Source organism: Lycium ferocissimum, chromosome 4 (assembly GCF_029784015.1).
Source record: "Lycium ferocissimum isolate CSIRO_LF1 chromosome 4, AGI_CSIRO_Lferr_CH_V1, whole genome shotgun sequence".
Classification (NCBI taxonomy): domain Eukaryota; kingdom Viridiplantae; phylum Streptophyta; class Magnoliopsida; order Solanales; family Solanaceae; genus Lycium; species Lycium ferocissimum.
The window spans coordinates 21935873-22007961 of NC_081345.1; the positions used below are offsets into that span (position 1 = coordinate 21935873).

At 37.4% G+C, this 72089-nt stretch overlaps 2 protein-coding genes and 1 pseudogene across 4 annotated transcripts in view; all 3 read right to left on the reverse strand.

Annotated features, from left to right (window-relative positions):
• Nucleotides 1-1544, reverse strand: part of LOC132051833 (transcriptional corepressor SEUSS-like) — a 3657-nt pseudogene extending 2113 nt beyond the window's left edge.
• The window catches only part of LOC132051832 (F-box/LRR-repeat protein 4-like), a 7730-nt gene extending 5178 nt beyond the window's left edge, over nt 1-2552 (reverse strand). The window contains exons 1-3 of one of the 3 annotated variants that reach the window (XM_059443069.1): nt 2232-2549; nt 2051-2156; nt 1563-1656 (exon numbers count right to left, since the gene is read on the reverse strand). In XM_059443069.1, the coding sequence (XP_059299052.1) occupies nt 1563-1656; nt 2051-2156; nt 2232-2358 (327 nt within the window). In that variant the 5' untranslated portion in view covers nt 2359-2549. Of the gene's footprint in view, nt 1-1562; nt 1657-2030 lie in introns of all 3 variants that reach the window. The other 2 variants (XM_059443068.1, XM_059443070.1) reach the window with 2 other exon arrangements.
• Nucleotides 2553-44546: 41994 nt separating this feature from the next.
• LOC132053819 (WAT1-related protein At1g09380-like) lies at nt 44547-45728 on the reverse strand. Its single transcript, XM_059445918.1, has 2 exons — nt 45311-45728; nt 44547-45208 (listed from the first exon to the last, which is right to left on the reverse strand). Exons 1-2 carry the CDS (start codon nt 45726-45728, stop codon nt 44547-44549), a joined length of 1080 nt encoding a protein of 359 aa, XP_059301901.1.
• Between the last annotated feature and the right edge of the window lie 26361 nt (nt 45729-72089).

Sequence of the window (72089 nt, forward strand, 5' to 3'; positions counted from 1 at the left end):
TCTTTAGTCCCCCACATTCATGCGTACTGCGAGGCTCAAGTTATCACATGACACTACGACAGCTATAGTACCAGCAAAGTTGACAAGATATGCAACGGAATCTGCTTTGTCGCACAATTGCAACGGGTTCTCTACTCAGATATGATAGTTTCTATTTTTCATCCCTATAAGCCGTTTCAAGGTATGAACAAAGTTTACTTCAAATGGCAATCTTCTTTGTTTTTCTCCCCTTATTTTGCTCTCATTTGTTTTCGGGTGACTGAGAAATCCCTTGTTTCAGCTTAGTAACTCAGGATAATGGTCATAATGATCTTTATATAAATGCAATTCTTTACTTATAAACAGAAGATAATGGGCCTAATTCTCTACCCTTCTCCACTTAAATTCCATAACTTGGAGCAACAGAAGCCTACCACACATCTCGCACTGTACCACCTTCCCCATTGAACCAAATCCTTGGGACACCTTTAAAGGACAGTCAGATGCCTCATTGTGAAAAATCAGTCATTCTTATCTATACAACACTAAATCACAGGAAACCAACCCCATCCATCCTCCTATTTTCATGAGTCATTGGTTTGTCACATGATCAGGAAAACTGAAATGTGATGTCAGGAACTAATAGAAAGGTTAAGGAGGTTGAACTTAATTACCCATGGGTCCGGTCCCTGTCTCCCTGCTATAGTCGATCAAATCTTTCATGCTATAAACCACTTCTGGTATCTGCAATCCACCAAGAATACAACATATGCGTAGCTAATCACAAGCCTCTTTTAATCGAATGGAAATTATAAATTAATAATTTATCATCTGACCAAATGTTATCACACAAAAGTAGCTTTGTTTTGGTTTCAAGATTAACGATCATAAAACATTTGGGAAAAAAGAAAACTAAATCAGAAGAGCCTTAAACTAATAAACCTTGAGTTCCCGCTATAACGAACATTTATTAAATGAGGTCAAGTCTGAAAGTAAAACAATAGTTCCCAACAGTAGGAAAAACATTACCCCATGTAGGTACCAATAGAAAAGCTGAACCACTATACATGAGTTAATTATACGCGTTCCTAAAAAAGAATTTCCAAAATCCACTACATTAACAACCATCTCTTTATTTATTTATTTTTTGACAAGGTAAAAGTTTTATTAATAAAAGTACCAAAAAGGTACATAAAAGTACAGAAACAAACATCCCTACAATAAGTTCAAGTCACATAATTCCCAAGTGAATCCAAGAAATCCATCTCAACCTACTGGCTGTTAGAAGAACTGAAATTTGTATCAGTTTTCAAGTATGCTAGGAATACAACGGGGGCGAGATATCGAAAGAAAGGAACTGAAGACAGGTCGACAGAACTAATTAACTTTTAAATCAGACATAAAAAGAGAAACGCATAAGCTGGCTTAAAAACTATTACAGTAGCGACAATTTCTAACAATCACATTTAGTGATGTCAATGGATGCACGAGGACTATTTCCACTCCTGAAACGGAAACCTGCGTAAAGGGATAGAGAAGAAGGGTAAAAAGAGGAGTTCTCTGTGTCAGGACAAGGTGCATACCTGAAGACATCTCACATATCTCTTTGTATATCCTAAATCATTTGCTAACGTAACTTCCAAAGCTTTTGCTAACTGACGAGCTGAGGCAACAAACCTGAAGCGCAATTGGAAGTCAACAACAACATACCCAATGTAATCCCACAAGTGGGGTCTAGGGAGGGTAGGATGTATGCAGACCTTACCTCTGCCTTTGTGGGAGGGTGGGGGGTAGAGAGGCTGTTTCCGATAGACCCTCGGCTCAAAAGAAACGTAGTCAATGCAGGATTGCAGAGAAGCAGAATATCAAGATACCAAACAAATGGAGCAACACACAGTAATACACACATAAGGATAATGAAGCGCAATTAGAAGTCAAAATTATTAAATAACTCACACATCTAGATAAAGGAACACATGATGATAGAAGATACACAATCTTAATGGAATTTCCATGAATCTCTAAACATAACTTTACAAGTCTATGCTTACATGTAGCACTTGTGACTTACAAAGGGCATGCTGCATGCATATCTTTACCTTCCTTCCCCCACCGCCTACAACGACAAACATGTCCTGAGATTAATGTAATTCCCGTATGGCAAAGAATGCTTTCTTCTGTGTGGGAGAAAAATCTTTCGAAATTAGAGATAATTGGTATGATATCAGCAAATTGCATAGCTGATATCTTACCAATGGAAGGAGCCATTGAAGAGCAGAACGTGATAACAATCGATAAAAAAGCTCGCTGAAATCCAGAGTTGAGTATTTGCAAAGGTATCTGTCTGGTCGGGTATTTTGGTAATGCAAAATCAATCATTCCCAATAGGAGTGAGGCTGACAGAACTTGGAAGATTCCGGCAGGGGTTAAAATTAAAGAGCTAAATGGCGTCCTCTTTTTATTCGAATTCCCGTCGAGGAAGGAATTAAAATGGGTAGCTGGTCACTTAATAACTGCAAATTATACTTGGAATGGTGGTCGACGGTGAGTCTGTCATCAGAAAAACTGGTGCCCGGTAACAAATTTGAAGAAGATTGTGGGCGAGCAATCATTTAACATTTTTTTGCGCCGATTGCCCTTCTTGTGGGGTGGTCTTTAAATTTTGTCCCTCATGGTTTTAAGTTTTGTCCTTGGACCAATACCCACTTACACATAAAATAAATAAAAAAATTCACAATATGGGGCTGGGAAACTAAAATTATGTTGAATAGGATATAACTAAAAGTACATATAAATGAAAATTTTTCTTAAAGATAATTTAGTTATGCTTATATGGGGTAAACTTTTAGTTAAGGATAACCAAAAGTATGTATCATAAAGGTGAACTTCCTTATGGTATAGACTTTGCCTTATAAGATACAAATTTTTAATTATGCCTTAAGGAAAAGTTCCGCCTTTATAAGGCTCACTTTTAGTATATCTTATAGGGCACACTTTTAGTTAAGGCATAACTAAAAGCATGCCCCATAAGACGGAACTTTTCCTTAAGGCATAACTAAAGTTTGCCTTGAAAAGTAAAAAAAAAAAAATATATGCCTCAAGGTAAAGTCTGCCCCCCTCCGGCAGACTTTTAGTTAAACATAACTAAAAGTTTGCCGGAGGGAGCAGAGCGAAATTCAAATTCTACCTTGCGAATTTTTTTAAAATTTTTAATTGAGCGAGGGTTCGAATCCGGAACCCATGAATTTTAGGTGAACGACAAAAATTAAAGACCACCAGTTTGAGGGCCAAAAGTTAAAGACCATCCCAAAAGAAGGACAATTCTGCGAATTGCCCATCATTTAAGGGTTAACTATCAGAAGCCCAAAATAATCACGCAAGTTTATAGGCCCACGAATAAGCCCAATCCAGATAAAGTAGTGAAAATGAAGAAGTTGCACGGTTTGACCTTCAAATGGACTGGGCTTTAATTTTTGGCCAATTCGCACGAATGTTCCTATCTTGGGATGTTCTTTAATTTTTGACCCTCAAATAGCTGATGTTTAATTTTTGGCCTTCAGTACTTTAAAAGTAACAAAAAAGTGGTCGAAAATACCCCTGACATCGAAAAAATAAAAAATAAAAATTCGACCTACCCTTATCTATGACCTAATTTCGCAATAGAAACTTTGCCTTTTGGGACAAAGTTACATAGAAACTTGCCTTTTGAAGCATATAGTTATGAAATTTTATTTTTAACTTCATTTCTACGGAACTTATGCGGGACAAGTTACAAAGTTTCTATAAACTTATGTAGCGAATTGGTTACTACACAACTTGGGATAATTTAATTTTACATAACTTTTTCAAAGTTTCTATGTAACGACTTGCACGAAAAACTTTGCCTAGCGAATTTTACAACCTTTAGGATCTAACCTAGAATCTCGATTTCAAGTCCATAATTTGACCCCATAAATTTTCATTAAATGAGAAGCAGTGGAAATAAAATTAAAGACTAGCGATTTGAGGGACAAAAATTAAAGACTAGTCCGCATGAAGTACAATCCGAGCAAAAACAAAAAATTCCCTTTAAATGGGCTGATCTTTAATTTTTGCCCTGCAAAATCAAACTTGTGCCTAACAGCGCATACGTTTTTTAAAGGTGCGGCCTTGTTGAATATTATTATGTGAAAATATAAAATTATCTTATCGTGAAAATATTGTTTGTCTTGAGAGGCAAAAATTAAAGACCAAGGAGGGGAAGTGCAAATGACCAGATGAAAATAGGGAAGACGGATCAAGAAAACTCTATCAATGAAAATAATTCGACCGGGCCAGAAATAAATTTAGTCCCTTACATCCATATGGAGGCCCGGCCTTTATATATTCTTATAAAGTCATTATGCCTCTCCAAAAGGTTTCCCAACTAAAGCCCTTGTTTTTTTTTTTTTTTAATAACTGCTCTAAATTTTCTTACGGAAAAGGGTCAAATGTATCTTTCTTAGTTATACTTTGTATCAAATATACTTCTTATACTTTGGGACAAATTTGTCCTTAATTTTGACGGAGGACACGTGGTAAGCTCAGAATCAAATGACACACTCCACTTTTAAATACCCGTCCTTTAGAAACCAAACTAAAATACCAATCCATTTAATTTATAACACACAATACACCAATTCATTTTCCATCCTCTAGTTTAGTGAAATTTTGATGAAAAGGATGCAACACATATTCTATCGTCACATAGTTTCAATCACAATGGTGGAGATTATTGATATGCGAAATTTAATTTATTTTGAGCCAGAGAAAATTAAAATTGGTGGTAACGTAGTATTAAAATTCCTTCTTTGTTGACAAGAATATTATTTGAGATATACAAAAATTGGATGTGTAGGAAGCACACACGGAGTTTCTCTTGTTAAGCGAAGTGTATTACTCCAGGTGGAGCGAACCTAACAATTCTGATAAGAACATGTCTACTCATATAAAATATAATTAACTGCTCAGATTCTATAAATAATTTGGATGTGAAAGCGAGATACATTACCTGCTACTGCATGAAGAAGATTTGTTAACGTTAACTGTGAAAACTTCTGATAGGGTCGGGTTAAATGGATGAGTTTCTAAAAGAATCGAGTATTTAGAATTGGGGGTGGGTCATTTGATTCGGAGCTTGCCACGTGTCCTACATAAAAATTAAAGGCAAATTTGTACCAAAATATAATGAGAGGTATATATTTAGACTGCAAAATATAACGGCAGGGTATATTTGGACGTAAAGTATAAGGAGGGATATGTTCAAACTAATTCTGAAAGTAAAGGGGTATATTTGAATTACTAGTATTCTGGCTAATTGCTAGTATCCTCAAGAGCATAATTCTTCTCTTCTTAGCCCCAATCAGTTTGCATGTGTTCCTGCAGGGTGCAACGATCCTCAAGATTTTTTTGAAGAAATTGAGATGACGAGCGAGGGTACAGATGTAAACTCAACAGAAGATGATTTTGGGAGAGAAAATAATCTGGAGAAAATTCTAGCCTTTCCAAGGTAATAGTGATTGGAGCTAATAATTGTGAAATTCAGAACAGTGAACAGGACAATATGCTTGAAGTTGATTCTCCTTCTTGGATACTAATGCTTCATTGGTATGATAAAGGCCCAAACAATATCCAGGAGAGACTAAATTTTGTCGATGCTTCTCGCTGGCTGAGGTCGAATATGTTAAAGTTATGTCGTCAATTGGAGGTCAAGAAAGATGATCAGGAGAAGGACTTGTTGGATCTTCTAATGAGAATTGAAAGGAGCAGACTAGAAACACCTAAACCCAAAGTAAAAAGACATCTCCATACAAGAAAAATCAAAGAGAATTCGAGGGATTGAAGAATTTTGCGAAAGGCTACTACAAATAAAAGATGAAGATTAAGATTCTTTGCTTGAATGTTAGAGGGATGAATGATGCAGGAAAGTGGAGGTTGGTAAAGTCATTATTAAAAGAATAGAGCGCTTATATTGTTTGTTTGATCGAGAAGAAATTGAAGCAATGTAATTGTTCACTTATCAGGCAGGCTGGGAAAACAGGTGGACGGATCGGTTAGAACTTGAAGCAATTGGAAACAGTGGGGGAATCATACTTATGTGGTATAAAAGAATGATGGATTTGTAGTGAGAATCTGGTGGATGAATATTCACTAATGTTTTCTTGGAAGATAAAAATTCCGATTTCAAATTTATTTTTTCTGGGGTATATAGGCCTGTCTGATAGAAAAAAGAGGAAAGAGTTTTGGAAGGGACTTGGGGCATCAGCAGTCTTAGAAGACTGGCTTTGGGTACTTAGCGGTGATTTTAATATCACACTATTTGAAAATGAGAGAAGCTTAGTCCGAAAAATCCATATGGAGGTGGATTTCTCAATGTTCATTGATGATATGGCACTAATTGATCTCCCTTTACAACATACATGGTTTAGAGGCAATAATGACAATTCAGCTTTAAGATTAGATGGGTTCTTAGTTTCCAGTCAGTGAGATAACTCTTTCAAAGCCATAAAGCAAAGGGTATTACCAAGAGGGAATCGGATCACTGTCCAATATTACTGGAATGTGGGGACTGGGAGAGAAGGAAAGGGTATTTTAAGTTCGAAAATATGTGGTTTGAACATGCTAATTTCTTGAGCATAGTGGAGAATTGATGTAATTCTTATGATTATCGAGGAAGACCAGATGTGGTTCTAGCAAAAAAAAACTCAAGAAGTTAAAAAGAAGATCCATTTAATTTATAACTTTATCAAACACCAATTGCATGATATAGCCAAGTCGAAAAGAGATACATTGAGAGTGAAATTTATGCATTAAGCTAGGGGACAAAAACACTAGATTTTTCCACCAAAATAGTTTGATTCAAATAGGAGATAAGTGGATCGATAAACTAAAATTGATAATGATATCATTGATGACAAAAATTCGATTAAAAATCACATCATTGAATTTTACAATAAAATTCCTTCTTTTTCGAAAAAAAGAGAGTTTATTTGAGATATTGTCAAACTAGCAAATCGGTGACCAAGAGAAAGCAATGGTTGGATAGATCTTTCGATGAACGAGAGGTAACTAATGTTATTAACATGATGGAAGGAGATAAGGATCAATTCGGATGGCTTTAATATGTGCTACTCATATAAGATATTGGTATATTGTGAAAGAAGATGTTATGAAGACATTTGATGTGTTTTTTAGAGAAGGGAAATTTGTCAGAAGCTGTAATTCGACTTTCATTGTTTTGATTCCAAAGAAGAAAGGGGTTGTCAACATCAAGGATTTCAGACCTATTTGTCTGTTAGGAAGTAAATACAAATTGATTGCTAAAGTTCTTACCGAGAGAATGAAGCTGGTAATAAGCAAGTTGATTTCTGAAAATCAGATGCCTTTCTGAGAGGGAAACAAATAGCGGATGATGTTGTTGTCCAGTGCATCGATTACTACTTGAAAAAGAAATTACAAGGAATATTGTTCAAATTAGACTTCGAAAAGGCTTATGATCATGTCAACTGACCGCAAATATGCCGGAGGAGATGAATTTTGGAGATAGGTGGATTCAATGGATAAAATTTTATGTTTCCACTACTAAGTACTCAGTTCTTATTAATGGTAGTCCAGCAGATTATTTTAGCTCTCAAAGAGGCCTGAGGCAAGGGGACCCTCATAACACCTCTACCTTTAGCCCAAGCGCGTATGACTCGGGGATCTCGGAAGCCAAAAAGGGGAGTTTAAGTCGAAAACGATCCTCAAGGCGTCATTCGATGGCTAGAGGGACGGACCGTCGACATGTCGACGGACCATCAAAATCGCACCATCCCTAGAACCTCGTTTTGCAAACTCTCTGGACTTTCTCAGACTACTGACAGTACGGTCGAATAGACGGACCGTCAACATGTCGAGGACCGTCAATGATGCAATCCTTTTGCTTAGGACAATATGCTTCTCTTGATTCCTCCTTTGCGCAAATGATGATCTCGAATGCTTCACATGTTGATGGATAGGGCGCGGACCATCAAAAATCAATCTTGGACCGTCAAAGAAACTCGACGGACCGTCAAGTGAACCATTAACCCTCCCCGACAGCAACTAGTATAAATACGGGACTCGATTCTAAAATCGAGGTCAAGAAAGATTAGCCACTAGACGAAGGTTTTCTCTTTGGATCTTCTAATGAGATAAGTCCTTTCCACGTAAGGAGAAGATCATAGTATAATAAATTCCTAAGCGAGTTCCACTATTCTTAACCTAGGGTTTTCAAAAAACAAAGAGTTCAAAGTTCAAGCTTTTGGAATTCTATTACAAGTTTTGGAGCGTTTAAAGGTATGTAGAGTTTCTACCTACGTGTGGAAACATCATTGTTCTTCCCCACGCCACGTTCCTCCATGATTATGCGAATGTTTACCAAAACTAGGGTTTTAGCCATGTTAAAAGAATAACCTTAATGTTATATCCGATTTTTGAACGTCGGATTATTTGTAATTGTTGGGGCCCACACGTTAAGATTTTTTTTTTGGAACATGTGACAAGTTATATGAATCACATATGTAAAGTTAAACACAACTTTGAAGGACCCTTGGGCCAAATCAAAGTGGAAGCCCTTTTATGAATATTTTTAAGAACATTTTCGGGTGAGAGACTTCGAGGGGCAAAAATATTATAAGTTTGGAATTTGGAAAAATACCAAAAATAGAAGTTGTAGATAATTGAATTAGATTTCCAACCATGTTGTGGGTTCCGAGGTGACGTCGGTACAAGGAGATATGGACGTTTTAAGGTCGAAAGGTCGGTGGGCTAGGCCCCGGCTCGGGCCCAACGGGTTAGAAGCCCATGACCCATGTTATTTAAGTGATATTTCATTCCCTCCTCATTTTAAGACCTGGAACAACCAGAAAATTCTGGAGAGATAGAGAGAAAAAGGCCTTGGAGAAAAAACCAATTTTGACCAAAATCTCAATGGTTCATTGATGATATGGCACTAATGAAGGGAAAAGTGTTGTCTACGTTGTCTTCAATTTGAGCTAAAAATCAACCAAGGAGGAGAGTTATAACATGGTGGCTGCCTACTTAAGGTAATATGAAGGTTCCTTTTCATTGTTAACAAGTTTATTTAAAGATTTAACGGATTAGGACGGAAGAAATAGCGATATAAATTCAATTTGTCGGTGTTGATGTGGTAGCCGTATAGGGGAAAGGGTTTTGGTGGAGTATGATGAGCTAATTTTATTTAGTATTTTGATTGTTGTTGTGTTGTGGATTTCATGTTGTTAAATGAAGATTTAATGGCTTGAAATAAGTTGTAGTCGTTTGCGGATTATGGAAGAAGTTAATATGACATTAGTATGGTTTCTTATAATTGTAGGAATAATGTTGCTAATATGTAGAATGTTGGTGTAGTTTATGAATTTGGAAGAAAGAAAATGTGTTGTAATTATTCTTGTTGGATTTGAAAGAATTTGGGTAGTGTATGTGTTGGTTGAACCGTTTGAAATATTGTGCGGGTTGTCGAAGTGTTCTAGAATATTGTTGAATGGTTTCGGATTAGTATTTGAATGTGTGAACAATTGTGAATTGGATATAAATGAAATGTTGTTTGATTAAAAAAGGAGCTACTAATGTTGGAATGTATTTTGAATAAATTGTTGAAGTTGGAGATATGATGGAAAAAAGTTGTTGATAGTTTGGAGAGTTGAATTCTCGGGTTTGTTGTTGTTAAATTGGCCGAGTTATATTCTCGGGGATGGTATATTTGGGGAGATCTTCGCCGAAATTTTGAGAACATAAGTGGATTTACTTGAGAAATTAAGACAAGTGTTGGAATTAAATTGATGGCTTATAATCAATGTTTGGTATTTGTGACCAATTGTAGATTTTGAAGCATTTGGGACTTGAATTTGGAGAAGCTTAAGAAGCGAGAAAAGGTATGTAAGGCTTACCCTTTCTTTCTCTTGGCATGTCCTAGATGTGATAGGTTATGGTTGGAACCTCAGATGATTCTACTCTTAGAAATCCGAGGCTTAAATTTGGTATTTTTACAAATTGAATTAGATACTTTATGTTTTGTTGGAAAATAACTTAAACACCTTTAACTTTCAGCAAATGGAAAAACTACTTTGAGACCTTCACGATGGGTCCATAAAGCTTAACGTCCGTAATTTCCGTACGCCACCTCGACGTGATCCGAGGTGGCAAATTATCGAGACCTAGGATATTGCTCTATTTGGCCAATTTTCGAAACAATAATTACAAGGTAAACTTTTGGCTATCATTAGAGTTTGTTATGATTCGTATGTATTCTGCGGTATGAGTATCGAAAATTCGATACAAGTGTTTTGCTTTGACCATTCGATATAAGTATTTTGATATAAGCATTCTGACGTAAGATTTTGATATAAAGTATTCGAGCATTCGACATGAATATTCCGATATAAGTATTTGTAAAAGTATTTTGATTTGGATATATATTCGATATAAGGATCTGATGTGAGTAATTTTATGAATAATTTGCTACGAACATTCGATAGGAATATCTTCTGTAACTACGATGTTTTGGTTGTCGGACGATAGGGAGTATGATTGTTCTATTGAGTCCCGGATGTTGGTAAGTGTGTGTGTGAGTGTAAGTGCAGATATGTGTGCATATGGTTTCGGATTTCGGTATGTGTGTATGTGTATATGTGTATGTGCATGTGTATGTGTGATATTCGACATACTTGGCCGCGGTATGTGTGATATTGTCCCTAGATACTTGACGTTTGTGACATCTTCCGGATTCTTGGCGCGGCATATGTATGTGTGATATTGAATGGATACTTGGACAATCCGGGCCGTGACATGTCGAGGACCGTCAATGTGTGTGTGTGTTATTGACACTTATCTTTGGCCGCGGTATGTGTGTATGATTTGTGTATATGTGATTTTGACGGTCGGACATTATGATCGGTCGGTTAATGTTGGCTCATATGATATGTTGATTATCAAAAAGTTGTCTTGGACCCCATCATGTATGATTTGGATGTCGGATGTAAGTACGTTGGTATTCGGACTATTATGCTCGCGTTCGGTACACTTTACTTCATTTTAAGATACGCTGATACTCGGTACGTATTCGCCTTTACCCCGCTCTTCCCAAGCGTTTTCTTACGCGCGGACTCCCGGTTTTCTGATTCCCATTACATCAAGATGTTTCACATATTTGGCGCTGCGATTCTATCATAGTTAAGTAAAGTTTGTAATAGTTCCACTGGATGGATGTTAGAGACTTTGTTTATAGGCGTCACATATTGGTTGTCGTTAAAGCCGACGTGTCATTTTGTGTTATGATACGATGGTATATTTTACGAATTTTGTATGATTTGAAAGCAACGAAAAAGAATATTTCTGAAAGTCGTAGTAAGTATATCATCTTTATTAATTTAGAAAGAGCAAAGGGTTATGTATGTAATAAGAGTCAGCGGGTTCGCTCGGATTTTAGTCGGGTGCCCATCACACCCTAATAAGGTTAGGGTGTGACACTTAAGTTCACGTACCATGATATACCATGTTTGCTTTAATAGTTCATTATTGTGTTCTTAATATTCCTTTTTGGTTATTGAGAATCTGTTTGTAATCCATCAAAACCCATACTTTGTATTCCATGGGTTCCTAAAAGCAAGATACGAACTTTTATGTTTATTTTCATGAACTTCTATATGTTTTACATGTTTTCATACAAGTTATATTATATATTATCTTCACGTTGTAATGCAAGCAAGAATCATGTTTACCAGCAAGTTATATAATTCATGGGCTACTAAACCAACTATATCCATGTTCATGTTTTAGGAGTTGTACAGATTACCGAGAAGGCTCAGATAGCCTGAAACAATGTATGCCAGCGTAGGCTAAGGATCACTCCGCTCAATTAGGACGATACCTTCATGTTTACCCATTGCGGGTTATTGGATCCATTCATGTTCATGTTCATGTCTTGTACCCCGATAAGGTACATGATGACTTAGTTGGTCGGGCAGAGACCAAACGCCACATTCTTACGTGGTGGTTACATGTCGGTTATACTAATGCTCTCCCACATATATCTTTACAGACTTAAAACATTTAACTCATGTTAGACATGCATATTCATGTTCATGTTCAGTTTACAGTTTCTGTTTCAGTTCTATTACTTCATTCAGTTATTTTACATACCAGTACAATTCAAGTGTATTGACGTCCCCTTTTATTTGCCTGGGGGCCTGCATTTCACAATGCAGATTTACAGGACGACAGATCAACACGTTAGGATTCAGCACGTATCAGCTTTTGGTGAGCCCCATTCTACTCGAGGTTTTAGCTTTACTTATATTTGTTTCAGTTATGCAATTAAGGTATGCCAGGGGCCTTGTCTCGGTAAACAGTTTAGTAGTCAGATTCTTGTCAGAGGTTTCATAAACTAGTCAGTTATGTTATGTCAGATATTCAGAGTTGTCTAGCCATCTGAGCTCATTATTATTATGTTTATTCAGACTATTTCGCATTATGATATTTTCAGACTTAAGATTTCTGGTCCCACGCTTTACTTAACTTATTCATGATTATAGTTTATTTCGCACCAGTTCATGTCCATGTTGAGTAAGCAAGCCATGTGGTTCGCTCGGTGTACGTAATGCTCGGGCATCGTGTGCCGTGTTACGCTTGTGCCATAGGGGGGGGGGGGACAAAGCTTGGTATCAGAGCCTAGGTTCAAGTGTCTTAGGGAGTCGATGAAATCGTGTCCAGTGGGGTCACTTTTTATATACGTGAAGGCCCTACACATATAAACAGTTGACCAAAAAGACATTTAGGAATGTCTCACTTCTTTCATACTCTAGTTCGTGCAGTTAGAGCTATGCTCTCAGCAATTCCCCTAACTCGTGTGTATTACGTATTTCAGACAATGCCTGTGAAAACAAAGTACTCCAAGAGGGCTACAACTACCAGTCAGAGGACTACCGCCAATGTTACTCCAGAAGTGGAGCCTCAGACTCAGAAGGTCGTATCAGATACCGAAATCCCAGCTACAGAGAGGCCTGCGGAGGTCCATACCAGCGCTACTCCGCAGCCCAATGCTACTGACATGGATGTTAGGGGAGCCATTCAGCTGCTTACCCAAATTGTTGCTAATCAGGCACAACGTCAGGAAACGGCTCCTAGCGCAAGTGCTAGTGGAAGGTCGAATAGCTTTAGGACCAAGGAATTTCTGAACATGAAGCCTCCAGTGTTCATCGGGTCTATTAAGCAAGAAGATCCCCAGAACTTCATCGATGGGCTTCAGAAAGTCTTTTGTGTTATGCATGCTACGGAGACGGAGGCAACAGAGTTGGGAGCTTATCAGTTGTAGGATGTTGCTCATATTTGGTATGAGATGTGGGAACAGCCGCGTGAAGAGACTGTATCTTCAGCGACTTGGGATGAGTTTATTGATGCTTTCATTGATCACTTCCAGCCGATTGAGGTTAGAGAGCCGAAGGCCTACGAATTTGAGAGACTTAGGCAGAACAGTATGAGCGTGAATGAATATTATCTCAAGTTTGTTTCCTTGTCTAAGTTGCTCAGTATATACTTTCTGACTTAAGGGCCATAGTTAAGAGATTCGTGTCGGGCCTTACACCCGACTTGTATGGTGATGCGAATATTGTTGCTCAGAATGACAAAATGGCTATCACCGATGGTTGCCTTTGTTCAGGGTCTTGAGGACCAAATGAGAGAGGAGGAGGCTCTTCAGAAAGAGAAGGACCGAGAGTTTAATAAGAGAGCTAAGTCTACAGGTAACTTTAGTCATGGGGGGGGGGGGGGTGGAGGCAAAAATATTTTTCAAGAACAGATCATCAGGACCCGCTCCATCGCGAAGGTACCCCAACTCCAAAGTTCAAGAATGATCGGAAGGCGAGAATTTCGGGCTAACTTATCTTACTCTCAAAGCTAGTGTGGGTCGATTCGGACTTGTGATAATCCAGTTTGTAGCAAGTGTGGTAAGAGGCACCCAGGGGAGTTTCGTATGGGTATGAATATATGCTATGGGTGTGGCTACCAGGGCCATTTTCAGAGAGACTGTCCATCAGCAAGACAAGGTACCGGAGGTAAGGTGGCTCAGTCCACAAATTCAGCAGCTTCTTAAAATTCTCAAGCCCAGCCGGGGCATGGTGCGGCTAAGTCTGAAAATGCAGGCGGAGGTCAAAACCTCTTGTATGCTTTAGTAGGTCATCAAGATACAGAGGCACGTGCAGATGGTGTCACAGGTACACTAACAGTCTTCACTTTCGACGTTTACGCCTTATTAACCCAAGATCCACCTTATCTTATGTAACCCCATTTATTGCTAAGAAATTTAGGATAGAACTGAAAAAGTTGCATGAACCCTTTAAAGTGTTCACACTAGTTGGGGAATCAGTTATAGCTAGACGTATTTATAGGAGTTGCCCAGTTTTAGTCTATCACCGCAGAATCATAGCTGATTTAACAGAATTAAAAATGGTAGACTTTGATGTAATTATGGGTATGGATTAGCTATCTTCATGTTATGCCACGGTGGGTTGTAGAACCAAAATTGTAAGATTTGAATTTCCTAACGAACCAGTCATAGAATGGAAGCGTAATTCAGCAGTACCCAGGGGTAGATTTATTTCCTATCTTAAAGCCAGAAAGATGATTTCCAAGGGGTATATCTATCACTTAGTTTGAGTCAGGGATTCAGATACCCAGACCCCAACTCTCCAGTCCGTACTAGTTGTTAATGAGTTTCCAGAAGTCTTTCCAGAAGATCTTTCCGGAGTTCCTCCCGACAAGGAGATAGACTTTGGAATTGATCTACTTCGCACACTGACCCGATATCTATTCCGCCATACAGAATGGCTCCAACAAAGTTGAAAGAGTTAAAGGCCCAGTTGAAAGATCTTCTTGATAAAGGATTTATTAGACTAGTGTCTCGCCTTGGGGTGCGCCAGTCTTATTTGTCCGAAAGAAAGATGGTTCCTTACGAGCAGATACCCTCTTCCCAGAATAGATGATTTATTTGACCAACTTAAAGGTGCCCAGTGTTATTCCAAGATTGACCTCGTGAATCAGGTTACCATCAGTTAAAAGGTTAAGGAAGTTGATATTCCGAAGACCGCTTTCAGAACCCGTTATGGTAATTTTGAATTTTTTGTCATGTCGTTTGGGTTGACAAATGCACCAGCTGCTTTCATAGATCTTATGAACAAGGTCTTCAAGCCTTATCTTGATCTATTCGTCATTGTTTTCATTGATGATATTCTGGTATATTCCCGTAGTGAGGCTAACCATGCAGAACATCTCAGAATAGTGTTGCAGACACTTCAGGATCGTGAGCTTTATGCTAAATTCTCAAAGTGTGAATTTTGGCTTAAGTCAGTGGCATTTTTAGACCATATAATTTCAGGTGAAGGAATGAAAGTTGACTCTCATAAAATATATGCGGTAAAGAATTGGCCCAAACCCATTTCAGTTTCTGATATAAGAAGTTTCTTGGGTCTCGCGGGTTATTATAGATGTTTTGTTGAGGGATTTTCCTCTATTTCATAGCTATTGACTAAGTTGACTTAGAAAAAGGTTAAGTTGCAGTGGTTAGATGCATGTGAGCAAAGCTTTGAAGAGTTGAAGAAGAGGTTGACTTCTGCTCCAGTTTTGACACTACCAGAGGGAATCGAAGGGTTCGTTGTATATTGTGATGCTTCGGGAGTTGGTCTCGGATGTATCTTAATGCAGCATGGTAAGGTTATAGCTTATGCATCTCGTCAGCTTAAGACTCATGAAAATAATTATCTGACTCATGACTTAGAGTTGGCAGCCGTGGTTTTTGCACTTAAGATATGGCGTCATTATTTGTATGGGGTGCAGAATGATATTATCACCGATCATAAAAGCACCAAGATATCTTCAAAAGCAAAGGGAGCCGAATCTTAGGCAAAGAGAAGATGGCTTGAATTGCTTAAGGACTATGATATGGATATTCTCTATCATCCACGGAAAGCGAATGTGGTAGCTGATGCTCTTAGTCGGCGTTCCATAGGAAGTTTATCTCACTTTGAAGTAGATAAAAGAACTATGACCAAGGAAATTCACCATTTAGCTAATCTAGGAGTTCGACTCTTGGACTCGAAGATGGTGGTGTTGATGTCCGAATGGGGCTTATTCCTCCTTAGTGGCCGAAGTGAAGAAGAAGCGAGTTTGATGATCCTTTTTATTGCGGTGAAAGAGGGGATTCACAAGCATAAGACAACGGCTTTCGAACAAGAGGGAGATGATGGTACTTTGAGGTACTGAGGCGGACTATGTGTTCCAGATGTAGATGGGCTCAAAGAGTGAATTATGTCAGAGGATCACAACTCTAGGTATTCCATTCACCTAGGTTCCACTAAGATGTATCATGATCTTAAAGAGGTTTATTGGTGGAATGATATGAAGAAGAATATAGCAGATTTTATGACTAAGTGTCCGAATTGTCAGCAAGTGAAAGTAGAACACCAGAGGCCTGGTGGTTTGGCCCAGAGTATTGACATTCCTGTTTAGAAATGAGAAATGATAAACATGGACTTCATAACAGGTCTACCTCGTTCTTTCCGTAGACATGACTCGATTTGGGTAATTGTGGACCGACTGACTAAGTTAGTGCACTTTTTGCTAGTCTAGACCACCGATTCAACAGAAGATTATGCTAAGTTGTATATTCGCGAGATTGTCAAATGCGTACGGGACCCCTTGTGTCTATTATTTCGGATCATGGTGCTCGGTTCACGGCGAACTTGGAAATCCTTTCGGGGAGAGATTGGGTACCAAGGTGAACCTCAAAGACAACTTTTTATCCTCGGATAGATGGCCGTGCAAAAGCGCACTATTCAGACTCTTGAGAACATGTTGAGAGCATGTGTCCTAGGTTTCAAAGATAATTGGGATGACCGTTTGCCCCTCATTGAGTTTGCTTATAATAAAAGTTATCATGCTAGTATCAAGATAGCACCGTTTGAAGCTTTGTATAGGCGAAGGTGTAGATCACCTATTGGTTGGTTTGAAGTTAGTGAAGCAGAATTGCTAGGACTAGATTTGGTCTATCAGGCTATGGAGAAAGTCAAGTTAATTCAGGAGCATTTGAGAGCGGCTCAGAGTCACTAGAAGTCTTATAAAGATGTGAGGCGAAGAGACTTAGAGTTTCAAGTTGATAATTGGGTGTTCCTAAAGGTCTCACCTATGAAAGGGGTGATGAGATTTGGCAAGAAAGGGAAACTCAGTCCCAAATATATTGGACCTTATAGAATCCTGTGAAGGGTTGGTTAAGTAGCTTATGAGCTTGAGACATTAATACTTTGCCAGGTAAAGTACTGTGGCGAGCCTCGAGCCGCTATAAGAGTTGGTTGCTGTTCATCTAGTGTTCCATGTGTCTATGTTGAGAAAGTGTGTGGGAGACCCGTCGTTGGCGTATATTATGGGGCTCCTCTGGCGAGAATGCTTATTTTTGCTTGGAGAGCGTTTTCATGTAACCTTTCTTCCGTTCACAGGAGGTCAGTTGTTCCCGGTCAAAAAACTATAACGGTTAAAGATGGTTTGACTTATGAGGAGATCCCCATAGTCATTCTTGATCGTCAGGTTTGCACGTTGAGAAGACAAGGAAGTAGCCCTCGCTAATATATTTTAATAAAGGAGGAGTCAGAAAGTTGAAGAGGCTACATGGGAAGCTGAAGAGGACATGAGATCCAGATATCCCCATTTGTTTGAAGAGCAAGCAGAGAACGCGCAAGGTAACCTTCCATAGTCCATGTCATGTCTCATGCTTCACATCATGTTATGGACAAAGGCTCATGTTCCATGTCTCGTATTTATGTTTTCATGTAACCATGTCATGGTAAATTCTTACTAGGGTGAACCCTCCATGTTCCATGTCATGTTTCCTCACGTTCATGTATTCAGTCCATGTCCAGTCCCACTTTTAACCATGACCCATCATTCGAGGACGAATGATCCCAAGAGGGAGATATTGTAACACCTCGTACTTTTAAACTAAGCCGCGTCTATGACTCAGGGATCCCGGAAGCCAAAAAGGGGAGTTTAAGTAAAAAAACTAGACTTAGTTCTGCAGGTGTCATTCGACGGCCAGACGGACGGACCGTCGACATGTCGACGGTCAAAACGCACTGTCCTTAGAACCTCATTTTGCAAAATTTCCGGACTTTCTTTCAAAATATAGATAGCCGATCAAGCGGTCGAATCGAAACAAGTCAATACGTCGAGGACCGTCAATGATGCACCGTCCTTTTGCTTCACAAAATACACTTCTCTTATTCCCTCTTATTTGCACAAATGATGATCCAATCGACAGACTGTCGACATGTTGGACCTGGACATTCCGTACTTAGCTGCACTCAGGAGGAGTTTAAAAGCGATATTTAAAGCAGAATCCGAACTGGGTGAATCGTCAAAAATCAGACTTGGATCGTCAAAGAAACTCAACGGATCGTCAACACGTCAACGAACCGTTAACGAACCGTCAATCCCCTCCTTAACAAAGTAATTAATTTAAATACATAAAAATGATAAATACGGGACTTAATTCTAAAAATTAGCTTACACAATTCTCAAGCCCTAGAACGAAGGTTTTCTCTTCCCAACCATCTCTTGCATCAATATAAGTCCTTTCCACGTATTTTTAGGCGATTCTATCATAGTATAATCAATTCCTAAGCAAGTCCCACTATTCTTAAAAGGGTTTTTGAGAAAACCCATCTCAAGGTTCAAAGTTCAAGCTTTTGGAATTCTATTACAAGTTTTGGAGTGTTTACGGGTATGTAAAGTTTCTATCTACGTGTGGGAACATCATTGTTCTTCCCCACGCCACGTTCCTTCATGATTATGCGAATGTTTACCAAACTAACTAGTGGTTTAGCCATGTTCATGATAACCCTAAGTTCATGTACCATGATATACCATGTTTGCTTTAATAGTTCGTTATTGTGTTCTTAATATTCCCTTTTAGTTATTGAGAATCTGTCCGTAATCCATGAAAACACATACTTTGCATTCCATGGTTTCTTAAATGCAAGATACGAACTTTTATGTTTATTTTCATGAACCTCTACATGTTTTTCATGTTTTCATACAAGTTATATTATATATTATCTTCATGTTGTAATACAAGCAAGAATCATGTTTACAAGCAAGTTATATAATTCATGCGCTTTTTTTTTTTTACTTAAGCCAACTATATTCATGTTCAACGTTGTTTTGGGAGTTGCACGATATTGATATACTTCCGAGCGAGAAGGCTTATATTCTTGGGGAAACAATGTATGTCAAATATATAGGATAGGATCGCTAATATGTAAAAAAAAAAAAAAGGTTTTTTTTTTTATAGGATGATACCTTCATGTTTACCATTGCGGGTTATTGGATCCATTCATGTTCATGTTCATATCTTATAGCAATGAAAATGGTGAAAAAAAAGGTACATGATGGCTTAAAAATTAAAAAGAGACCGCAAGCTTTTGGAATTCTTACGTGATGGTTACATGTCGGTTATACTAATGCTCTCCCACATATATCTTTACAGACTTAAAACATTTAACTCATGTTATGTATGCATAATCATGTTCATGTTAAGTTTACAGTTTCAGTTTCAGTTTTATTACTTCATGTACCATGCTTTACTTCATTCAGTTGCTTTACATACTAGTACAATTAAAGTGTACTGACGTCCTCTTTATTTTTGGATACCGCATTTCACGATGCATTTATAGGACGTACATGATCAACACGTTAGGATTCAAACGATCACTGGTTTTGGTGAGCCCCATTCTACTCAGGGTTTTAGCTTTACTTATGTTTGTTTCAGCCATACAGTTAAGGTATGCCGGGGGCCTTATCCCGATAAATAATTTAGTAGTCAGATTCTTATCAGAGGTTTCATAAACTATTCAATTATGTTATGTCAGATATTCAGAGTCGTCTTGCCATCTTAGCTCATTATTATTATTATGTTTATTCAGTCTATTTCGCATTATAATATTATGATATTTTCAAACTTACGATTTATGGTCCCACGCTTTACTTAACTTATGCATGATTATAGTTTATTCCGCACAAGTTCATGTTCATGTTCAGTCAGCAAGCCATGTGGTTCGCTGACACGATAATGCATCGAGTGCCGTGTTACTGTGCCATGGTTCGGGGCGTGACACCCTCTATCTCCCTATCTGTTTCTTTTAGTTATGGAGGTGCTAGGTCAGATAGTTAATACTTATGTGAGGAGTGGATGGTAAAAGGCTTTAAATTGGAGGGTCACTAAGGAAACTCTATAGATGTTTCTCATAGCCTTTATGCTGATGATACACTTTTGATATGTGGGGCTGAAAAAGAACAAGTGCTACACTTTTATTTTTATCAACCAAACATTTTATTAGATTCTTTCAACTGCAAAACACAAAACACATCAGCCTAGTCTAAGTTACATTCACATCAGAAAATAAAGTATTCCTATCTATCCACCATCTTCCCTTTTCTACACTATGTTCTGTAGAACTCCTCTATTCATCTTCTGTCTTTACATTTTTTTTCCTATACAGTATGCCAAAAATTCTGTCTGCATTCCATTTGCACTTACGTGCTAACCAGCTGTGGTCTAGGTACCCTATGGTTCCAGAGTGCCTCATTTCTTGCCATCCAAATGTGATATACTGTTGCAGCCACAGCTGCCCATAAGAATGCTCGACTGATCTTCCCTCTGGCTTTCTTTGCAATGCAGGACCATATCCCTTGAATGTCATCTTTAGATATCTGTATTTGTAGCCAATTGAGAATGTCCCTCAAGCATTTTTTTTGAGAATGCACACAGGAAGAACATGTGGTCTACATTCTTTGGACCACCACCACATAGCAAACATGAATCATCCTGATAGATATCCATTCTCATCTGTCTATCCCTAGTTAGTAGTCTTCTATGCACGGTGATCCAGCATATAAAACTATGTTTTGGTACATTAACTTTACTCCAAACCCCTCTCCACCAAGACCATTCAGCTCCAGTCCCCTTCCTCTATTGGTATCCACTTTTAGTAAATATTTATCATTTGCCTTCAACCAATCATTTTGAATATATCTTGCTTCAAACTTCCTCCTCAAGTTGCATAACTTCTTCCAATACCAACAACTATCTTGAGGAGGCTTGTATTTCCACTAGTCTGTTCCCTTTAAGTATATATGATTCACCCATTTGACCCATAGGTTATCGTTTTTATTTGCTATATTCCAGATATATTTTGTCACAACTGCTTCATTCCAAATTAGACAGTTTGTCACCCCCAATCCCCCATCTTTCTTTGACATGCACACAATGTCCCAAGCAACTAGAGGTTATTTTCCTATTTGCACATGTCCACTTCGGATAAAATTCCTGCATACGGCTACTATTTCTTTGATTACCCCCTTTGGCAGTAGGAAAATTGAAGCCCATTAGGTGTGCATATGCAGTAGCACAGAATTCACTAGCAGCACTCTACTAGCATAGGACAAGTTCCTAAAGCCCCATGTCTTGACTCTTGCTGCCATCTTGTCCACCAACATCTCACACTCCACAACTGATAATCTCTTAGAGGAAATTGGGACTCCCAGATACCTGAAAGGTAATTTCCCTTTTGAGTACCAGTTAGATCACAAAGATCCTCCACTCGTGCATCCATGTTTGCAGAGAATATGCTGGACTTTGTATTGTTTTTTTTGAGTCCAGAGGCAACAGAACAAGTTTTTAGACCCCTTAACATTAGCACCACTGGTAAGAACTCACTTTTGCTGAATATAAGCATATCACAATAAAGCAAAGGTGATTCAATTTCATACTTCGGCACTTTGTATGGTACTCAAACCCCTCTTGTTTAGTCACTCATTGCATTATCCTTGTGAAGTACTCCATACATATTACAAACAATAAAGGGGATAGTGGATCACCTTGCCTCAACCTCTTATTCCCACTATATTACCATGTAATCCTCCATTCAAACCAATGGTATACTGAGTTGTTGTCACACACTCCGTTGTCCACCTTATAAATCAGTAAGAGAAATTCAGTCCATAGAGCATTTTTTCTACAAAACCCCACTCCATAGAGTCATAGGCCTTCCTTAGGTCTATTTTGATTAAAATATTTTGTACTATTGTCCTCCCAGCTACAGAAGCACTTTGGTTTTATAAAATTATCCCTGGTATTCTTCTTTCAGCTTGTTGCATATCATCTTAGAGATAATTTTGTACACTGTATTACAACATACTATTGGTCTATGATCCATTACAGACTCGGCATGTGAGCTCTTTGGAATCAATGTTATGATTGTATTGTTTATCCCCTTCAACATCTTTCCTATTTCAAAGAATTCTAGGACCCCTTCAACAAGGTCTGTTTTCACAATGTCCCAACTATCTTTGAAGAATTTTCTCCCATACCCATCAGGGCTAGGGGATTTATCTCCATCAATTGCCCAAAGTGCTTGTTTTATCTCCTTTTCTGTAAATCTTTCAATCGTCTTGCTTCTTTGTGCTTCAGTGACCAGTGCTCCTCTTCTGATGATTTCACTATTGGCATGTTGTCTCTGGTCATTAAAAGTTTCCAAGAGGTCCTTGTAGTAGTCAGTGAATGTAGTAATTATCCCTTCCATATCTGTTTCCAAGCTCCCATCTGCTTTGATTGAGAAAATTCTACTGTGTGTCCTTCTAGCTTTGAGGACACTATGGAAAAATATTGTATTTTAATCACCCTCTCTTAGCAAGTGTACTTTAATCTACACTTGAGAGTGGTGTTGTTTGCACTTGAAGCAGTAACTGGATTGAAAATCAACCTGACTAAGAGTTCAGTGTTCTCTTTAAATGTTGAAAATGATGTGAATGTGCTGGCTAATATCATGGGCTACAAAGTTGAAAAGTTTCCTACCAGTTACTTGGGATTACCTTTAGGTGCAAAATTCAAAGACAATCTGTATGGAATAGAGTGATAGAGAAGTGTGAAAATAAGTTGTCTCATTGGAAGCAACAATACTTATCTTTTGAGGGCAGATTAACATTGATAAATAGTGTCCTCGATGGCATCCGAACATATCTAATGTCCCTAATTCCTATCCTAGCCAGTGTTGAGAAGAAAATTAAAAATGGGAAGAAAATTTTTGTGGCAAGCAATGCAGAAAGGAGAAAATTTCATTTAGTTAAATGGAGCATCGTGACAAAACATAAGAAGGAAGGGGGTCTGGGAATTAGAAATCTTAAAGAAGGACTTGTATTTCTGTGTATTCATTCATGGACAATGTACAGTGTTTATTGAAAAATTCCTAACGAAGTATGAACACATGTCCTCTATGTATTGAGAAAATGAGATCTCTTACCTCTTACAATTTGAATTGAAGAAAATGACTTTTATAGATCTTTTATGTGTAAAAAATGAAGATATCTTATTTGTCTTTGTGTAACAGACTAGGAAATGAAATAATATTTACAGACAAATACAAATGATAAATCTGCCTAAATAATCTTCTACAATGTGTACAGCTGTTAAGAGAAAAACATCAGCACGTGGACTTGAGGAGGCCAGGTTCAAATTCATGAAGCCTTTGTTGTATCGATGGGGGACTCAACTCCTGATCTTTTCCTTTTCCATTTTTGTGTCATCTTCGGGTAAATATCTCAAAAGGTCATTGAACTTTGAGAAATTATGTAGTAAAGTCATTGAACTTTGCTACATATCAATAAAATCACTCAACTTTGGCTTATTATCTCATAAAATCACTCAACTACATATGTCATCAAAAAAATTTGACATAGCAATATTAATTATTTTATGCCATGTAAACGTGGGCCCCACAATAAAATAAAATAAATCCATATCTTTATACCCACACCCACTGTTTCGGAGTTAAAATTTTAGAGTTTTCGTCGACATCTTTTTTTGTTCTTTCTGCCAATAACTTATTTTAATGATTAAGCATTTAGTAGTACTAAAGCATATATTTAATACTAAGTATTCTTTCGATCTTTCTCATTTCAGAATTTGGGTGTATCTTTTTCTGAAAATTCAAAGGCTTTAGAGTCAGTGTTTTGAGAACTATTTGAAAGTTGTTAACGAGATCAAGCATTGAGGATATATTAGTTGTTAGTGGCTCGACTCTACAATTTTGTGTGGTTAATGTTATATGTGTATTTGTTAACTGATTTGTAGTGGTAACAATTAACTGTGGTTTAGGGCGTATTGTGGTAATATTTATGATTGCTGGGGGACTAGTAGTACTATGTGTATCTCAGTGTGGCTTTTTTGCATGCTTTGAGATGGTTTTGTATAAAGAATTAAGGAACTTGTTCATTTTTGAGGTAATAAGATATGTATAAATTACCGTAATTATTTTGATTTACTCTCTAAATTATATTGGCTTAGTAATTATTTTGATCCAACCTAATTTTAAGGAAACAGTGAGAAGAAGGTATAGATAAGGGAAAAATGGGTTTTGGATGAAGGGTTGGTGAGTGGGTGTGGGTTTAAAGATATGGATTTATTTTATTTTATTGTGTGGCCAACGTCTACATGGCATAAAATAATTAATTAATATTGCCATGTCAGATTTTTTTGATGACATATGTAGTTGAGTGATTTTATGAGATAATAGGCCAAAGTTGAGTGATTTTATTGATATTTAGCAAAGTTCAATGACTTTCCTACATAATTTCTCAAAGTTCAATGACCTTTTGAGATATTTACTCGTCATCTTCTTTGTGCGAATAGGAACCAGAAATTCCTTCGACCTACAAGGACCTAATTTTGTAAAGTACGGAAACAAAATTTGTGCCCCTCCGGATATTTTCTTTATCACTCCGGAAACAATAGTAATTGGTATTCTCTGACGTAGCATAAAATATTCTTAAGATTGTTGGAAATATTACGGAAAATACTTAAATTTTCATAGCTTGAGACGTGTTAAGCACGTTGTCCTTAAGAATATTTCACCGATAAGGTGCATCACCAGGATTCAACAAGTTGTTCTTGTATAACACTAAGAGCATAAACTAGCAAAGATTTATTTTGAATGAACACTTGAAAACGTCTCGGGTTATATATATATATATATATATAAGTATTATTTAATAATAATATAATATTAGTACTTTTTAAATAATGGAAAAAACTAATTTGAATTTTGCATACCCGTTGACAGTTTTAAAAAGAGAACATTTTGAAGTGTCTCTTCACATGGGATGTGTCCCTTTAAAATATTAACTAACACTTTGAATAGGTATAATAAATACACTGCTGCCAACTATCTTTATATAATGACTAGATGGGATTAGCCCGTGCAAGCATGGGCCCAATGATATTCTCTTCATTTCAAAATAAGTGATGCTTTTATCTTTTTATTTTGTTTCAAAATAAGTGGTGTTTTACATACATTTTATTTCAAAATAAGTGGTATTTCACATAATCAAGAAGACATTAATGATGTTTTTCCAATTTTACACTAATTTAAAACTACAGAGCTACATCTTTTTCGAGGTATTTAAGGGTAAGTTAGTAAAAATACATCTTACTTTTTAGGAATGAGTAATTTTGTAAAGGATGTAACCATGCTAAAAGCACCACTTATTTTGAAATGGAGGGAATGTCACATGAGCACACATGAAGATCTTTTTGTTGGTAGATCAAAGTATTCGCTTTCTCTTATTGCGTTGTTTTTCTAACGGTTTTATTAGATATTTCATCTTTTATTTTTAGAAATTTATGGATAACATGTGTTACATCTTTTGATGTCAGCTTAATACAAAACTCCTTCCTTGCCCAAACAAAAATTGATCGACTAAAATGTAATAAACAGATGCACTTAATTTTTAAAATGTTGTATTTGTATAAATTTTCCCCGTAATTATAAAGATATCATGTGTAAAATATAATAAATTAGTGAATTGGTATGAGAAAGTGGATACCATAATAGTGTGCAATAATTCTTTAAACTAAAAATAAATAGGAATCTACAGTATTGCTTAGAGGCCACAATACTCAGTTTTTGGAAGTTACCGTGGAAGATGAAAATTCTGGGACTCACATTTCTTGAAAGATGTACCTGACTACAATTCTTTAAAGAGGATACGGACAAACAAATTAAAATGGTCCGGTATTTTCATCCAAATAGGAAAAAGTACACACATAATGCTATTGAGTACAAGCAGCCCAAGGTACAAACTATCAAATTCCAAAGATGCCCTTCGAGTTGAATTCAATGTCATATAGCCGACAGCATGTCGACGATCCTGCCTCCAAACCCACTCACTCAAGATAAAGTAATACTTTAATGGATTTTTTGCGCGAAATGCCCTTCAAAAAGAATGGTCTTTAATTTTTGGCCCTCAAATTGGTGACCTTTAATTTTGTCCTTCGCTAAAAGCCCCTTGGTTCCGCGTTCGAACCCTCGCTCAATCAAAAATTAAAAAAAATTGCAAGGCGTAAGTTGGGATTCGCAAGGCATGAGTTGGGTTTCAAACTCTGCCTTAGGGCAAAAAAAAAAAAAATTACTTTGCTGGAATTTTGCAAACCTATCTTAAGGCCTAATTTTGGGTAAAAGTTTTCCTTAAGGCATAAGTTGGGGTCAACTTATGCCTTGCGTTTTTTTTTTTTTTTTTTTTTATTGAGCCTGGGTTTGAACTCAGGACCTCGGGATATTAAGCGCAGGGCAAAAATTAAGACCACCCCCAGCGAAGGGCATTCCTGCAAATTGTCCAACTTTAATTAGGAAGCATAATCTGTATCATATTTTTACTGCATAATTGACATAATTCGGTGGCATGTTAAATTTAAGTCTTCTTAATTATTGAAGTTTCTTAATCACCTAATTAGATCATATTTTTCCATGTGCAAGACCACAAAAAGTATTATCAATATTACCCCCTTAAAGCTCAACTTTGCGACGGCTTTTCGGAGATTGACATTTTAAATAAAAAATTATTTATGAGGAAGGAAGATTGATAGGAGAATTATCAAATACCAAAGAGATACAACCGACTCGATATTTTGTAAAGCAACATGATCTAAATTATACAAAATAGTTACAACTCTGTGAAATCATAAATTGGAAAATATTAAAAATTTATGAATTTGTGAATAATAATTTCTTTATTTATAGATAGAAATAGTTTTTGGTATTTATTAAGTTTTAATTTCACTCACGATATTTCATGCCGCATCAGTTTATATTAGTTAAATATGGTGATTTAAGCTAAATTTCAGATGAAATTAAGGAAAAAAAACTAAATTCATTAAATGAACCGCAAGAATAAATTTAGTTCTTCATATATAGTTTATGCTTAAAAAATATTAATTCTCAGTTAAAGTTGTAATATATAGTACTTTTTTTTATAGTTTCCCATATCTTAATTTTAATTTAAAATATTAAGTGGATCTAATTTAATTTAACTTCAAAGTTTAATCAAATTAACTCTCGAAAAATGAAAAATGCCACATAAATTGAAATAAAGAGAGAATAATTAATAAGATCTAAAAAATTCTTTAGTTAGAAACGAAGATGTGGCTCTACAATTGCCTAAATTTTCCCAAAATGTACAATGACAAATATGTAGAGGGACATGATGTTCCCCCCCTCATATTATATGGTGTTTTTAGTTCGAATACACCCTTAAAGAATTGCTTATGCCTCAGAGAGTAGAAAGCGATTTCACTAAATTATAATAGTCTCAATACTATATAATTTCTTGTTATGTAAATATGCATTTATCCGATTAAGGTAATTTGAACAAAGAAAATAAAAGCTAAAAGCTATTAATATCTTCTTGATTACGTAAAAACTATTTGTTTTGAACTAAATATAAAAGCTAAAATATCATATATACTACTTTCTCTCGTCCCAATTTAAGTGTTTTACTTTGCTTTTTTAATTTGTCCCCAAAAAGCGTGTCTCTTTCTATACAACTGATAATTCAAACACTACATGATTAGTTTAAAATCACAAGATTCAAAAGACATTTTAGTACATTATACACATTTTTAATTTAGGACCATGAGATTCAATTTTTATTTTTATTTTTAAATTTTATACCCAGTCAAACACTACAAGAAAACATGGAATTAGCGACGGACAAAATTTCATAGCTAAACAGCAAAATTCAATGCTAATATCATTTAGCTATGGATTAGTGACGGATTATAAGAAAATCTAATTAGCGAGGAGCTATTTAGCGACGGATTAGCTAGGAATTACCGACAAATGCCGTAGTATAATTCCATGTTCTCTTGTAGTGAAATTAAGACACTTAAATTGGGCTGGAAAGAGTAATATAAATCAAAGGAGTAAGGGGCTAAAAATGATTTAAAGGAAAAGTTGCGGGGCCAACGTCAAATGGATGAAGAAAAAGAATTGAGTGTTAAAGTGGGATAAGCAGGGAAAGATAGCAGCCACGTGTAAGTACTTGATACCATCAACCAATCAAAATTACTGTGTTGCATTGTGAGGACGACGATCTAACACTTAAACTCATGTTTCTATATAGTTAGAATTTTTACTTCACGTACAGAGGAGTATAAGAGACAGTGAAATTACTCTTCACAGAGATATTCACTCCTTAACACAGTGCAATTCCTTCGTGAAAATTCATCCTCCGGCAAATTCTTAAATTCAAATTACTGAGTTGCTAAGAAATCACACGACCTGGTTGTATCCACCTTATAAACCAGTGAGAAAAATTCTATCCTAAAGATAATTTCTTCCTACAAATCCCGTGTTTTCCATTAAATTCTTTTTCACGATTTCTCTCTTTAATTTGTTTATTAAATTTGTCTTGCACAAAGTTACTCCATTTTATTATTTTGAATATTCTACAACAATTTTAGGATAGTAATTTTCCGGTTCAATGGAGTATTAATTCTTTATTGTACAAGTCATATCAAGATATGTAGAGACTTGAAAATTCTAATGATGGAAGAAGGGCTCGATAGCTTTATAATTCATATTATGGTTGATGTGGGAAAACAAAATTTTGGTCAAAGTGGTCATTACGTACATGAAGCAAGTAGTATTATTATTATATGGTGATGACTATTTATTACTATGGGAATCAACTTCAAGATCTGATCTGGAGAAAGCAATGTGTGGATCGAATCGATTAGAATAATTTGCCAGATATCGCTTCGATAAAGTTTACCAGTGAAATAAATGCATTCAAATTCAAAGCAACTTCTTCTTTGCTTAAAATGGTTGTCCCAGTTCAATTTTTGGAGAGAGTCAATGCAAGACTGAGGACTTTTGGTAATATTAATTATCTTCCGAGAAGGAATGCAACAAGGACAAAGAGAGGAGCAGATTCATCAAAATCACAAAGTCAACTACAAAGTGACAATTTAAGAAAGAAAACGACAAAAATCGGGTTCTACTTCCTTAACTCCACTTATTATTTATTAATGCATTTCTATTCTTTGTGTTTTAGTGAAATTCATTGAAATAAATTTTAGTGGATGACTGACTTTGTGATGATCTTGAAATGCATGCTAAATTTAGGAATATATATTTGACATGCTTATGGTGAATTATTAATTATTCCATGCGAAATTTAAAATTATCACAATGATAAAATTATGTCGCATAAAAATCACGTGGAGTTTCTTTTCAAATTATGATTGATATGATGTGTTTAATTTAGATGGATCTTATCTATATTCGAAAATTGTTGTAGCGTGAGAATAAATGATTTTATATTTAAATGTCATTTTATTAATAGATTGATGAATTTTTATGAATATGATCATTCTTGTGATAAGCATAATATAATATAACTCTGTGTTGATTTTGAGAGTATTTTTCATATTCAACCAGTGAACTAATCATAGAATGTGGTGAAAAATTAGAGGCAACTATCTGCACTCTAAAATTACTATGTTTTAAGATTTTCTTTAAGTGATTCTCACTGTAATTTTCTTTCGATTTGAGATATCTTTTCTTGAGATAATGGGAAATGACTCGTATTTGGTGAAGAAGATCGATGCTTCAGCTTAGATATTGGTGATGAGGTTTTGAAGGATGACAAAATTTCTTCCTCATAGAGAATAAATCTCCTTTTCATTCATTTGGTAAGTACTTTGAAAAAGGAGACTTAATCACGTGCCGAGTATAATTCTTGTAATCAAAAGGTACGTAAAAATTTTCTAGTGAGTGTGTTCTTGCTAATCAAATATTAACAGAATTTGAGATAAGAGAAAAAGAAAATGGTGGATATATAAAGTGTGGCCACACAAATGACGCTAACCATTCTTATATATTGTGATACTACATTAAATGTACTAGCTTATATCAAATATTGATAGATCCTCTCATTAAACATTTATTATGTGAGAAGATAGTGTAGTCTTGGGAAACATTGGGCTATTACCATTTTAATAGAGATAATCTTGAATGCCGTCTACTCTTTCATATGAATGCCGGTCATAACTGGAAATTCATATTTTAAGAGTTCAAGGATAAGTCACCAAGAAATGTTAACACTGAGATAACATTTCCTATGCATAAATATACACAAGGAATAGTGGGGGTGATAATACATACAAATGAATTGCTATTTCTTTAAAGCCCATGTTTGACTATATGCATTGATTTTCCACACAACGAGAAGGCTGAACTTTGTGCTTAACAATCTCGAGCTTATATAAAGTGGGGTGATAGAGCGGTTGTGGACACCCTTGATGATTGCCTATGCAAGTAAGAAAGTGAGGCCGCTTTCTGTGGATTTTAATTATGAACCATAGAGGACTTCGAATGTGATCGAGCGCAAGGTTTGTGGCGCCGCCAGAATAGTAACTCATGTATAATATGAAATATGGATTTACAGCCATTTAAACGTTACGTCGTGAATGATAAATCTGCGAAGGTGGACACGAGACCTTCACGACAAAGAGGGCGAGTATTAGCCTGTGTATAGACGATAAGATTTTTGGAGTCATAGGACTTGAGGAAGACCAGGTTCAAATTAAGTGGAGTACACGTTATGTTTGGGAAAGATTTCATGGTCATTCAATTCCTGAGTATTTAGTAAGGTCTTGAGGATGAGTTATAAGGTCCATTAGATCGTTGGAGAATATACACGGGTACCAAGAAAGTTCCATAAGGATTCGAGATCAAACGAAGCGACGAGAACGAAATCGGAAAGTTATCGGGAATTATACGGTCCAATGTACGGACCGTATATTTTATACGGCCCGTATATTATCCGTAGAACCCTTTCAAAGGAAGGGTGAATTTTCTGGAGATCTCATAGGAACATACGTCCAATATACGGACATAAATTGTCATGGACCGTATATTGAACCGTATATGACATAAGTCGGGTCCGAATTTTATTTTTATATATACACGGTTCCCTCTTCTTTTTCTCATTTTTCACCTCTCAAAACTTCCAAAAACCTCTAGAAACCTCTCATATCTTTAACACATATCGAGGAGGGAGCTAGGAGTTAAACATCAAAAGTTGGAAGAGTGGTGTAAATCTTCTAAAGGTTGATTTTGAAAATCTCTTTTGCAGTCAAGGGAGTTCTTCTCAATGGAGTATTTTTATCCAAAGATCATCCTTACATAATCAAGAGTATATTACAACTATTTCATGTTAGTAAGGGTGTTGAGTAGTTGAAAAACTGGAATTATAAACAAGTATGAAGTAGTATTATAGCTATGGTCATGGGGAATTCCGGAAATGAGTTTGGAGGTTGAATAATGTTTAACTTGAGGGAAGTTTGTGTATTATGATATTATGGATGTTGTTGTGTTGTTTGGGAGCTGTTTTGTTGTATGAGGAAATGTTGTCGAACAAACGAAATGTCGCCCAATTTTCGTTAGCCTTATCGCTTTAGTTTAAACTTAAGTATGCCTTCAACAATCTAACCTTCGTACGAACCCTCTATATGTACAGAGTCGAAAGTCGGAATAGCTTTTAGTCGACGTCATTAAGGAGACACAAAGGTATGTAAGGTTACCTCTTTTTTCCTTTCTTCGGGCATGATCCTATATTTGATTCCATATATGCCATTCAAACATATTCTACTCCCGAAATGCCAAAAGTTTATAGTTCCGAAGAATCTTACAATGACTTCAATTGAAGATTTTCGAGCTTAACATTCCAAATGACTTCGTACCGAGCGGGCTATAAAGCATATGGCCGCTAATTATCTTTGAGCTATATTACATATGGCCCAGTGCCATAAAGCATATTGCCTTATGTGGTTGTATATTACGTATGGTCGTAGGTTACGTCATGGATCACCAAACACGATCTAATGATGATGATGACGTCATAATGTACTCGGAGGTCTACGACCTTATGTCACTCCGAGAAAGCGTACTTTTATTTGGGCTCTCATGCATGCTACGTATATGATATGTATATATATGTACATATATGATATGTATATGTATATAGGGGATATGGGGAAAGGAGAGGCGCTATAGACGCATAGCCCCCTGATCAGCTGGCATACTATGATATTATCCCGGACGCGGGATGCCCGGACGCGGGCTATATGGGTAATGGATGGGGCCGTACGTGTTACACCTCGCATTTTGCACTTTCGGATACTTCGAGACAATGGCGGAAAGTTTAGGGTAAGATCATTTTTCGGTTCCCTCGTAATGCGTAAGTCGTTGGAAAATATTATTAGTGTGGGAATATTGCTAAAGACTAAGGACAAAAAGGGAAATTTGCAAAATGGCATTATGGGAATATTTGAAAAGGCTAGGGGCAAAATGGTCATTTCACGGGAATTCAAGAAAATTCCATAAAGGGCCATATTGGCCATGTGAAGAAAAAAAAAGGATGACAATTAAGTCATCTTTGTCAAGATTTCAAGAAAATTCTAGAATAAATAAATAAAAGGAAAAAAGAAGGAAAATTTAGAGTGGGGCATGTGCCCCTCACGGCTACATATATATATATATATATATATATATATATATAAGTTGTCATCTTTTAATTAAGGGAAGGAAAGAAAGAGAAAGAAAAACAAAAAACAAAAAGAAGAAGAGGAGAACGGCCACGAGGGGGTGGCGAAACCGATACCCAATTTGGTCCCGGAAAATTTGTTTCTTTATGTTTTCATGCTAATCGGAAGGCCCTCGTCGACATGGAATAGTTGTGGAGACAAGAAGATTGTTCGTTTGGTAAAAGGGCAAGCTAGCCGTGGGGATAAGAGGAAGGAAAGATAAGCAAGCGGGGGTGAACAAGTGTAGCTAGCAAGGCGGCACAGGTATGTGAGGCTTACTTTTCTTTTATGGCATGTCCTAGAGCCAATAAGTTGTAATATAATGTGTACTTGGGGTAATTCCGCTCCCGATTTCGAGTGTTTTATATATATATATATATATATATCACTAAGTTGTGTATTGATAAATGAGTAATATAATATTTGAATTAAAAAAGAGTTACGTAAGTACGAACACTCCTAACTTCGGTATGTTATCTCGATTTTGATTCAAAGTGGGCCCACGATTTCCGACCAGTTTTAAAAAAGAGATGGCATTTGATATGATTATCGTGTCTCGTTCCCCGAAAGTCCCGTATGATTAAACGTACCTTACTTCGTAAATGATCTCGGATTTTGCGCTTTGAAAGTAGGTCCGATATGATAAATGACATACGTCCGGCGTTCGACACAATACCGCAACGTTATATAATGACTAGGGAATTAAACCGAGCCTCGGTATCGGTAAGAATATTGGTTTGTCGAGTCTTGATTTATATGCATATGTTTCTGCACTACTCGCTCGCGCAAGGCTCGAAGCTGATCTTTTTTATCTTTCCGATATGTTATCGTGCGCACTAACCGTCCGTTATGTTTGCTCACCGTGCTTTTTTACATACATTTTATTTCCCTCGCGCGCGCGGGCCGGGATTTTATGATAATGATTTGATGACATTAATGATGTTTTTTCAATTTTACGCGTCCGTACTAGAGGGCCGGGTTATTACCGCGCCCACCACCGGAGGAGCCGGGTTCGATATATCTTTTGATTATGTGCATTTCGATATATATGGTTCACATTACCGCGTCCCTCGAAAGGGATCTGTTATCCGCATATGGATATGATCTGTTTCAAAGACTACGTTCGTTCTCGCATATGAATCGATTTGTCACAATACAAGACGTCCGTATGAGCATTAGTATGTATTTCTCGGCATTCTGTATGTGTCGAATGTCACATGAGCACGACATTGAAGATCTTTTCATGTATGGATCAAAGTATCAGATCCCGATTCTCGATTCGGTTATTAGATACCTTTGTACATCTTTATTTAGAAATCCGTTGATATACATGTGTTACATCTTCGGATGTCATGCTTAATACAAAATTCCTTCCTTGCCCAAACAAAATTGATCGACTAAAATGTAATAAACAGATGCACTTAATTTTTAAATGTTGTTTATAGTTTTTTGCTTTACATACTAAATTTTCCGTCCCCGTTCTTATAAAGTTTTCGTCATGCGCGGTAAAATATAGTCAAGATGTTCCGAATGGTGATGAGCTCCGATTCCTTCCGGAGCATTGCCGAGTCGAGCATGTACGTTATGTCTTTCTCGGATGGTACTAGAGACTTTGCAGATAGTGTTGTGGGTATGATGTGTCGATGCGTCAGCTTCGCTCACAACGTATGTCGATGTGTGTTATGTAATGAATTTTTTGTAATTACGGATTTTGTCGAGTTTGTAAGCCTATTACGTATTTTATAAATGTGAGTTTTTGAAAAAAAAAATTGGTGTGCGATAAAACGTGGGTTCGCTCGCTCAAGGTATGGGGTCGAGGTGCCCATCACGTCCCTCGGAAATCGGGCGTGAAAAAGTTCCACGGCGATATATGGATCGGGATGCACGTTCGCGACGTACATGATATGATATGTTACGCATATGCATGCGTAGCTCACTTAAGAGGCTATCACCGATTATCTTTTTCACACTGTTTTACCTTCTTGTTCTTCTGTTACTTTATGATATATCAATGTACATACTCGGTACATTGTTCAAGACATCCTTTTCCTTTGGATGCTTTGTGCTGTGCACCGCGAAGGTAGAGAGACAACCCATCAGGAATCGGAAGCACTTCCATAGTCCGGAGGTGCCGTCTACGATATATTCTTTTGTGTACATGTTTGGATATGATGGGGTCTGTCCCCTTCATGATCTCGAGTTTCGATTGGTCTCGTAGATACTTATGTGGGTAATGGAGGTGATATGACGCTTGATGTATATTGTGTATTATTCTTTTGGTGCACGTGAGGGCTTATATATATGTGGATGCATGTACATATTTTATGGAATTATATGTGTAATTAAAAAATGAGGTATGGTGCTCGGTAGCTAGTTCGGAGTGCCGTCACGGCCCTACAGGCGAGGTCGTGACGTGGTGTCGAGCCGATTCGTCTAGGATGTGTCTACGAGCCGTGTCCCGATGGGGAGTCTTATTTATGGGTGTGAAGCGCGCGCCACACTTATAAAAGAAAAAATTTTAGGAATAATAATTAACTGTTCTTTCCATAGATCGTTATAGGCCATAATGTAAGGTTTGAGTAACTAATTGTGCGTTATGATTTCCCGTGATGCCGACGAGAAGAAAGAAAATCCGCACAATATTAGATGCCTTGCGAAGGTCCAAGCCTTATGGGACATGGCGAGGCGGAGAGTGTTGCGCCCGATGCTCACTCCGTGTTGACCATCCCGGGAGGAGCAGATAAGGGCTCAACTCCTCCCCTATTCTCGGTCAGGACTTAAGGATGTTGTTCCCGCAAATTGCCCAACTGCGGGTTCAAGTGATAGGGCGACCGGTGCCGAGCCGCATAATTTGTATCATATTAAATCTCGAATTCTTCGGGTCGAAACAATCGTTTACTAGATATTGAGGACGTGGGATTATTCATGTTAAATTTAAGTGGCTTCGTTAATTATTGAAGTTTCTTGAAAGGAGAAAATCCCCTAATTAGATCTTTTATATCACTATTTGCCACGAGGTTGTGCAAGACCACAAAAAGTATATATGCCAATATAGCCCCCTTAATTCACTGCTCAACGCTCAAGCCGTGTTAGCGAGATCGGGGTACACCGGTTTTAAATAAAAAATTATTTAAGAGATAAGGAAGATTGATAGGAGAATTATCAAATACCAAAGAGATATAACCGACTCAGAACTTGTAAGAACAACATGATCTAAAGCTATGGACAACATAGTTACAACTAGATCGGCGGGTGCTAGCGGCCGTAAAGGGGCCGGAAAATATTAAAGCCCGGCCTTCTTCTAGTGAATCCTAATTTCTTTATTTATAGATAGAAATAGTTCGTGGTGATTTAGCCGGAGGTTTTAATACCACGGTGCGATCGATGCGGCAAGTTACATGTCCGCGGGAGGCTCCCAATGCTTTATATTAGGTTGGCCACATTATGGCGATGTCCGGAGTGAGAATCGGCCGGCCGATGATGAGTCCCGATACAGGTTCGCAGCGAGGTTCTTAAATGAACCGCAAGAATAAATTCCGGCGGGCGTGGCATATATAGTTTATGCGGTCTAAAAAAAAATATATAATTGACCCAGGACGGCAAAGGTGGAGAGCTTCTCCCGAATATGATATATTGACGTTTTTTTATGATGTTTATGCATTAATTTTAATCTTTGTCATATGTTACTCATACATTTTAATTATCGGGATAACCAATCAAACCTTTCGAATCAAATTAACTGCCCGAAAAGTCTAAAAGTCGTAGTGTGCGGCCCACATAAATTGATTGAATTGGAAAGAGAGAATGGGCATTAATAAGATCTAAAAAAGGTGGTCCGGTTCCAGTTAGAACGGTTCTGAGTGGAAAAACTGGCTCCCAAAGAGGCGATTTCTTTCTACCTCAAGGCGAGACAGATGATTGCCAAGGGTTATATTTATCACCTAGTTCGAGTCCATGATACGGAAGCAAAGCCGCCGACTCTCTTAATCCGTTCCGGTAGCCGAACGAGTTTCCGGCATGTATTTCCTGACAAAGCTTCCGGTGTCTTCGCCGGAACTTCGGGAGATTGAATTCACTATCGATGTATTGCCGGATACTGAGCCAATATCTATTCCTCCCTACAAAATGCTTTTGCAGAATTGAAAGAATTAAAAGTACAATTGAAGGATTTACTTGAGAAGGGGTTTATTAGGCCCAGTTCATCGCCATGGGGAGCACCCGTTTTATTCGTAAGATTAAGATGGATCCTTGCGGATGTGTATCGATTACGGTTGAACGGGGGTATAAAGAATAAGTACCCACTTTCGAGGATCGATGATTTATTTGATCAACTACAAGGAGCTATTGGTTTTCCAAGATAGATCGAGGTCGGGGATAAATATAAAGTCAAAAGGAAGATATTCATAAACGGCTTTTCTATGGTCATTATGAATTTCCGTGATGTGGTTTGGTTTGACTAACGCTTTAATTTGTTCATGAACCTAATGAATGATGTGTTTAGGCCATTCTGGATTTGTTCATCATTGTGTTCATCGATGATATTCAAATACTGCCTGATAGAGGAGAAATCACGAGCATTTGCGTCTTTGTTCTTGGAATTCTCGAGTACATGTATGCTAAATTTTCAAAAATGTGAATCCCCGTTGAACTCAATTTTTCTGGGCCACATTCTTTATGGTTCGGGTTGACACCCAAAAGATTTTCGTGAAAACTTGGCGAGGCCTAAACACCTACGAAGAGCTTTCGGGGACTACCGGGTATTACAGGAGATTTGTGGAAGGATTTTCCTCTATTTCAGCACAGTCGACGAAGCTAACACAGAAAGCCGCTAAATTTCAGTGGACAAATGCTTGTGAGCGGAGATTTCAAGAGCTGAAAGATAGGTTGACCCTCAAGAAAATCGACACTTCCCGTAAAAGATCGAAGGTTATGTGGTGTATTGTGATGCCTCGGTGTCGGGGTTAGGCTGTGTATTAATGCAACACGGCAAGGTCATTCCCTATGCTTCCAAGCAACTGCGAAAGCATGAGAAGAATTATCCGACCCATGACCTTGAGTTGGCTACGGTTATTGACGCTCTAAAAATATGGAGGCACTATTTGTACGGCGTCCATGTGGACATCTACACAGATCACAAAAGTCTCCAATATATTTTTAAGCAAAAGGAACTAAACACACGTCAAAGGCGATGGTTAGAGCTATTGAAGGATTATGACGTAAATATTCTATACCATCAACCGGTAAAGCAAATGTGGTAGCCGATGCCCTTAGTCGTAAATCTATGGGTAGTCGAAGTGATGTTCCGCTTAAAAAAAGAATTAGCTCGTAACTCCAGTGGCTAGCTTGGGAGTTCGTTTAATGGAATCGGGCGATACAGAACTAATGTGCTTAAGAGACAGTTTGATCCTTGGACACAGAAATAAAAGAGCGTCAATACGAGGATCCCAAATTGAAGTATTATAAAGGTGTGCAATTCCCAAAGGAAAAGTCACCATTTAAAGTCTCAGCAGATGGGGTTCTCAGGTACCAGAATAGGTTATGTGTTCCGGATATTGCGGGACTTCGTCGTCGGATTCTGGAAGAAGCCCATTATTCCCGTTATTCCGTCCATCCAGGAGCGACGAAAATGTACCATGATCTTAAACTAATGTATTGGTGGGAAGGAATGAAGAGAGATATAGCCGAGTTTGTGGCTCAATGCCCGAATCGACAAAGTAAAATCGAGCACCTAACCAAATAGGGTTCTTGCAAGAAATGGAAATTCCAACCTGGAAATGGGAGGCGATTGTTGACACCCAATTTTGTCCCTCCTTTATTCTAATTTATTTCTTCGGTTTAATTTATTGACGAGTTAAGTATTTTATTTTCACTACTATTAATATCATTATTTTCATTTTTTTCACTATTACTAGCATCACTTTATCACAAATTTCAAAAGGGTTTCGTCACTTTATTTTCGTTAAATTAATTATACTTTATCAAGTCCTTTATTTTCTACATATTAATCATAATTTATCATAATATATATATTGTACTAGATATTAAGTTAAAAGCCCAAGAATAATTAAAATGAAGGAGGAATGACCACAAATTAAATTCACTATTCAATTTTTAATCGTCCAACTCGGTGGCCCAAATGATGGTCACCCAACAACCCGATTAAGGCCACCAATTGAACAATTCCCATTTTTTGCCTAGACCTAACATCTCTTTCTCTCACCGTTTCTTCACTATCCCTCGTCCCTTCCATCTTGAGCAAGAAAACAAACTTCACTCAACCATGGATCATTGCCATGCCATTTTCGTGCAATACATTTCGCCCTCTTCTATCATTTTAAACGAAAAGCTAAGCTACTTTCTCTCCAAATAAATCGTGCCTTTCCATTTCCATGAAATCGTTGCTTTTCGAAGGCCACGGAAAAGGATCACAAACAAACAATTTTGAGTACAAATTCTAACGTTCGGATTTGAAAGGATTTCAACTTCAAATCCCGCCCAAACAAAACCCTAGCACTTCCTTCCATCTATAAAAACGACTTTAAATTCTCAAAATCAAAAGGGGGGGTTTTTTGGAACAATCGATACTTTACCACATTCAACTTTATTTTTCGACTATCACTCAAAATCTCGAATTTGTCCAAACCGAGTTCTTTTCGGTCTCAAAAAAAAGAACGTATATTACTCTAAATCACTATATTATCATATAACCGAATTTTGGGTTCAGTCGGAGCGCCCTCTGTTCGTCGTGTTCGAGTAGATTCGAGACCTCGACGTCCTAGTTCACTGCACCCGAAAGAGGTAATTTTCCTTTATATTTTAGCATTTTGACATTCTTTTCTTAGTTTCATCTTTGTTCAAATGGTGATTATTTTTCTTTAGTTTCTTTGTGCAAAGATGTGAGATGATTGTGCTTACCTTTCGTTCGTTCTTATTGTACTTGGCTTAATATTTAATCTCTAGCTAAAATGTCTTGTTTATTAGAAATCGAGGAATTAATTAAGCGTGTTTGAGTTTTTTACGAATTTAGATATTTCATTTCATTTCAACTTTCAATATGTATGCGAAGTATGACTTCCGTTGCCTGATTCGTTTTCATCTCCATGTTTGTTAAATATGTCCATTTACAAATATGAATATCCTCATTGAAAGCCGCTCTTTTGTGCGAATTGGCGTTGAGTTAATAGATCAGCTTCCCATGTGGACTGAAGTCATTACAAAGCAACTGTATTTTAAAAGGATTAAAATGACAAGTATAAGTTATGCAATTTATTTGTGTAAAGAATGTCGGTTAGGTTTCCTTTACTACATTATCGATTAAGCATACAGTTTCAAAATGCCTCTTGCCTTAGGACTAATTCATTTTGTTTACGTTTTCAATATGACATGGATCATTTTTCTTATCGTTTGAATCCCTCCTTGTCTTTAAATCTTTCTGTGTTTGTTAGTTTGTTTTGTTTTGCTGTCTACCTATGCTTAGTTAAGTATACTTTAGGTAGTCATTTGTTGATTCATTCACCGTTTACATGCTTAATATGCCTAGTTAGGTTAGTTAGTTGTTTATTGGTTTATTTCCTGTTATGTGCTTAATGGGTTCACTGGTGGCAGCTTAGTGGGTTTGGTTAGTCTATCCTAATTATAGCATCATATCATGTCTGCTTGTTTATCTTCTAGGCCTAATTTCATTATGTGATAGTTCTATACAAATTGGTTTCAGCTACCACATTAGTCTATTTAAACTAGTCTCATGCTCATATATACTACATAACTAAATATCAAGATTACATAGCAAGTAAATATGCTTATGATACAATCAAGAAGTGATTTTTATACCTGACCAGTACGATCAACTAGATCAAGCACCTTCTTTAGGTTCTATTGTCGTTTTGCTCAAAAAAGAACAGTGGTGGCTGAGCGTGTTCCTTTAACGTTATTATCATCATTTAAATGTTTGAATGATAATGTGGTTATGGATTTGCTCGTTTGTTTCCTTCATTATTAAGAAGCAATATAGCATCTCTAACTCCTCCTCTTTTACTTTGTTTATTTTGCATGACCACACCGGAGCCGAAGAGTTTCACTTTGAAATTCAACGACGCTGCTATCACATGGAGCCCGTACATGCTTGTTCGTTCCCAGCTTCACGTCGCTTAAAAGCGAACCAAATCAGATCTTTCTGTTTGAGAATCAATATCGGTTGCGGATTATTTTGTCTCTGCTTGTTTTTCTACTTATGTTATGCTTGTGTTTGACGATGACTCTTTGATGGAATTACGTGATCATTATTTGCCCCTTTCGGTTTGTTTGCCACTTAAATTAAATAACGGATAGCTTTGACCTCATAGGGATCCTCATTGCTATTATTTAAAGACTAAAGTGTGAATTGATGAACCGAGAAAGATATACAACTAGATATTGATACCTCGCCTATAAGTAATATTTTGACCTATAACCAAAATCTTTTCCACAAACTATTGTCTCATTTTAAGTTAAAAGAATCAAGATTCACTCTTACTATTTTAGAAATTTGAAACATCATAAAATTTTCACTAACGATAGCTTATTTTGAGAAATAAAAAGGCAGACTAGTCCTATGGATAACTTTTTCACTTTAACTCTTTTAAACACTAGAAACATGTATTTGTTAAAAACCTTTGCATGATAAAACTAATGATATTTCATAGGTCTTGTTTTTTTTTTTAAATAACACTTAGAAGCCTCTTTCATGCAAATTACCATATTTTCTACGTAAATCTTATTTTATAAGATTATTATATTTAAGATCTAGCAACACTTTAGGATATCTTCTCAAATATTTTAAATACTATATTTATAGCCTAATTAATTGTAATATATAACCATTGTTAATGGGTCTCAAAGGGTGCCTAATACCTTCCTTTTAGACTAATTGAACCCTTACCCAGATCTTTTTGGTTTCGTAGACTTTAAATAAAATCAACTTTAGATAATTACTTTAATTAACTTTAGGTGCCCTAATTCACCGTAAATAATTAGGTGGCGACTCCTTAACTTTAATTAACCCCGGAATTACCCGGATGTTGTAAACTATTTTGACTCTGGTTAAAATAGGGTATGACAGCGATCAATATGGATTTTGTTGTTGGACTACCTCGTTCCCGGCATAAGTACGACTCCATTTGGGTGATTGTTGAAACTCACAAAACACACATTTATATATATATATATATATATAGACTATATAGATTATATATTAAATATATATATATATATATATCCATTATATATATGTGAGTAGGAGCACAATTTACTAATTCCGGAGATCCTTTCGAAGGATTGGGCACTTTCCAAGTAAAATTTAACCGCATTCCATCCACACGGACCGATGGGCAAGCTGAACGCACTATTCACCTTAGAAGACATGTTGCGAGCAGAGATTTTGGCGGAAATTGGGTGGATCATTTACCACTTATTGAATTTGCCTATAACTCTTCTTATCATACCGGTGATGGAGATGGCTACTTATGAGGCCTTATATGGGAGAAAGTGTAACACTTTGTTGGATGGTTTGAAGTGGGAGAGACACACTAATAGGCCCGAATTGATCCAACAAGCGGTTGAAAAGATTAAGCTTATCCGAGACCGGTTGGTGACAGCTCGGACAACCGCCAAAAGTCTTATGCCGACAACCGTGAGAAATTTAGAATTTCGGGTTAAAAGATATTCTGAAGGTGTCGCCAGAAGGGGATAATGAGGTTCGGTAAGAAAGGTAAGCTCGGTCCCCGATACATTGGGCCTACAAGATTGTACGCAGTGGGCCAAGTAGCTTATGGTCGGACTTACCCTCGAGCTAAATTCGGTTCATCCGAAAATTCTTCCATGTATCGATGCTTCGTAAATGCATTGGGGATCCGACCAAAATAGTGCACAAGCGACATTCAAGTCACCGAAAGCAACTATGAAGAAGTTGTTGCTATACTAGATAGACAAGTGCGGAAGCTTAGAAATAAAGAGGTCGCTTCCAAAGTCTTGTGGAGGAATGATAATAGAGAGGAGATGACTTGGGAAGCGAGAAGAATTATGAAAATCAAATATCCACATCTATTTTCACCCCCAACGGAGGCCCAAGATGAAACACCAGTGTTCACAGGTATGAAATGCCTTACTTTATTACTTCTGAGCCGTGTGTGGCCATATTCCTTATTGTTGATGTTGTAGCCCCCGTGGCGATGTTATTTTGGGTTGCCGTTTGATGGTAGTGCCAAATTACAGTGGGAAACTCCGGCGTAAATTTTCGTAGGATTCCGAGAATTTAACATTCGAGGACGAATGTTCTTAAGGGGGGGAGAATGTTACACCTCGGCCATTTCGTGACGTTGCGTCGTGAATGGACTGACGTCGGTCAAGGCGGACACGAGACCTTCACGACTAGAAGAGGGCGAGTGACAGCCTTAGTGTATAGACGATAAGATTTTTGGAGTCATAGGACTTGGTGGAAACTAGATTCGTCAAAAGGAAGTGGAGTACACGTTATGTTTGGGAAAGATTTCATGGTCATTGAATTAACGAGTATTTAGTAAGGTCTTGAGGACGAGTTATAAGGTCCATCAGATCGTTAAGGAGGTGTTACACGGGTACCAAGAAAGTTCCATAAGGATTCGAGATCAAACGAAGCGACGAGAACGAAATCGGAAAGACCGGGAATTATACGGTCCAATGTACGGACCGTATATTTTATACGGCCCGTATACTCCGTATACATCGCTCACCTCAGCTTTTTTGTGTCAACAAAAGTGCACTTTATATGTAATCAACCCAATGTTTCATGCTCAGGCCAAGCATATCGAGATAGACTATCTTTTCGTTTGGTAAAAAGTTGCTCTTGGGGCACTCACTAAACGATATATTCCATTTGGGCTTCAAATTGCAAATATATTCACTAAACCTCTTCCAAAGCATCCCTTTCGATCCTTTCGAGCCAAGCTAGGAGTACATTCAGTCATTACCTCCATCTTGAAAAAGGGTGAAGAGGAAAGAAGCTATATATGCCAACTAAGGAATATGTCAACTAAGGTATGAAGTTGAAATCAATATTAAGAGTGAAGAAGCCATAAGGAAACCGGGAACCAGTATTTATAAATTTGGAAAAGGATTATGCATGCATTCAATATTCTTTCTTATATAGTCGTTGGTCTTGCATTGAAAATTAATTTTTCATGCCTTATTTATTCTCTAATCTCTTGTGTATATATTGACATCATAAATGTCAGAACACAACATAAGGAATGAGATTATAATTTGTTCAATTCTCTTAATACGCAAACAAAATACATCAGCATTTCAAGAGTACCTTTATTACTACACGCACCAACCTTTTTCTCTTTTTTAGCCACCACAAAAATAGACATCTATTAGTCCACAGAGTTTCACAAATTCAAAGTTTCATCCGATTAAGAACAAAAATTGCAAAAGTACGATTGTTTCATTAAATAGCATCCGGGGGATGTAAAAAGATAAAAGAGTGAGCTCCATTCCAAATATAGTGCTAGACAGAATCTATGGAGCTGACAAATTAAATTTTAGAATTGTTCAAATTTTCTTGCTGACTCTCCAAATTTTCCACGGCCATTTCTTTTTTGGAGCCCGAATTTATCAATGCTCTTTCTTGCTCTGACTCCACCCAATTACCCCACAACACCATAAGCAGTCCCAAAATAATCAAGGTAGATCCTATAATCGTTCCCGTGTATATTTTTTCTCCAAGTAGAAGCCAGCTGAGTACGGAAACAATGATTATAGGTAAAGGGTTAAATATGGACACGAAAAAAGGTCCCTTCCTCCGAATGCACCAACTCATCACGAAGTAAGATAGAGCCGAGCAGAAAACTCCCGAATAAGTAGCAGAGATAACTCTAACGCCACTGCTCATCAATGACCAGTCAGATTGGTCGTGGTCAACGCAAAACCCAATGACCAAACATATACAGCTGGCCATGAAGCACATCAAAGCTGTGCTTGAATAGGTGGCTGCATACTCACGATTAACTTGTGCCTGGATTATTGACCATATTGACCAAGACAGAGCACTCACCATGACGAGCAGAGGGCCTAAGTACTTATTGTTGGTGCAAGTATTGCTTTTGTTGTGTGTGATGTCCTCTAAAAGTTTCCAATTAATCTTCGGTTGGCCAATAGGGACTACTGAACCATGGTAAACCGACAGAATCACGGCACCTATCAGGGCTAAGTAGTTATTGTTGGTTCTCGTACTGCTATGAATCTTCGGTTGACCAATGGGGACTACTGGACCATGGTAAACTGAGAGAATCATGGCACCTCCTATGCTTATTAGAGTACCGAGCACTTTGGCTATCCCTACATTTGTAAATTTGACTCTCTCGTGTCCACTAATGACAACAAGGAGAAAAGTGAATGCAGGCATTAAGTTTGTTAAAGCAGATGCAACGGTGGGATTGCAATACTGTAGGCCAACAATATACGTAATTTGGTTCGTCGATCCCCCAAAAATAGAACACATGAAAATTTTGAAAAATGTTGAGCGTGTCATGGTAGGTCTAGTATTTCTCTCTCTGAAATAAGCAATAGGGCACATAATCAGTGCAGCGAATATCTGCCGATATGCCACATGAACAAAGGGGTTCATGCCAGTGTTCATTGCCATTTTGGAGAGCAGGTTCATACCTGCGAATCCAATTTGTATCATTGTCATTAACAATGCAGGTAGCCAAGCCATTTTGCTGATGTTTTGATCACAAGCCGAACAAAATGAATGTTATGCTCAATGTTAAGATGAAGAAATCTGCAATGTAAGGGTCAGTGAGTTTTCGGTTCAATGCTAAGATGAAGATAAGGGCCATTATTTATAATAGCGAGCAGAATAGAGAAAATGATAAGAGTAATTATTTCTGATAAAGTAATTATTGCATTTTTGTATAGAATTACAAAAATATAGAATAAGAAGCAAGTTGTAGAACATATTACTCCTACAAGTAACATGTCAAATAAGTTATAATTCAGAAAAGTCCTAGATGTTGTGCAACACACAACCCTAGCGCAAGCCTAAATGGGATTTACTCCAGTTTTGTCCGAAACCTCTTCTTTCTTTAATTTCCTGAACGTCTTATTATTTCCTGCACTTCCTCTTCATGCTAATCTTTCATAAAAGATGATGGTATTTTGCTCTTAATCTTTAGATGTGTGATATGGAGGGTATGTATAGGTAAGTGTTTTTTTTATAAGGTTAAAATGGTTATATTGTTTTTCCAAAGTTATACCTAGTATTATTTGAGAGTAGGAGGAAAATTTACATGGTGCGATATTAAAAAGAAATGGCTGAAAAAGTTGGTTGACTTCCAATGACAAAGCACTTGAACAGGATATAAGAAAATAAAAAAACAAAAATATAAACTCTAAAAGTTGAGCGGTATGAATATTCAAAGAAGTTAATCTACACAAGCAAAGATAGTAGCAGATGGTAGCAATTACGTTCTTTGTTAGTAGTTGTGATTTGCAAGATTATTAAGTTATCTAAATTTTATTTTATATATTTAAGATATGTGCAAAATATATGGTTGTTAACTATGGTTAAAATTAATAATTGTAGTTAAATAAAGTGACACGTGTCACTTATTTATTGATTGGGTGTAAACACCCGATGCGGATAAGTTTCCCCTCGTATCCCACACCTGTTAACACCTTTTAAACACCCCAATACACTCAAGTGGGTTCGATCTAGTTATACAACATGGAGGGGGACATAATATGATTGTCATGTAGATACTATCCATATTTAACTTTCAACAATGGTAAAAGTTCTATTCAATAGAACTATATTACAGAAGAACTTATTCTAGATTCTCCCACCAAACAGAAGCATTCCTTTTCAGCTTTATTGTTACAGTCTTGACATGTTTCTCACTAGGAATATCTTTAAGTTCAAAAACTCTTTCTACCATGTGCAACCAATAAAGAAAATCATCAGGGTGGAGTTTTCCTTCAAAGTCAGGAATATCAATTTTAATTTCCATAACTCTCATATTTTGAAATGGACCTTGTGAGCGATATCTAGGCAACTCTTCTTGAGGTGAAGACTCATCTTCAACAAAGGAATTGATATAATCTTTCTCACTTACTGAACTGTCATTATTGGCTTCTGCGTTTTGAGCTTGGTTTTAAAAAATTTCATGTTTTGCAAGTTGTGCCTATAATTCTCTAACTTGGGCTCGTAATTTATTTAATTTAATATCACGAACAATTCATTGACGAGGACTTTGATGTCTTCGAGGCATGTTTGGGTCTTACAAAGACACATAGTATGAATAATGCACCAGTAAAGTTTCGAGGAAGACTGAAGGGTTCACTATTGGTACCACTTAAAATCCCGACTCCTTAGGCAAACTGTAGCCCCATTTTACAGAACTTTCCATGACATACACTAGTTCACACAATTATGTGACACAAAAAGGACAAGGAGTAGTTTTCCAAATAATACACTTAAGGGGTAAAAGTAATAATATGAAAAGTTAAAAGACCACGACGCAAATATGGAAAGATAAAGGGACACAAATGTAATTATGAAAAGATGAAGGAAAAATTAATTACGAAAACAATAGAGACGAAGATAAGAATATTAAAAAAAAAACTAACGATAGATACGAAAACAAAAGGCAAAGGATAGAAGAAATTCTGAGCAAGATGCCAGAACGTCGGGGGTGCAAATATTGACGAGGTTAGGAACTCTACTATGACACGATAGCTAAAAAGAAGGTCACCTTAATTGGCTATATCCAAGGACTCACTTACTTCTTAAGAGGAAACACACTCTCCTAAACGAAACATACTAAAGCTCAAAGATTTAAATAAAAAATTTATTCAAATTTAAGATGGTTTACATTATGGCTCTAACGACCTTTATATAGGCTTACAAAAGCTAAGCGAAATTGTCCCCCAACCAATGTGAGACTAAAAGCCTACTAAAAGATAAGGGTACAATTAAGAGATAAGGAGACAACTTAGAAGACAAGAATAACAACTAATATTATCTAGATAGTTGCTTCATCAGCATATGGTAAGCTGCGGCATCACCATATGGTAAGTGATTGCATCAACATAGGGTAAGCTCTTGCTTCAGCTATAGAATGTAAATCCCTTCAAATTACAGTTAGATCTTTGGCTACTTCTTGAATATTTCGTATCATCTTATAGGTGACTCATTTTTTGGATGATCTATGGTGTTGTACCATGCACATTTTTATCGCTTTGTTTTGTGGCAGTTTGTCGTATTTTTAGGAGAAAAGATTGGCAGTAAGGACAGTGGTGATCGTGTAGTGGCAGCAGATATGATGGTGGTGAAAGCTCATCTTCACAAAAGTCTTTAAACAAATAACGTCTGGATGATATTAAGTTCTTGTCTAAAAGTTAAATAAGTAAATAGTTATAAGATAGAAAAAGAAATGCATTTAATGAATTGAAGTCGACACTATTCATATGAACTTCTTCTTTTTTTTTTTTTTGTTAAAAAAAAAAAAAAGTTCATAGGAACTTAAGCACTGAAACATTAAATTTTAAAATGTATATGACACACAAAATCAAAAATCAAATTAATTTGGCAAACATACTGTCATAATTGCCATAAAGAGAAATGCAGTCAAATACATGAGTGTATATAAAAGTATATACTTACAGTAAAGAGAGGTACGGACAAATACATGAGTGTATGTATGTATATAATTGCGGTACAGACAAATACAGTCAAAATATGTATTCAGCCATATACATATCTATATTATTTTAAAAGCATGAATATAAATACAATACAATATAATGAAAATAAATACAATATATGGTTACTAGCTCAATTCTTAATGGTGGTTTTTTTAGTCATAACAAAAATTTCCACATAGTAAAAACATAAAATATGTATATCAAAAACAACACTTTAATAATATTTTTGTACCTCATAAAATAAATAATACTTCCTCTAGTCTATATCAATTCATGATTTAGGCTTGGGCACATGGATTAAGGGATTTATTTATTCCTAAAAATTAAAAAGAGTTTTGAAATTATGATTTTCTTTTCTTAGGTTGACATAATTATCGTGGGGATATGAGAATGTATCAAGGGAAAATGCGGGAAAAAAGAATAAATACCATCTTGATTTTGTGAAACAATAATTATTTTGGACCAACTTTACAAGTTAAAACATCAATTATTTTAGACTGGAGGGAGTATATAATTTCAAATAACATTACCTATCATTTGTTATGACTTATAGAGGATAACGTGCGAGGCTCGTTCATAGAGACTAGTGTATATAAATACACATACATATGTATTCAGCCATTGCAGTATGTTGCCAAAATAATGATTCAAATACACCTGCGTATAACTCATTCAAAGAAAATATACATTCATATATATATATATATATATATATATATATATATATATATGATGTATTTGACTGTATTAGAATTTGATACTAATGAATTAATTCAATACAAATATAGCTATTTAACTCAATATACATAGTGTATACAAAACATCATTTAAAGATACAAGACACTCCAGAATACAACGCATAAATCGGTCAAATGTATCAGTCAAAATTACATTTTGACTTGAAGTTTATGCAGCTGTATTCTAGATGTCTTGTATCTTTAAATGATGTTTTGTATACACTATGTGTGTGTATATATATATATAATATATATATATATATATATATATATATATATATAGCTATGATATGAAATTGAAAATTACCGTAGCTACGAAAAGTAATTAAACTAAATAGTAATTATTAATCATAAATACCTCTTAGAGTTAGCTATGCCATGTAAAATTTTCATATTTTTTTTTTTGTTTATATAGTCAGTTAATGAAAGTAGGAAATTTGGCACTTTGTGACAACTCGGCCCACTAAATGGTAAAACAGCCCATCTACAATGAAACCTAGTAATCCTTCCATCTCAAAATAATTGTCCTGATTTTCATTTGCACATCCTTTATGAAAGCATTGATAAGGGTAGCATTTTAACTATTTTACTCTCTTAAATATTTTACCATTATTAGCTCTGCTCAATAAATATTTATTATATACCTATGCCAACTCCATCAATGATATACTCCCTCTTAAATGTTGTAATTAATACAAAGAGTAAAATAAGAAAAAGGTACTTAATTTTATCTTTATTTTTTAAAATGACAAGTTCTCTGACACGAATATTTTAGTTAGGACGATAAGTATTTTGAGATGTAGTAATTTACACTTGACCTTTTAACTTTAAAATTGGTACTATGTAGCTACACTAAAAGTAAACTTTCTATTCTCTCCCTAGTAACATTATTATCCCAATTCTTTCAATCTTTCTCCTCAAAATTTATATCTCATTATACACCCTATAAACCCTTTTTAGATTGGAATCTTCATTATTTTCTCTTCTGATGATGATTATGATAAGATTTGGTTGATGGATTTGAACTGGATGTATTTTTTTTTTTTTTAATTTCTAATTGATTTTTGGAAATCAATGTTGAAATTTTCATTGTTTTCAATGTCAAAAGTATCACCAAATTAATTCAAGCTCGCCAATGTTGAATTCACAGTTGGGTTCACTACAAAAACTAAAGTTAGTTTGGCTGATTCCCTCAATCATACCCACCATCTAAAGGACAAAAAGACTTATTACAAAAGTAGGATTAATTTGCGCAAGGCAAAACAGAGAAGAACATAATTAAGCAAGATGATCTTTACTTCATTCTAAGAACATGAAAATTAAATATATAATGACATCAATTTCAACATAAAAAATGATTATTTCCAATCAAATTACGAGAATAAAAAATACATACGTGTTGATGAGGAAAATCTTGGAACTTGTGATGAGAGAGAACTGAAGAATCTTTTAGTAGCTGGCTTGTGTTGGCACTAACTCGACATCACAAGGGCAGTATTTATTTAGAACTCTAATTTAATTATGGTTAAGAAATTATTATACTACCAAAAGAGGGAAGAAAGAAATCATAGATATAAAGGAATTATTATACATTCAATTGAAGTCCTAAATATAAGGTAGAATTGTGTATTAATTTAGAACTCTAATAATTATGGTCAATAAATTATCTATCTATATCTATACTATTCTAAAAGTGGAAAGCCTTAAAGTTGAAAGTTGAATTAACAAAATATTCATAAAATGTTGAACGACCTTTTTACCCTTCAAACAATCATTGCTCCTATAATATCTTTGTCCACGAAAATAACTCTATATTCCACTAATAATTAATGTTACTCCATCAGATATAAATATTGTATAACAAATGAGAGATTATAAATGTATATTGTGGAACGTATGTGTGTATCTATGGATAGCGAAGAAGGTAATAAATTTACTCCATTAAATAATTTATTTTGGAAGTGATAGAATTCCTAATGGAAACTCTAGAAATTCAAAATGAAATTAAAATGCAAGAAATTAAGATAAAAGCAAGACCCAATTAGTAAAGGAATTATAGGCAAATCTAGGTATGTTAAACCTAAACCCTCCTAATTGATTCCTACTAATGAACCTATATTAATTGATAATCAACAATGAAGACTCAATGAATCCACAAATGAGCAATTCAATGTAGAAATCAAGAACAAGAGTTTTGGATTACCAACCAAAGATCCACACAACTAATCACTAGAATAATTTCTAATTAACTAACTAAACAAACTATAACTCATAAGAGATTTTTCTTTAATAATTATGCTAAGAAACTAATGAAATGACTAAGGCAACTATATATAGTCTTGTCTTTTATAACTAAGGCCCAAAAGTGACCTTTTGCAAAATTAGCCACAAGTTGACCGAAAATAGCCAACATTGGCTCTTCTTTGGCCATTTGCACTTCTAGCCACTTTTTATGGCTTCCCTTCTTATGCCTTCATCTTCAACATCCTCCCAAGCAATCATCCACACGTTATACACTCTTAAGAGGTGTTCTCTCAACGTCTCCAATGCCCTCTCTTCATAAAACATCACTCAGAAGTCTTGGAGCTCCTCAAGCTTGGCTACGAGTGAATGGCCTCAAGGAGTGGTGCCCATTGGTATCATATCATCCTCCCCTTCTTGGAGAAGATTCGTCCTCAAATCTAAAGGCTCATCTATAACACAAGAAGATAGATCACTTACATCGAAAACATTATGCACATTATACTCACTTGGCAAGTCGATCTTGTAGGCATTGTCATTGATCTTCTCAAGGACTTTAAAAGGGCCATCTTCTCTTAGGCTCAACTTTCCCTTCCTCATTGAGGAATCTTTCCTTCCGGAAGTGGACCCAAACCCAATCATCGAGTTGGAATTCTACTTTCTTTCTTCCATGGTTTTGCCTTTTTGCCACCTTAGTATTGATCTTCTCTATGCTTTCCTTCACTTTGGCATGAACCTTCACCATTTCAGACGCCTTTTTTTTGCATCTAAACTCACAACAACATCACTAGACAAGGGTTAAGGTTAAAGGAACCAAGGGGTTAAAACCATAACAAATTTCAAATGAGTCATGCCAATAAAGGAATGGAGGGACCGATTATAAGCAAATTCAATCAAAGGCAAACGATCCTCCCCGAAGTGGGTTTTCCTCTAATCATACACCTAAGCATGCTCCCGCAGTCCTATTCACTATTTCGGCTTGACCATCCGTTCAAGGTGGCAACAGAGAACATGAGCTTGGTGCCAAGTGTACCCCATAGACTCTTCCAAAAATGGCTAAGAAACTTGGAGTCCCTATCACTAACAATAGTGCGAGGCACTCCATGCAATTTAAGCACATGATTCACAAACAAAGAAGCAACATGAGATGCATCATCACATTTATGGCATGGTATAAAATGAGACATTTTTTAGAACCTATCTACCACAACAAAGATACTATCATGCCCCTCTTTGGTTCTTGGAAGACCAACACAAAATTCATAGAAATGTCAATCCAATGACCAATAAGGAGTGCGAACGGGAGTATACATACCTCGAGGACGAGTCTTTGATTTTGCTTGTTTGCACTCCAAGCATTGTCCACAAAGCTTCTCCACATCATGCTTCATTTCGTCATAGAATTGTTCATTGAGGATGTCGTTGTTCCGGAAACTCCAAAGTGCCCCATCATTCCACCACTATGAGCTTCTTTTGACAAAAGCTCTCTCCATGAACTCATAGGAACACACACCCTACCATTTTTTAACAAAAACCCCTCAACAAGTTGGTATCGGTCAACTCTCTTCCCTTGAGTCAACTCCTCACAAAGTTCTTTGAAATCGGGATCATGAGAATAGAATCCCTTGAGGCTTTCAACCCATCAATCTAGAAGTCATAGTATTTAGCAAAACATACCTTCTAGACAAAGCATCCACCGCCACATTTTCCTTACCCTTCTTGTAATGGATCACATAAGGAAATGCTTCAATAAACCCATTTTACATGTCTCTTGTTGAGTTTGATTTGGCTATTCAAATGCTTCAAAGACTCATGATCCGAATGAATCACAAATTCACTGTGCCACAAGTAATGTTGCCAATGGGTCAATACCCTCACAAGTGCATACAACTCCTTGTTATAAGTAGAGTAATTCAAATAAGCCCCCTTTAGCTTTTCACTAAAGTAAGCCAATGGCTTGCCCTCTTGCATCAATACTCCACCTATACCAACCCTGAGAGCATCATACTCAACTTCAAATGTCTTTTCAAAATTGGGCAATTGCAACAATGGTGACGAAATCAACATGGACTTCAACTCTTGAAAAGCCTTCTCTTGCTCATCTCCCCAAACAAAAGAAACTTCCTTTTTGATCAATTCCTAAGTAAAGAGAGACAATAAGATTAAATCCCAACGCCTATAAACTTTCCAACCCACGAAACCTCCTCACATCAGTAGCATTTTTAGAGGTAGGCAAAGTTCTAATCGATACCATCTTCTCTTCATCAACCTCCACACCATTCACACTCATAATAAAACTTAAGAATACCACTTTATCAACCCAAAAGAAACACTTTTTGATATTAGCGAACAACTTTTCATGCAATAAGACATCAAACGCTTGTCTCAAATGGACTACATGCTCCTTCATTGTTTTACTATACACAAGAATGTCATCAAAATAGAGAACCACAAATTTATTGATAAAGAGCTTCAAGACATGATTCATCAACCTCATAAAAGCCGTTTAAGGTATCAAGTTAGGTCGAATGGTATAACAAGCTACTCATAGAGACCAAACTTAGTTTTGAAGGCCGTTTTCCAATCATCACCCAGATTCATACGAATTTGGTGATAACTACTTCTAAGATCAACCTTCGAAAATACACTTGAGCTACATAGCTCATCCAATATATCATCAAGTCTAGGAATAGGATGTCGATACTTTACCCTAATTTTGTTGACGGCTCTACAATCAATGCATATCCTCCAAGTGCCATCTTTCTTTGGGACAAGAATCACCGATACGACACATGGACTAAGACTTTCTTTGACAAGACCCTTCTCAAGGAGCTCTTTAACTTGCCTTTGCAACTCCTTGGTTTCCTCCGAATTGCTCTTATATGCCGATTTGTTGGGAATTTGGGATCCCGGCACAAAATCAATTTGACATTCAATATCCCTTAATGGAGGCAATCCTTTGGGCATCTCCTCCAGAAATAGCTCACCATATTCCTGCAAAAGAGAAGAAACAATACTAGGCAAAGTGCTAGTATCTTGGTTAGTATGCAATAGGTGATCCTTGTTGAAAAAGCATACCATGAAGCCCCCCTTATCAACACCTTTCAAGCAATTGCTTGGTTTGGAAATTGTATACATCTTGGCTTTCCCTTTTGTTACCCCTTGATCCTCTTGGCTAAGTAAGGAATCCTTTTTAACCTCTTCCTTTTGCACTCTCTCCCGAAGTTTTTTCATGAATTTATAGTCCTCACTCTACTTCATAGGTGTCGACGAGGTAAAGAGTATGCTTTCTACCCCAAAGACGAAGGTATACTTGTTAGATCTCCCACTATGTTGAGCATCCCTATCAAATTGGGTCTTCCAAGTAACATATGACATGCTTGCATTGGCACCACATCACATAAGACTTCATCTTGGTACTTGCCAATGCTAAACTTCACTACAACCCACTTCGTGACCCTCACTTCTCCACAATCATTGAACCATTGAAGCTTGTAAGGGCCATGATGTTTCCTTATGGGAAATTTCGTATAGTCAACCAATGTCGTGCTCACCACATTTGTGCAACTACCACCATAAATGATCAAGGAGCACACCTTATCCATGATTTTGCATCGAGTATGGAAGATGTTTTCCCTTTGATCAAGTTTCTCTCTATTTATTGCACCCATGATCTTTCGCAACACACAAGCCAAATTAATATTCTCCTCTAGTTTCCGTTCATCATCCTCCTCTTCAAATTCTCTCTCATGTTCACCTTTCGGTTCACCATCACTACATCCTCCACCACCCCCTTCCTCTTCATCGGTTCGATAACCATCAAGCATGGCCACAATTGCCCTTCTATTAGGACATTCACTTGCAATGTGTCAAAACATTGAATAGTAGAAGGACGAGAAAAGTTAGGTTTAGCATTGTTACCTCCTTTAGCCGTATCTTAACCCTTGGCTTTGTGGTCGAACTTGGCTTGAGGAGTTGGCAAGTGATCTTGGGCTTTTCCCATCTATCCTTGCTCCAACGATGAGCGATGACACATTCTTAGCCTTGTAGGATTTCTCCGCTTTCAAATCCGCTTCAACCTTAGTTGCATCATGAAATTCCTCCTCAAGTGTGGTATAGGAATGAAGCCTCATAGGTTTGGAGATATCATGGTTCAAATTAGCCACAAATCGGATCACCGTGTAATTCAAGTATTTCTTCGATCTTGGATTTCAACCTCAAGTTCTCAAACTCATTGAAATATTCTTCCACACTCTTACTACCTTGCCTCAACATATATACTCTTTTGATAAGCCCTTGATAATAGTCGGGTGTTACATACCGGCTTCCATGAGCTCAATCAACTCTTGCTGTTGGCACATCAAATATATGCCGTCGAGCTCTCTCACGTTTCTTGGATTCCCACCAGTGGATGCATACCTCAAATCGCGAGGGCATACTTTGCTTTCAACGTATCCGAGATGTTGTTAGTAAGGAATATCCTCTCGCTTTGCAATTTCCATTCTAAGAACTCTTCCAGGTCACTTTCACCTTTGAACTTGGGAAGTTTCCACCTCGATAGTATGCGAATTACCCTCGACCTCTCCCTATCTTCATACCCTTGCCATCCCGCTCCTAAGCCATTATGTCCTTCTATCTAGCACGGCCATCATGACCTTGCCGTCTATCCCACTCCTCGCGGGCCTACGAAAACCTCCTCATCTCCCCTCGGTCCCCTGGGGCATCATACCTATGTCTCCCTCCATACCGTGGCTCCTCCCATCATCTCTCCCGCTCATACGCCTCAACTTCGTCTTCGCCAAGTGGGATTGTGGTATTGGGTTGGAAAGGGTTGCGGGGTAAATTTTTGTAGTGTTGGTGCATTTGGGTTTATATGGGAAACAATTGGTGGAGTGACTATCAGGGTCACGTGTAGTGGACGTTCCTCTTGAGGGTGATGGTATAATTGGGGTTGGTTCACCTCACATATCCCGAGGCGTCGGCATTTAGATTAGTAGGGTGTGGAATGGATGAGGAAGGACTGAGGTTAGCTTAGGGATAGTATAACGCACGCGTTTGTCCTGGGGTTATGGTTGGTGAGGTGTTAGGGTTCCTACTCACGTCATCTCCAACATTCACATCCCCACCTTTTGACTGGGGAGTGTCCAACCCACTAGTTTGCTTCACATTCGAAAACCTAACATTGATACTTCCCACATCCGCCCTTATTGCAGTCATCTCCGTGGTCATCCTTCCAAACTCCCTAAGTAAGAGAGCCATTGAGTCCTCTCTATCATGAGATTGTCCTCCGGAACTAGTCATGGTACTTACAAAACTCAACAAATAATATTAGTAGTAAAGTTCCTCACGTCGCTCGTATTTAACTCTCAAATTTTACCACTCAACCTAGTGCTTTTCGTCCAAGGCCGAGAATGAAAACTACTTGTCCAATCAATCCTCACGATTGCTAAGCTTTGTGGAAGAATGGATTCTTGTGTTAGGAATAACGGACGACTCAAAACAAACGGACAAGAGTCAATAAATGTTCAACGAAATAAAACGAGAAAAGCTTGAAGAAATTGGTACGAAATAAAATTCGGACTCAAGAACTAATTTAACAATCAAGTAAGAACAATTACTAATTATTAATTAGTTAGAAGAATCAAGAAAAAGAATTAGAAGAAGCGACAAACCTTGAAGAAGATTTTTTTTTTTTTTAAATTTTGGGGCTGGAAGAAAACCAGGGACGAAACTTGTTAAAAAAAAAAGGGGACGAAAATAAGTGAAACAGGGGACAAAAACAGAGCATTCAGCTCTCTAAAGTTGGCTGCCACGCGCGTGCAGGCTCGCGTCAGACTGCTGACGCTCCTGTTGACGTCAGTAATGACGTGGCGACTTTTTTTTTTTTTCTTTTCAAATTTCTGATTTTTCTAATTTGAGGGCCTACCAACTTAGTATTTTTTTTTTCTTTTCTTTTGGCCCAACAAACACTTTTGACTTGTACAACTTTTGGATTAAACACACCTTTTGGGTTTTCTTTTCTATGAAGATTTTGAAGTTCTTCAAGAACTTCAAATTGCCAATCACCTTCAAAACTACTCCAAAAATTCCCAAATTTCGAACCTAGGCTCCCCTCCACTAGTAAATATAAACCCACTAATTTTCATGCCCTAATTTCCTCCTCTTCTTCAAGACTACCTTTAAGTTCTTCTACCTTCAAACTCCATTAATGGTGGATGACTAAAAAATGATCCAAATGACTTGAAACTTTGGAATTTTTGGGGTTTTTGAAGATTTTTTTTTTTGTAGAAACAAGGATGAAGAATTGATGGAACAATTTTTCTACCAAGCTCTTGATACCAAATGATAGGATTCCTAATGGAAACTCTAGAAATTGAAAATGGAATTAAAATGCAAGAAATTAAGATAAAAGCAAGACCCAATTAGTAAAGGAATTATAGGCAAATCTAGGTATGTTAAACCTAAACCCTCCTAATTGATTCCTACTAATGGACCTATACTAATTGATAATCAACAATGAAGACTCAATGAATCCACAAATGAGCAATTCAATGTAGAAAATCAAGGACAAGAGTTTTGGATTACCAACCAAAGATCCACACAACTAATCATTAAAATAAATTCTAATTAACTAACTAAACAAACTATAACTCATAAGAGGTTTTTCTTTAATAATCAAGCTAAGAAACTAATGAAATGACTAAGACAATTATATATAGTCTTGTCTTTTACAACTAAGGCCCAAAAGTGACCTTTTGCAAAATTAGCCACAAGTTGAATGAAAATAGCCAACATTGGCTCTTCTTTGGCCATTTGCACTTCTAGCCCCTTTTTTTGGCTTCCCTTCTTATGCCTTCATCTTCAACATCCTCCCAAGCAATCATCCACACGTTATACACTCTTGAGAGGTGTTCTTCAAGCGTCTCCAATGCCCCTCTCTTTATAAACATCACTTGCAAGTCTTGGAGCTCCTTGGCTTGGCTACGAGTGAATGACCTTGAAGGAGTGGTGCCCATTGATATCATATCTGGAAGCTACTAAAATGCTGACATTAATATACACAAGATCGTGCAAAATGCATTTCACTATAGATAATAGTTATGTCTCTTGCATTATCTATCCCCCCTTAACAAATTCTTTAAACAGGACCGAATACATGATTAGAACTTTGTCATTTTTCCATTCTTAATGAGCTTTAATTATTTGTCCATTTAGCTTCTACCATTAAAATCATCCGTTTACATCCTTCTTATATACAGTTTATCCTTCTATAAAATGGCACACTTTGCCTTTTATTTTTTTTTTTTTTTTTTTTATGCACACGTTTTATTTATTAGTTCAATCTTTCTTCTCCATAATATATTGTTTTGAGCTCTTCTCATTTGGCGTGATATGATTGCAGGTACACCTAATTGTTTTTCATGTTTATTGGCTCTCTGTTTCAAGGTATCTCTTTAATTTTCATTCCATATTTCATTTTTTATTTTATTTTCTAATTAAATTTCTTTTAAGTTTGCACTTATTATAATAGGACATGCATGGGAATTGTTGGATTGAATTTTTTTTAAAACACTTTCCAGTTACTCAAGTAGTATCCCTGTATACTTTTAATCATTAGCTTATTATTTTATCAATTCAAGTATGTTACCTAACCTCATAGGCATAATTTTGTAGTAATTTTAGCATACCATATAATTATTATTGTTTCAAGAACAGGTTCCATAAATTTTTCACACTGATTATTGAGTGTTGTTCGAAGATTTCAGCGTAAGTAATTTTTTTTATCTTATCACTCAAACTAAATAGTTACACAAAATATTTTGGAAATAAGCTGTTAAGAAAAATTACAAATACTTCTTTCATTAGAAAATATCTTCTTAATATATGCAACTATAAAAAGAAGGCTACAATTTGTTAAAGATGAGACAAAAACTTTAGATGTAAAGTATTTGCAATTATATACGATATTGCTCATATTCAAGTGTAAATTGTGTTTTTGAAATATCAAAAAATAAGATAATAGTTGTTAGGTTGAATATTTGATATATTCGAAGAACTGTAAAATTGAATTTATTTGAATACTATTTTGTTGCGTTGAATTTAATCATTAAAATAATAACAGCAATATAAATAGAAAGATTCATAACATTAAGTCAACAAATGAATTTTAATCGAGTGGGAAATTGTGATACCAATTAAGTTGACTATGTATAACAACAACAAAGTAGAAATTAAAAATTGCTATTAAATAAACATTTCTTCTTCGCCAAAATTCAAATTTAACGAATGATCTACTATAATTAATATCATCTTAAAACGTTTATACTAATTACTAATTAGCATAAGATGCACGTGCAACGCACTGTCTAGAAATGTTTATACTAAAAAAGAAGAAAGTGGAAAAAACCTAATATAAAGGAAATATTATTTATACATTGATAAGTTGGTATTTCACCAACTTATCTCTTCTTTAATCTTAGATTTTTGCTATGTTTGAATTAGAAAATTGTGCATTTAAAGTCATTTACTTCCATTTTACAGGTTCTTTGTGATTTAGAAGTGATCGAGAAGAAACCAAGTAAAAACGATGCAAAAGGGAGCTAAAATGAAGAAAAGGGAAAAAGTGGCTAGAGCCGCAAAAACTGGACAGCAATGCAAATCTGAAAATCAGTGGTTGTTCTGGTCTTGTTTTTATTGGGAAAATTGTGAGACTATAAAAGCAAGATGTGAGATAAAATATTGTCTACAGCAAGATGTGAGACAAAATATTGTCTATCTTTGGGCACTCTTCCAAGCTTAGGAGCAAGCAAATACACTCTAGGGTTTGGAAAAACTTAGAGTGAAATTCATTGATTTGGTTGGAAGCCTTTAAATGAGATCTTAGTAATCATTATTCATTCACATAAACTGGCTCTTAGTTGTAAAATGGTAAAAGACATTGGATCGTTACTTGTGACGCCGTTGATCATTTGGTTGTGACATTGGAGAGTAATTTCTCTTGTTTTCCTTTGCTTATGATGCCATTGATTATTTTATCCACTTTCTAGTTAGTTTTATCTTTGTTAGTTCTTAAATAAATAAATAAAATATTGAAAAAGTGTTTTTTTTTTTTAATTACATAGGGGGTAGGGAAAGGGAAATGGGGGAGGGGATTACAACGTGGGGATTCGAACCCTCACCAACAAGGTGAAAGTTCATGTAGCCAACCAGCTGAGCTACTAAATCTCTACTATTGAAAAAGTGTTTGGCTTAGCTTAGTTGGTGATAAATCCTCTTTACTTTCTTAATCGCCTTTATATTGTTCTCTGTGGGATTCAACCCCGACCCATAGTTGGATAAATTATATTGCGATGACCGTGTACACTTCCGGGTTGAGAAGTGAATTTGGACGTTATCAATTATGGTGCCGTTGCCGGGGAACAATTTGACGTATTTGAGTTAGTTTGAGATTTAAGCTTACTTGTTTTGGTCCAAATTTGTGAATATTTGTGTAGTTATTTTTGTTGTCTTTGTTTATTTTCTTAATTTTTTGTAAATGACATCATATAATGAAAATTGATTGGATGGTAGTTGTTCTTACTTTGATGACCCTTGTCCTTATTGTGGAGGACCACACTCATGGCAAAATAGTTCGAATTCTCCCGGAGGCGGATTATGCACACAATCTCAAACCTATAAGAGGAGTATTTGTGATAGATGTGGAGGTCAAAATAGTCATTGGCTAACTGTGCTTACTTGTCCTTCCCTTCCTAGAACCCCCACTATGACGATTCTACTTTTGATATTGATAATGATAAGATTATGAAAGTGGAAGAAGTTTCAAATGCTCAAAATGTCATGTTGGAGACCATGAGGACCCCCGAGTCTAGTAAAGGTGGGCATCATCATAATGGAAATGGTTGTTTCCCAGAAGATGATATGGAGTATTCCGGTTATGACGCCAGCGATGAGAAAACCAACACCAAGCAAAAGAGGCACGTCAGGCCGAGTCACTCCGGATCTTCGCGAGAGAAGAAACTCTGGTCAAGAGGCGGTGGGAAAACTCTTGTTGGCCCAACAAAATCAGATGGCAATTCAGCAAAGCAAAATGGCGGCACGACATAACCAATCGATGGCTCAGTTACCACAGGTGGTGAAAGCCTTGTCTAGTAACGATACTCTGGGAACACCAGCACCCCCTAATAGCGTAGTTGCAGGTAACCTCTGGGAAAACTTAGTCCGGCACCTAACAGTATCGGCCGAACAACACTGGGACTGGGGGATCCGGCCTAATATAGTTCAGGGGTAGGTAAACCACGAATTGTTAAAGAACTGATACTAGAAAGTATTCACAGCTACCATATAAGCCGAGTACAACCCCGACACCCATTCTAAAAAGGTTCAAGAAGCTAGAAATCCCTAAGTATCATAGAACTACGGACCTGTATGAACATGTCACGGCCTATACGGCTGACATAAAAGGAAACGACCTAACGCCATATGAAATTGATTCTGTTCTCTTTAAGAAATTTGGAGAAACACTCACAAAGAGAGCTCTAACTTGGTTACCCTCTTTTACCTAAATATGCTATTGACCTTTTAATTATGCTTGCAGATGTATTCGAGAAAGCTCATGTCGGATCTTGAAGGGTTGAAACCTACAAAGAAGATATCTTTAAGATAAAATAGGGTGATAGAGAGCTACTGCAAAATTTTGTAGAAAGGTTCCAAACGGAAAGAATGATGATTCCTCCAGTACCAGAAGATTGGACAGCAACTACATTTAATGACGATCTAAATCCAAACAGCTTTGATGTCTCATAGAAATTGAAAGAAAGCTTACAAGAGTTCCCTACACAAATTTGGAATGATGTTTACAATCGGTACACCTCCAAGATGCGAATTGAGGATAATCAAAGGGTGTCGATGCTGGTGGAAGCACAAGGCCAACTATGGGATATTATCGGTGTCCTTACAGGCTTGCACCGGAGGAACCCTAGAGGCCATTTTGAACTTTATCCTTTAGTGTCCCGACCGAAGACTGGCGGAACACCGAAGTAGGTTAGAAGTAACCGGGGATTAGTAGCCAGAGACGCGGTTGGACCCTCGAGACCCCCTCCAAGGAAGTGGAGGCCCAAAGTTAGTTGAATATAACTTTAGCATTGGACTCGTCAAACTTGTCCAGGCTATGAGAAATCTCAAAGAATCCTGGTTCCCAAAGATATCTGGACTGACCCCTGCAAAAGAAACACCAATCTGTGGTGTGAATTCATCTTGACCCTTGGGCACGTAATCGCAGATTGCAAGCACCTGTGGGTCGAAGTAGCGCATTCGTTAAAGAATGGGCACCTATATAATTCCTCAACGACTGGGCCAAGAAAAATTACAGCAGGACTGGCAACAACGATGGGAAGGAGAAACCCCCTTCACCCAAACACATCGTCAACTGATATTCGGGGGAATGAAGATCGGTGGCATAACATATACAGAAGCCAAAAGTCCAAATTTTCGGTCACCCATGAGAAGAGGACCCGAGAGGTTCTTGACTGTGATGCGATCACCTTTGATGACAACGATTATGGTGGACTCACACTCCATCGCAACGATTTGATAATTACTCTTTGTATCCTTACATTAAGCGTGTTTTGATTGATCCAGGTAACTCAGCCAATATTATCCAACTCTAAGTCTTAGAGGAAATACAACTAATGGACAAAATTATCCCAACCACCGGGTTATTAGTCGGGTTTAACATGTCCAGCAAAATGACCCGGAAGGTGATCATCGTTTATTCATGCCGGAGGAGTCGTCAAAGAAACACAATTTGAATTATTAATGGGAGATTTGTCCTATAACATGATCCTCAGGAGGCCATAGATCCATAATATGTGGGTGGTACCGTGCACTCTAAATCAGTAGGTGAAATTTCCTATCTCGTGATGGATATGAGAGATCAAGGATGAACCACCCCAGCCCGTGAGATGAATGCCATTGTCGTATCAACCTATTAGAATAAGCAAATGCCGAAGAAGCAACACTCACCAACGAAGGCAAGCGCCAAACAGCAATTATAGCAATTGGAACTTTCTCTCAACCCGGGGCAAGATGGTCATCAGCCGGTAAAGACCGGGCTGAGAAGGAAGTACCGGAGGATCTTCAGGTGATGAGATCATTTAAAGTTTCGAAGATACCGTGCCACCAAATCAACAACGGGGGAGCTCAAGAACGTCGTCCTTTTCATTGAGTTTCTGGAAAGAAAGGTATATCTGGGTTCGGGCCTAAGTCTCAAACTCAAAAGCAAACTCATCGAATTTTTAAAGGCTAACACCGATTATTTTGCCTGGTCCTACCTATATATGAGAGGTATCCCACTGGCAGTAGTTATGCACAAGCTCAGCTTAGACCCCGAACAACCCCCAGTGAAGCAAAGGAAGCAGACACTCTCCGCTGCTCGTAACAGTTTATCGAAGAAAAGGTATCTAAAGTGCTTAAAATGGGCTTTATCTAAGAAGTAAGCTGCCTGGCCCGGTTAGCTAATGTTGTTGCAATACCTAAGAAGCTCAATAAGTTTAGGATGTGTATAGATTTTAAAGATTTGAACATTGCATTCGCTAAAGATTCATTCCCCTTACCTCACATTGATCAGACTATTGATGCAACAGCGGGGCATGCTATCCATAGTTTCGTAGACTCTTGCTCCGGGTACAAACAAATTAAAATGAACCTAAAGGACTAAGAAAAAACTTTGTCCATTATGGAATACGGTACCTACTGTTATAATGTTAAGCTTTTTAGGCTTAAAAATGCTAGACCCACTTATCAAAGGCTCGAGAACAATATGTTTGAAAAACATATACGGAAGTCAATCGAAGTTCATATCAATGATATGCTGGTCAATTCTCTAGAAGCAGAGGACCATTTGAAACATTTGTAGGAAATCTTCGATATCCTTTGAATGTATAACATAAAACTAAACCCTAAGAAGTGCGCCTTCAGAATCGATTTTGGGAAGTTCTTCGCCTTTACTTATTTCTAACAGGGATATTGAAATAAATTGGATAAGATTAAGTTCGTCGAAAAGATCTCAAATGTGATTAATAATGTGAAAGTATTACAAAGATTAACCAATATACTGGTAGTGCTAGGGAGATTTATATAAAGGTCCTCGGAAAGGTGCCATAAGTTTTTCTCGCTCTTGAAGAAAAAGAACAACTTTGAGTGGATTAGAGTGCCAACAGATCCTCGGGGACCTCAAAAGCTATCTGTCCAACCCCTCGCTTCCAACAAAGCTGAAAAATGATGAGAAAATCTTAATGTACTTTGTCGTTTTTGAAGTTGCGATAAACGCAGTCCTGGTTCGGGATGAAGAAGGTACGCTATCTCTTGTATATTATATTAGTAAAACTTTCTTGGATACTGAGACCCGGTATCCCTATCTAGAAAAGCTGGCATTGGCCCTTATGATTGCCTCTTTGAAGCTAAGGCCATACTTTCAATATCACCCCATTTGTGTAGTCACCACCTTCTCGTTACGGAATGTATTACACAAACTAGAACTTTTGGTATGACTGGCCAAATAGGCAGTCAAACTTGGTGAATACGATATTACTTATAGGCCCCGAACTACCATTAAGTGGCAAGTCTTGGCTGAATTAGTAGCTGATTTCAGTCCGAGAATGTTATCGGATTTTAAAAAAAGCCATATTAGCTTTTGAAACTATGCTAGGGTTCTAGACCCTGTACACGGATGGTGCCTTCAAGGTAAAAAGGACCTTGGCATAATTCTTACGTCCCCATCTGAAAAAATAATCTGGCAAGCCATGAAATATGTTCTTTTGACTAACAATGAAGTCAAGTATGAGGTAGTGATTGCAGGTGTTGAATTAGCTTGGGGGCTGGAGTCCAAGAGTATAGTGCTTAGGTGTGACTCTTAGCTCATGGTCAATCAGATCCACTGCCAGATTTATGAAGCTAAGGAAGAATGAATGCAAAAGTACTTAGCCAAAGTCAAGATCCTGTTATCTCGGTTTAAAGAATGGAAAGTGACGCAGCTCTCTCGTGAGGAAAATGTAGAAGCCGACACCTTGGCCAACCTCGGATCATTGGCAAATGTGATATAGTTGGCCTCAGACTCGATTATCCATTTACTTTATTCGGCATTGGCAGGGTTCTATAGGCTTATCGGACCACACTGAGATCCAACACCAAGGAAGCGCCATTTTCACCAGTACACGGTGCAAAATCTCTTATACCGATTGAAGTAGGAGAGCCCAGCCTCGGGTTCGCCCAAGTAACGGAGGAAACGAGTGGTGAGGCCATGGCCGTCGGCATAGATCTACTCGAGGAATGACAAAACTTTGCATTGGTCCGAATGGTGGCAAAAAAGCAGAGGGTGGAAAGGTATTTTAACAAAAGGACAAACCTTTGACACTTTAAAATAGGTGACTACGTCCTGAAAAAGGTAACTTCCGGGACAAAGGATCTTAATGCCAGGAAGTTAGGCCCGAACTGGGGGACCGTATAAATTTAACGGGATAGCAGGCAAAGGTTTGTACCAGCTGGAAGATAGGAACGACAAGAAGCTGCCAAACAACTAGAACGCCAGCTATTTGAAACGATACTACTGCTAAAGCGAGCTACAACCCACCCTTTTTTATTACCTAAGATTTTTTTGCTTTTTCACTAACTTGTGGTTGCAGAGACAGTGCTACCGGTACCAAAATCTTGTAAACCTGAAAATACATGTTGCACTCTTTTTCGTTAGACGAGGTTTTGTCCTAACTGAGTTTTCCTGACAAGATTTTCAACGAGGCAGCAAAGTAAAACGTATTGCTGCACACACGAGATCTAACTCTAGAGCATGAGGCCTAAGAGAATTCCAATGTTCAAGTCCTCATGCTTCACACTTAAGTAACAGGAGGAATAACCATACGGTGCAAATCGAAAGCGGCAATACGAGACTACCATAAAAAAGGTTCCAGAAACAGATCGTGATTGCTAACTACACTAAGACTGTCACAAAAAAGGCATCCCGATATAGTTACAACATCGGGGACTATTACAAAATGGACTGGAATCGTACAAACAAGTCTTTAAAAATGAATAAGAGTTGAAAGAACTGGACCCAGTCAAAAGCTCATTTCGATGTACTTGTTTTTCTTTCTTTCCTTGTAAATGTTTTAGTTTGGCCGAAGCTTCAAGCTACTTGTGTATTACATAGGCTATATGCCATTTTAGGAAGAAAAATAAAATGTACACATTGAATTTCAGCTCTGTCTGATTCAACAAAACCCCAGCGACTTACTTATGTGTTTTTCACACTTTAAAGTAGGTTAGGATCATGAATCCCAAACAGTTGTGCCTAAGTGAAGTCAAGACGCCCTTATAATAAGCACCTAACATAAAATGACCCTCTTTTATAAAGAACTGGATGACCTTTCCCGGATACTTCCTCTTGTGTTGGAAGTAAGTTCCCTAGTATGAGGCGCAACTAGAAGTCAGTCACGTAGATTAAGTTAGGAACTTGGTCCCGATTAAAGGATCAAAAGAACAGGAACAATCCTTAAAACCCAGCTAAGTCATAAGCGAGTCCGGATATCGTTTGCCTGATTGCTCGAAAACCAACATATTTTCGGAATGAATTGAAACAAAAAACATTCTTAAAAACCATTTTAAGTGTACGAACAAGTTCAAAATCCATTTATTCGGTTACTAAAAGGCGAACATAGTTTTGAAACGGAATTGAAACAAAGAACATTCTTAAAAATCGGTTAAGTGTTTGAACAAGCCCGGAATCCATTTACTTGGTTGCTAAAAATATGAACATAGTTCCGGAATAGAATTGACTCAAAAAGCATTCTTAAAAACCTGTTAAGTGTTCGAACAATTCGAGGACGGTTGCTAAAAAACGAACATAGTTTCAAAATAGAATTGAAAGAAAGAACATTCTTAAAAAACCGGTTAAGTGTTCGAAAAAGTCCGAAATTCGTTTACCAGTTGCTAAAAAATGAACATAGTTCCAAAGTAGAACTGAAACAAAAAACATTCTTAAAAACCGGTTAAGTGTTCGAACAAATCCGGAATCTGTTTACTTTGTTGCTAAAAAATGAACATATTTACAGAATAGAATTGAAACAAAGAACATTCTTAAAAACCGGTTAAGTGTTTGAGCAAGTCCGGAATTCCTTTACCTAGCTGCTCAAAAACAAAAATAGTTTCGGAATAGAATTGAAGAAAACATTTTTAAAAACCGGTTAAGTGTTCGAACAACTCCAAAATCCGTTTACCTAGTTACTTAAAAGCATAACTCCGGCTAAAAATCTACCTGTAGCCCAAGCCTTGTCTCCTAAGATAGATCTTTGTCCTCTAGACTTGACAATAAAAACACCACTGGAATAATTCTTCTATTGGGTAAAATACGGAGAATACAGCTGTACCAATGCAATAAATACACGTGGCATAGGATACAAGTCATAAGGTGAGTCAGCATGGCTTCCACCGGTGGTAGTATCATGTTACCAGAAAAAGCGCCAGGCCCGGTAGGTTGTTAGAACAACTCTGGATGAGAGTGTAACGGTCTACTGTTACAGGCTGAATTAAGCGTTATTAATATGGTATAATTATGCTTAATGGTCCTCTTCATTGCTCATTATTGTCATGTATTTATAGCTCATTATGGGCACGGGCACGATTCATGGAACGTGTACCCCTAGCCTCTAGTATAAATAGGGATTGTCATTCCCATTGTAAAGGACACGAGATACAAGATAATATACTCAGTTCTCCCACTTATTGTTTGCTTAAACTTTAATTCCATTGTCATCTTCCTACTAGCTCCGATGCACCGGTCTGACCGGAAAGACGAAGTTAAGTCCGGGAATTGTTATCTACCGCTGAGGCTATTTCTTACTATTTACTTTATTTTGCATATACTTACATAAGCTTAATACGAATATCTAATCTTATTGGTCACTTTGATCCGCGTGTCCTTGACCACGTCTATAAATTCAACTGAACCGTTTCACGGGTAAATAATTTGGCGCCCACCGTGGGACTAGGACAGTTGTGGTTGTCACTGTGACCATTGTTTGTTTTACTAATAGTTCTTAAGTTTCTTGTTTGCCTAAGTATCCATTTCAGGTATGACAGGAGCAAACTATAATACGAACGTTGCAAGCTAGTCAGGCCATGTCCCACTGGGACCAGACGGACAACCCATCTTAACCGGTTTACAACCGTCGAACGCGGAAGATGAAACAATAGAACAGGGACATAATCTCAACACCAGTACAAACGAAGACCCTACCGATGAACCAACTGCGGAATCGGCATAGATCCTAAGGGAGCAAAATCACTCAATAATGGCGGAAGTGGATCGGTAGAAGCAGATCGTTAAGGTACTCACGGGTGTTCCGACGGGTAGGGTCGCAGCTCCAACTGCCACGCCTGCGACTACTACCAACGGATGCCCCTGATGGAAGTAGGCAAACCATAAAAAGGAATGGAGACATTTTCGGAAGTGAATCTGCCCCCGACGATCCTTTCCAAGCTGAAGTCAAACGGTTCATGAGAGAGATCATAGAAAAGATGGCCAAACCGCCAAGGAGGCAGAGAAGAATGCGAAGAAGTTCCAGAGGCGCCTGAATCAGATTCCCGGGGCACCCCCGATTATAAAAAGGACCGACTCAAAGAAATATAGTCAGCGGGCGTACACACAGGAGCTCCCGTAGCCGATTCGCGCGATTCAAAATGGCGATATCCCCAAGTTTGATGGGACCACAGATCCACAGGAGCACATCACGTCCCTATACTTTGGCAATGAAGGGCAACAACTTACAAGAAAAGGAGATTGAATTAGTGTTGATCAAAAAATTTGGCGAGACTCTTGCCCAGGGGTCCCTAACATGGTATTCCCAGCTTTCGAAACATTCAATCACGTCATTTGCTATACTGGCTGATACATTCATCAAAACTCATGCCAGCGCAAGGAAGGTAAAAACCAAAAAGGCAAATATCTTCCGTATCACTTAGGGAGAATCGGAGCGTCTCAGAGATTTTGTCACCCGGTTGTAGAAGGAATGTATGCTGCTACATGCCGTACCGGACGAGTGGGCAACAGAAGCTTTCACTGAGGGTTTTAACCCTTTGAGTTTGGATGCTTTCCGTACGCTTAAGGAAAGTCTCCTAGAATTTTACGCCATAACTTGGGAGAACGTGCATAATAAGTATGAATCCAAGATCCGAGTGAAGAATGACTTGCTGCGGACTCCCTCAGCAGATCCCCCTGCAAATAGGGATTGAGGTTTTAGACCAAATCGAAATTCTTTGAAGGATCGCTTTCAACCCTATCCACCTCCGGAGACGGTCAGTGGTGGATCCGGTTATTGGTCATTAGAGAAACTCGGTGGAAACAAAAAAGACAGCTTTGGGAAGAATGGATGGGGGCTGCAGCCCAAGAACAACTCTTTCGGGCTCCCTCCGAAGGGGATGGAGTACCTAAAGCTCGCAGATTATAGCTTCACCATTAGCGAATCTCAAATCGTGGTCACACCCTTCTAGGCCGTTACAGTCTGACCCCAGTATGCAAGACGGTTTAGTGCGAGTTCCATGGAACCCCTGGGCACAAAACTACCGACTGCAAGCACCTTTGGGAAGAGGTAGCTAACATGCTTGCTAGAGGACATCTTCGGGAATACCTGAGTGAAAGGGGGAGGAATAATTACGGTAGAGCCAATCCCACTGAGGAGAATGATACGTCTAATGCTCCCCTGCATGTTATTAGTATGATTTTCGACAGATCCAAGATCACCAGAACCAGCTTCACCACATCAAGAAAGATGAAGATTTTGGTGACGGGAGAAAAGAGGACTCGGGATCTTCTAGATGAGGACGTAATTACTTTCACTAATGAGGAGGCGACAAGCGTCATCTTACCTCACAATGACGCTCTGGTCATCACTGTACTTATTGGTAAATGCCAAGTCAAACGTGTCATGATAGATCCGGGGAGTTCTAATAATATCCTCCGCTGGAGGGTGGTGGAAGAAATAAGACTTCTTGAGAAAATGATACCGGCTGCACGGACGCTCTCCAAGTTTAATATGTCCAGCGAAACCACCAAGGGCGAGATTGATTTGCCCGTGGAAGCTAACGGAGTCATTAAAATGACAAAGTTATGTAATTGGTGATGACATGCAGCACAATGCTATTTTCGGGAGGCCCTAGCTCCATGATATGAAAGTTGTCCCCTTAACACTACATTTGCTGCTCAAGTTTCCTACTGTGACTGGCATCAGGCAAATTCGAGGGGAGCAATTGGCTTCAAGGGAAATGTTCGCAATAGAGGAGCCCGTAGTAGCGGAAAGCCCAAACGGACCTGTCTTAGAGCAATTACAGGATCCGGGTCCTGCATCGAACACAGTTCAACAGGTTCTGACAGAGAGCAAGAATGATGTGAGGCTTGAAGAGGTTGAAGATGAATACGGGGTCCCAAGGTATTTCTAGCCACCTGATGATTCAGATGCTACAAAATCCATGGCTGAGGAGCTTGAGCAGATTGCATTACATTCGGATCTTCTGGAACGAAAGGTATACTTGGGCACCGAGTTAACACCGGAGCTCAGGGAAACAATACTTACTTATTTAAGGGATAACAATGACCGCTTTGCTTGGTCCCATAAGGATATGACAGGTATTCCCTCGGACGTAGCAACCCACAAGCTCGGGCTGGACCTCAGCTTCCCACCGGTGCGCCAGAAGAAGCGTCCTATAGTTGGAGTTCGAAACAGGTTTTGTCAAAGAAGAGGTAGCTCGTTTGTTAATTATTGGGTCCATACATGAAGTCAAATATCCAGACTGGCTCGCGAACATAGTTGTGGTGCTAAAAAAGGCTAATAAATTTAGCATGTGTATAGACTTTAAAGATCTAAACAAAGTGTGTCCGAAAGATTCATTTCTGCTTCCGAGTATCGACCAGATGATCGATGCCAAGACCGATCATGAGGTAATGATCTTTCTCGATGCCTACTCCGGGTATAACCAGATAAGGATGCACCCGGAGGATCGATAAAAAACGTCCTTCATAATTAATTTTGGTACGTATTGTTATAGCGTAATGCCTTTTGGTTTAAAGAATGCTGGAGCCACTTATCAGATGCTCGTAAATAAAATGTTTGAACTACAAATAGGCAAAACCATGAAGTCTATATAGATGACATGTTAGTGAAAAGTCTTCGTACCAGGGACCATATAAGTCATATGCAGGGAACATTTGCTATCCTGAGACGACACAACATGAAGCTGAACCCGGAGAAGTATGCGTTCGGAGTTGGGTCTGGAAATTTCTTGGATTTCCTTGTCTCTCAAAGGGGAATTGAAATAAACCCAGAGAAGGTAAAGGCTATCGAGGATATTCC

Coding starts and splice junctions, on each gene's coding strand:
- LOC132053819 (XM_059445918.1), bottom strand. CDS start 45,728: ATGGCTTGGCTACCTGCATTGTTAATGACAATGATACAAATTGGATTC. Junction 45,209..45,310: donor TACTCTAATAAGCATAGGAG/GTGCCATGATTC, acceptor TAGCCCTGATAG/GTGCCGTGATTCTGTCGGTT.